The 55,359-nt window shown below is 31.0% G+C and overlaps 3 protein-coding genes and 1 long non-coding RNA gene across 5 annotated transcripts in view; 2 read left to right on the top strand and 2 right to left on the bottom strand.

Annotated features, from left to right (window-relative positions):
- The window catches only part of LOC136974236 (UPF0547 protein C16orf87 homolog), an 8,843-nt gene extending 1,706 nt beyond the window's left edge, over positions 1 to 7,137 (top strand). Inside the window, exons 3-4 of the mRNA XM_067269063.1 lie at positions 4,989 to 5,358; positions 6,003 to 7,137. Of these exons, the coding sequence (XP_067125164.1) occupies positions 4,989 to 5,358; positions 6,003 to 6,115 (483 nt within the window). The 3' untranslated portion in view covers positions 6,116 to 7,137. The remainder of the gene's footprint in view (positions 1 to 4,988; positions 5,359 to 6,002) is intronic.
- A 4,006-nt stretch (positions 7,138 to 11,143) lies between these two features.
- Positions 11,144 to 37,920, top strand: Rab9 (RAS oncogene family member Rab9). 2 transcript variants are annotated; one of them, XM_067269068.1, is made up of 3 exons: positions 11,144 to 11,335; positions 29,762 to 29,840; positions 36,120 to 37,920. In XM_067269068.1, exon 3 carries the CDS (start codon positions 36,167 to 36,169, stop codon positions 36,809 to 36,811), a length of 645 nt encoding a protein of 214 aa, XP_067125169.1. In that variant the 5' UTR covers positions 11,144 to 11,335; positions 29,762 to 29,840; positions 36,120 to 36,166; the 3' UTR covers positions 36,812 to 37,920. The 2 variants fall into 2 exon arrangements, with proteins under 2 accessions (XP_067125169.1, XP_067125170.1); XM_067269069.1 differs by lacking the exon at positions 11,144 to 11,335 and adding an exon at positions 19,108 to 19,130.
- Positions 37,921 to 42,566: 4,646 nt separating this feature from the next.
- mRpL30 (mitochondrial ribosomal protein L30) lies at positions 42,567 to 52,706 on the bottom strand. The gene is made up of 3 exons (XM_067269075.1): positions 52,667 to 52,706; positions 49,794 to 50,039; positions 42,567 to 42,871 (listed from the first exon to the last, which is right to left on the bottom strand). Exons 1-3 carry the CDS (start codon positions 52,688 to 52,690, stop codon positions 42,602 to 42,604), a joined length of 540 nt encoding a protein of 179 aa, XP_067125176.1. The 5' UTR covers positions 52,691 to 52,706; the 3' UTR covers positions 42,567 to 42,601.
- Positions 52,707 to 53,778: 1,072 nt separating this feature from the next.
- On the bottom strand, positions 53,779 to 54,142 carry LOC136974269 (uncharacterized). The gene is made up of 2 exons (XR_010880618.1): positions 54,026 to 54,142; positions 53,779 to 53,907 (listed from the first exon to the last, which is right to left on the bottom strand). It is a non-coding gene; the product is annotated as an uncharacterized lncRNA (long non-coding RNA).
- Positions 54,143 to 55,359: the final 1,217 nt, after the last annotated feature.

Below are 55,359 nucleotides of genomic sequence, written 5' to 3'. Positions count from 1 at the left end.
TATTGTATTTTGCTCTGGACAAAGCATGAATAAAATGAATTCAACCAGTTGCTGTCTAAAATTTTTCTATTTATTTATAATAAACAATACTATTGGAATGTATCATAAATAGATTTCTTTGCAAATTATGCAGAGAATTGCATTAAATTTTGAATCAAGATAGTTAAAAGTAAAAAAGTTATAAAAAATCCATTAGCTAATACAGGAGACATTTTTAAAATATAAACAATTATTTCTAACTTTGTTCTGTTGCATTTAACTTATGATCCAATTTTTAAATTTTTGATATGTAACTTGAGAATTATAATATTTTTTCATACATATATTGTAACTGCTTTTATTCAACAATATCTATATAATGATTATGGATTTCATTTTTATTTTTTCCGAATTTTCTTTATATTTATCAGTGGCGTGCCGTCCGTGGAAGCTGTGGAAGCATCGCTTCCCTCGTATTTTCTAAAATATAAATACATATTGTGCAATTATTTTCATAATTTAACTTACTTTGAATTAATTAAAATTAATATTTCGTTATAACCACATTATATACCTTATTACAAATTTATATCGTGTGAAAAACAATGATAAGATTGCTATTGTATATTCGAATATAAATTCGTACGTGCATATTTCCATCGAAAGCGTCGTATTGTCGAATACGGGATAGCTTCCACGGCGAAAATGTGTGAATCGTGTAAAGCATTACAAACCACCACCCTCGTGCAGTTTAGCTCGTGGTTGCTACACACCAAAATATCATACAACACTTCCAATGACTCTATCCAGGGCCAGCTCGGCTTCCCTATCGTCAAATGTCACAACACGCTACTGATATTTATCTAAACTACAAGTTTTAGGCTTTTAAATTGCTCAAATACTATTTAAATTTATCAATTTGTTATTTATTATTATTATTATTTCAATAATATTCTTCAATTTTTTATTGTTTATGCTATATTAAATTTTATCAAAATGTCAAATAAATTAGGAATGTCAAACCCACAATTGTATTATCAGTAATTAAATAATGCCAGTCTGATGTTATTTTTCTCTAGATATTTCTAAATGTTGAATTAATTAAAAATGAAGTTATAATTTTTGAAGTTTGCATGAGATGGAAACTTTCCTTGTCAAATTTCTGTATTACTAAATGTTATTGAAATAATTAGTCATTAAAATTAGCCTTATTGATTATCAAACTATACTTAAAAGGATATTATTGTTAATTGTCTACTTGGACTTTACTTATTAATAGGACTTTATACTAGTGTTTAAAGATTGGCACAGTAATGAAAGTTAGTTTAGGAAACAAAATTTCTTTATTATATCACAGAAATTATTACTACAGGTGATATAATAAATGAATTTTGTTTCCTAAACTAACTTTCATTACTGTGCCAATCTTCAGACACCAGTATAAAGTCCTATTAATAAGTAAAGTCCAAGTAGACAATTAACAATAATATTAGAATTAAGGACAGTAAGGCTTTTACAATTATATTTAAAAGGAATTTATTATTCAGATAAATTTAGTTATATGACAATGTTTCTCACAAAATGCATAGAATAGCAATATTACTGATATTAATGGCTGTTAGTCAGCTTGAATAAACTTTGAATTGGCATTTAAAAGTGAAAAACTGTTCTTTTTCTTTAATTTGCTGAGAAGTTTAATATTTATTCCTAGAAGTAAGCTAATAGATTATCTTTGCATATTAATTAATGGTGACATAATAATCTAACCTGTTTTTCAGGTTTTAAATTATAAATGAGAAAATGAAACTAAATTCATGTTTGATTGAAATCAAAATTAGTAAAAGTACTTAAATATAATTAATTTTTATTGTATTTATAATTTAACAATTGCAAAATAGGTGATATATTATGTGATTAATCATAAATGATCATGATGTATATGAATCATAATAGCATGATGATTTGTTTTCAGAATAATTTTTTTTTTGTTAATAGTCTCATGTATTACTATCACTTATTTAGAAATTGGCATCCTTTAAGTTTTGTATTTTATTAGTTTAAAATATACATACAAGTGTGTGTATATATATACAGGCTATGTAATACTGAATACATATTTAATAAATGATATGGAATATCTTCACAAAAAGTCAGAATAATATAATTATTAATATATTGCTAGGTACATTTTTATAACTTAGTTTAATTAACTATCATTTTTCACAAATATTAATTAAATTATGGAATATGTCCTATAGACAGTCTGCCATCTTTTGTTACTTAGGCCACCATCTTGTGTTGATTTTTAATTGATTAAATTCTATAATTTAATCAGTTAAAAGTCGGTTTAAATACGGTGTGAAATTCTGGTATTTTAGATTTAATTGATTAATTACATTTTTGGTTATTGTTTATATTATATATTGATGTATATTAATATTAATAAAGTTAGTTATATTGTTAAAGTTATAATTTTTAATAAGCCATTATTATTTAAAATTGTTTTAAAATGAATTGAAGTACCATATTGACTCAAATTTAAGAGACACCATAATTTCCACACGCTCACCCACAGACTTTTTGAAGTAGACAACTAGAGACAAATTTATGTCAACAGAAATATTCAGTATTTATTGCAAGTAAAGTAAGTTATATATAACTTACTTTTTTGAAAACTTATTTACTTTCTGAATCAACACTAACGTTGTTTTAGTCACGTTCCTGAGTATTAGTTTTCATTGTTATATAAGCATGTAGTTGTAGTTTTAGTAAATTAAAATCTATGCTTATCAACACTACATTCAATGTTCACAATGAATTCAATTTATGCAATCATAGGGCTGTTTAAAGTGTCAGAAATACAACATTTCTCAAAAAAACAGTGCATAACTTTTACTGGGATTTTCATTCAAGTACCGTAATAGACTAACAAGATTGAGCAAAGTTAACCTCTCAAATATTCTCTGTTATGAATATTAATGCAATAAAATCATTAAAATGGTGCCATAAATTATGACATATTATTTGAACCCTAGAAGCACCTTATTTTCAGAGATGCTTAAACCTGGAAAGTGTCGTACATTTGAGTAAATATGGTAATTTTAATTGCTTTACTATATGTTAATTTTTAAAAGTTTTATCATATTTTTATGAGTATAATTTGCAATGGTATATCAGATATATAGTGCCATTGCCCTGTAGGTGCAAGTTTGTGATTGCAATTTAAAATTGTTTTTTAATCTGACTTATTGCATAACCTTTCCCTTTAAATGTATTTCTTAAACACACACTGCTGTGGGCTCTATGTACAAAAATATGGTAATTGAAAAGTTGTCAATAGATATTAATTTGGTAAGTTTTACAAATGATTCAATGTATTAAATTTGTGTCTGTTCTTGATATAAAAATGGCATATTGTTTTTTAACTTGATAAAACATTTTTTTTTTCTTATAAGAGCATCAACATAAATTGGCTTAGACCTTTAGATTTCTATCATACCAGATCTAAGCTGACCTTTCCTACCATCATCCCACATATAAACCAAGAAATAGGTTAGTTATTGTAAGTATAGTATTTAAACTGTATCTAGCATATGATATCTTGGCTTATACTTGATGGTAGGAAAGCTCAACTCTGACATAGCATACTGTAAAACTGTTTTTTCAGATTTTTTTAAAAAATATTTTTATTCACAAATTTATCAACAATACTAAATTGTTAGGGGAAAAAAATGCAAAAGTAATGCATATCTTTGAATACTTTTAGCAAACATCCTCCATAAATTTTTGAATTATAGTATAATTTGGTTATTGTAATCACTTTGGGACACCTATATTGATGATGACTGATAACTTTGAATGGGGTAAGTAATTAAGACTGCAATTAGAGAATATTTTGGTTTCATTGACTCTAATATTAAAAGGACTTGTAAAAACAAGTGAAACAAGCACTTGAAGATTTATTAATTATAACTTAATAATTCATCTAAAGTATTATAAAAGTAAAAAAAGTCCAGGTATCTAAACTATTATAGTGCAAGCAAATAATGATTAAGATGATAAACATTTAACATTTAAGGCACTTATTAAGATTACAGTTGTTCACACTTTGTTAGCTTTATGAACATACAGCTAACAAAGTGCATAGAAAGATAGCTTAAAAATGTGAAAAATATCATTAATCACTGCAAAAACTGGATGCACAAAGTATAAAAGTACAAAGTTTGAAGGCCATCCTCAGTTTACTAAGGATAACCTTTAAACAAGGTCAAAAATGTTAGTTCGGTTAATAAATTGTTTTTGTAACTGGATTTAGGTGTTTTTTTGGAATTGATTGCTCTTAAAAATATCTGTTCATCTAAAGATAATGATGACTGTTACATAAACTCTAGTTAGAATAAACAGTTTTATAATTTTAACCTATATGCTTTGGAACTTGCAATAGCTATGATGTAAATGATAACAATAAACAGATTCCACTGTATTTGAATCACTTCAAAGAGTACAAGTGCAATTCTTCTTAAACAATTATTTAAAAATAATAATTGTTCAAGAAGAATTGTTTGCATTTCTCAAAAACAATGTTCTATCATTTTTTTAGTTTACGAAAAGAATTGGCAAAAATTCTTCCATTATGAACAAATTATAATTTATTAAAATTACCTTTGAGAGAAATGATTCTGTTTTAATGAATTTAATTTATTTTAAGATTATGAATAGAATTCAATCTAATTTGATCCTAAACTCAGTCTGTAATTTTGAATAATTTACTTGTGTTATATTTATTCAGCTTTGTTGAATAATTAATTTTAATGTAAATTATTTTTCATTATTTTAAAAGTATAAAAAATTAGAATATTGAAATTATATGTGAGTCAATTAAAAGAATAAGAAATATACAGTTATCAAATTATTAAATTTATTGAATATTATGAAGATTAAAATAAATGCTTTGAAAGTAGGCAGAAACTAATGCCTTTGAAATATTTGATTTGTATTTATTGCATCAGGTTCCCGTTGCATGTAAGGCCTGTCCCTGCGGTCATGTGTTTTTTGTCGCCCGTCGTGCCGTCAGTATTCATAAAATAGGTGCACGACGCGGTTCGGACGAAGGTGGCGAAGGAGACAGAGAAATAAAGAGAAGGAGAACGGAAAGGATAAGAAGAGAAAGACCTAATTATTTTAATGCATTACAAATAGAAAATCAATTAAAGTCGTTTCAGAGGAAATCTCGTCAACGAACCGGGAACAGTACCAGTAGTAGCGCTAACGATTTAGAAGGCGAAGGCTCTAATAGCGAAGAAGGAGGTACCGTCGCATCAAAAAAGAGAGGAAGACCAAAAGGATCCAAAGGATTAGATAAGGGAGATATTAAATCAGGTAATAAAATTTAATAGTAATTATGTTTTTTAAGTTAATTCTAAACACATTTTTGAGCTCAAAAATACATGTATGAATTTATTAACTATTACTAAATTGAATCTCAATAATAGAATTAATTAGTAGCCTACAAAGTTATTAATTCTTTCAATAAAGAGATCTTTAAAATTCCTAAAGATTTTACATTGATGTTTCTACCTGTGTGGTAATTGCAGAAATTGCTTTTCAATGTGAACAAAAAGAGATTAATAAGTAGTTGTCAAATTTTCTATTATAAAGACAGCCAGTTTTAGTTTTATTTCATTCTTCATTTCACCAAACTAAAGCTTTTAGTTTCATTCTTGTATCATTGCAAGAATGAAACTAAGAGCTTTATTTTGATAAGTGAAAAATTTTCCTTCAAAAGAAAAAGATCTGTAGACATACGTTGATATCATAGATTAGTCAATCTGTGTGTTCTTGGTGTAAATTTAGTCTGTAAAAGAGTACCTCATTTTTTTTTTTTGTATATACAGTGTTTTTATATTAAGTAAACAAATAAACTATAATTATTTCTAAATGAATTATACTTTTAATTTAATAATAAAATATTATTTTACCATAAAAATATATATATATTTTTAACGATGATGACGATATTTCAGTGGAAAAAGAAGAAGACATGTTTGCTAATATATCTGCCGAGAAAGCTTTGCAATATTCTGTCATTCTAGCAGAAATAAATAGAAAATTCTGTGCTCAACAATTTAAAGTATGACATGTTTTATATTATTTAATTAAAAATAAATGAATTTAATTAGAGCATTTTATAATATACCATTTCTGCTTTATGGAATTTTATTATATCAGTTTCTATTTGCAAAGACAATAGAAAAAGTAATTAAATAATGTAAATTGAATTACTTTAAAATGAAAATTAAAAAAAAGATTTTATTGTTATCTTTTTAAATATTTTGATTTAATCATGTATATATATGTGTATATATGTGTACACTGTATATACGTATACGTGTGTATATTGTGATTTTAAGTAAATTTAGGAAGAATAACGTTGAATGTAAGATATTCCATAATGCTACATTAAAATAATCAATTGTTGTTGATGACATTTTACAAAGAAGTCATTAGATCTTGATGGATTTATGATATTTGGACACAAAGAATGATTTAAAATTCCTAAATTTGCATTCCTAATTAAAGAAAAATGCTAAACAAAACTATTAAAATTACCAATATTCTTGAATAAAATCAAATTCTGTAACAAATAAAATTAACTTTTTTAGTATTTGGTTTGAATTAATGTTATGTACGGTTTAACAATATTTAACATTTATAATTTGATACTATTTTATGGAATTAATGATGTCAAGAGCTATTTCATCTTAAATGTCTAATCGAGGCTTCAGATTTTATAATTATGTAAGTAGCCAAAAATTGGTTTAATAAGGTATGGATTGCTATTACTATTATTTACGATATGTAAACGTAAATTTGGCCATAGTTTGTGGTTGTTCAATCAAAAGTATAGAGTTATACGTCAAAAGACATTTCGTAGGTCGATAGAGTTACTATTAAACGGACGTATCTTGCCGAAATGTTTTAAAGACGACAAATTCAAATCGTGTGTACGATATTTACGAATCGATCTGTATGTGGAATTCGTAAATTTTTCACATTTATTATTGTATGTATTTAAATCGAATATTTTGATATGTATAAAAAAAATTAAATATATACATATGCATAATAAAGCAAATAAATATGAAAGATTATTCCTAATTTTTGAGAAATTTATTTTTATATAATAATAATCACATTTAAAAAATTTTGTTTTGACAACCCAATTTCCTCTGTCTGGGAGATCAACTACTATGTTCATTTTATAATTTGATTGTAATGGAAAGTCATGGTTGAAGTCTATGGCAATGCTGCTCTTAGATGATTACAGAGATTGTCCTGTTACATCAAGTAATCTTGCCTTCTGTGCCATTGTCATCAACATTACACTCATATATCACATTTGACATTCCAGTTTTTGAAAACTGAGAGATGGTATACCTCTTAATGGAAACCTCAGTATGACTTTTGGGTTGATATGCAATTATGGTGCTTATTTTACAGACAAGGCACCACCTCATTATTATTCATTAGTGAGATCTGCTTGTTTTGCAGCCGTACTCGTCTAGAAGAGCATTCTGCTGCCTGACACCCGTGGATGCATCCGACGGTAAATGGCTTACGAGCCCATTTATTTACGTACTGTACTTTTGGGGAGAAAACATATTCAATTTGTACATTGCATTTTTTATTTTTGCCATCCGTTGTAATTACGGTGAAACCCTATTTATCCGGTTCGTACGGGACGACCGAAAATCTGGAAAATTCGTTAACGACATAACACAGTTTTTAGACTTTTTATTTTATATTTCTGTAGTCTTCTCCAACATAACAACCACTTTCTTTCCTTTAAATGTCATTTCTGTGGTGTTTATTTTATTTCACAAATGTTTGAAGACGAGCAAAACTAAGCGAAACAATAGAGGCTTTAGAGTGTTGAGCAAATAGTAACTCGTACGGTTACAAATGATAAACTTCTTAATTAACACGTCGACTGCTACAAGAAGCAAATAGTTTTTATTCAATAGGAAAGTAGCAATTTTTTAAAATTGAAAAGATTTTTTTTTTTTTAACTCTTTCCGCCCTGTGAGCACTAAGAGGGCCTCTTTTAGAAGGCCCATTATGGGTTCGGCCAGGCCCACAATGGGGCGACCGGGTGGTGAGGGACGGGACCCGACATATCCGAACGGACCACCCCCCGAAAAATTCCTGGGGATTTTCGACCCGTTCGGATTCGATCCCGGGTCCCCAGAGCGGTAGGCTGCCACCTTGACCGCTTGACCATCCGGCCGTTAAATTGAAAAGATTAGAAAAGGTTCAACAAGATGTTAAGTAAATTCAAAAACACTCCCTTGGAATGCATAACAATGAACATTATATGCCAATACATAGGAAACAAGTCTATTCTTGTTACACTCAGGCAAGAATAATTAGGAGTGATTTTTTTGCATTTATAAGTTTTTGTATCTCTGAGACAGGGATTGTGTTTTATAATCTGGATTAACAGGATTCGGATAAATGGAGTTCCACCATACTTCAAGATTCAATCGAAATAATATTAATTGGTCAATACAATTGCCAAATTTTATATTAATTTCCATGTTTAAAGACACACTAAACTTTTTTTATTTTCTATTGTTTTTGTAACAGCTCGGTAAACTTTCCACATTCATACCGAATAATATTTGATTTCTCAGTTTCGAAAGTTTGACATTTTTTGCCTTTTGGCTTTCTATCAAATACTAGTTCTGGATGTCAGCATAATTCATCCGAAAGTTTTAACAGCATCTCCTACAAATATTTTATCATCTTTATAATAACTATTTACATAACTGCTATTCGTGACATTTGTTATACATAAGTATTTAACTGTCAAAATTAGAAAGATCACACAAGTCATTATGTATCTAGAATAATTCAGTATAATAATCTAATATGTATTCGTGTATATTCAGAAATTATTGCTCTCGTTTTCGACATTGTAAATTAATCGTCAGGGTGGCCCAAAAAATCAGTTAGTCAACAACTTTGAACAACTGATTGCCTAAACTTTTGTATATTGTGATAATAGTTTTACATCAGAAAATCTGTTGAAATATTTTTCATCATGGTCATTCATGATTATCCATTGCAGAGGATATGGGCTTGTCCACTGCTACTTCCAGTCAGAATAATCCTGTCATCCTTTCAGTCTTCTCTTTAATTTTACAACTCCTCCCGGTGTATCCTGCCAATCTCTGTTAGAATGCTATAAATTATACATTGAACGTAGATTTGTCTGATCTTAAACTATTTTGTTAATAAAACTGCAATGAAGCTGTATTCAGAATGGTTGACTGGTTTTTGGACCATCACATGTAATACATTAGCATGTAAAATATCTTGAAAAACAACTATTTTAAAAATGTCTTTTTGTCCCATTATAATTTATTTGGTAAATTTTAAGTGAATATTTAAAACAATCGAAAATTTACATTGTACCAAGCTCAAATGCTTTATTGAAGCACTTGTATGTAGCTTATATCACGCAAGTATTATTTAAAAATTCTATCAATGGCTATTATGAGATTTTATTTTAAAATAACTTTTATATTATTACTCGTAATAAATAAAATTATTACGAGATTTTTCTATTAAAAAAAATTACATAATTACTTATAAAATGTCAAAAGATTCAATTTTGAAGGTTGCAATGAGTTTTATAAAAAGAAAAATATATTGTAATCGTTAATAACGAGTAAAATCTTCGTTAAGTCCGACTTCTCTAATATATCTGGCTGGGAATAATTAAGGAACGAAATTTGACACGATGACTTGTGTATAAGGGGCATTGAGGCTATTAAATTTTGGTGGTTAAAGGTCGAAAGGGTGGGAAGATAGATGGTCGTGTCCGGAGAGAGGTCTGACTTAATGATATTCGTTATCAGCATTTAGAATTTCTCAAAACTCATTCCTACCCTCAAAGTTGAGCTTTTTACCATCCGATAATAATTAAAAATATAGAAAGTTTTTAAAATATGGTGCCCCACACAATTTTATTTATTATATTGTAATTGAAAATATAAAAGTTATGTTTTAAATAAAATTTCATAACGCCGGGAAAGTTACGCAACTCGTTGGATTTTTTAAAATTTCTGGTCGCTTAATACCAAGAATACTGTGAAAGCTGAAAAAATACTTGGTATAAACATCTGGAACCAGGAACTGGGAAATATTCCCCGGGCCTTGAGGCAACTTAGGATTTGGGTTTTATTCGATTACGGCAACGCGATGGACAGTACCTAGGGCGAATGCCTCCCGGGAGGTCTTTTATGGAAAACTGGCCCCTATTTCGGCATTGTTGACGTAAAGAAAAACCCGGAAAACTGCACGTTGGTCAGGCGCGAACCCACGAACTACCAGGTTCGGTGGTTTCATCCCTTCGGTCACTGGTTGACATCATTGTTCGGGCACGAGATTTGCAACTTTAAATTTATGAGGAGTCATTTTAAACCGAATATCATGCATACTCGAGCTAATAAAGTATATATATATATATTTATTTATTTTAAACTAAATCCACTTTACAGACAATCGTAACAACTAACATGTCACGAAAAGTCGAGAACTTCGCGGCTGCTGACAGCTAATCGTTTGCAATTTCCCTCCGTTATTTGAGGGTGCAAAAGAAATTCACTCGACTGTATTAAAAATTGACAAAATCCCGTTCTAATTTCTGATCCAACTTAATATCCGTCGCTCTTCCGGAACTTGAGAAATAAACATATGTAAAAGGTAAGCGTTTTGAGAAAAATATATAAATGAGTAGCGATACATGTGTTCACAAAATAAATACTAAATACTGAAGAGCCGAATAATGTGGGCCAATTTTAATTTATTAGACCAAGATAAATGACAAGTTTAAAAAGTTTTTTACTCGTGCAAATTTTCATTAACATTTTATTTTCCGGAAACTTATATTGCGAATTTTTCAACATTACAGATATAGGAAGATAGTTCCTCCTTAAATATTTTTTGTTAATTAAAAATTTTAAAGTTAAAAAATATTTATATACGAATTACATTTTTTATAAAATTATTATTATAAATAAATAAATAAGAAATTATTTTTTGGCTATTTTTGGGTGGGGAAATTTATTTAAAAAATCGAACATTTCGCAATGTACGTATTCAGTTTTTATGTTGTTATGGCAACAATATATCAAGTAGTTATCAGTTTCATGGGGTACGTTGTTTGCCAATAGATAAATATTTAATCGAATGTCGAATTACGCCTCGTTAAGAGGCAAAAAGCAGCTAATAAATTAATTAAAAAGGCCTCAAAAGTCGCAAGAAGTTGTGCCTTAAATAATGTTTAAAGGTAAAAATGAGAATTTTTAATTGAATAATTCATTTAATTTGTCTTTATTCAAAAAAGTAATATATTAGTTTCAGTTTCGTTTTAAATAATGTGTTAATAAATGAATAAATTGTTAATTTAAAAGGTGCATTTAATTATCAATTAAGAAGTTAATTGGTAATTATCTTAACATTGATAAATATGTTATTTTAGATTTTTATACATTAAATATATAATAGAAATTTAGATTTAAAAAATCATGTAATTAGTGCTTCTACGTGTATACAAATGATTTAAAACTAATTAATATCATCTTTCAAATAATAATAATAATGAATAAATAAATAAATCGTATTGAAATTAATGTGTACTGTAATACGGCAGAATACTCTTCGATTTATGGATCTGTCGTCACGGGTTATATAAGGGTGGTTCGCCTTTTATCTGGAATTTTGGTAATAGCGGTGGAACTGTTCGTAAATGACCATTCGAAACTGGCTATACTTAATAAATAGAGTGGAAATACACCAATATCTGGCACGAAAATGTATGTGTTACATAAACCCACGTTGTTTCCTTTGCTAGGTATTCCCCTTCCACGTGTTGACACTTCTGTTGTTCGGTCAATGATGCCTGCAGAATAAGTCTTTTGGTATAAACTAGGGTTTCTGAAACGGGATCCCGGGAACCCGGGATCCCGGGATCCCGGCTGTTTTTTTACCCCGGGAAATATCCCGGGAAATTTTTCTCATCCCGGGAAATCCCGCAATTTTTTTAAAAGTTCACTTTTTTCTTATTTTGTGTTAAGATTGAAGAAATTTTACAAATAGAAAGTATAATTAACTCATAAACTGTCAGAATGCCGGAATGCATTTATATTTAATTTAAGCCTGTGTTACTGATGGTGCAGCTGTAATGGTGAAATTTGGAAGGTTAATTGAATGTGAGCATCAGTTATGTTATGCACACGGAATTCATTTAGCGGTATGTGATGTTTTGTACCAAAAGTCAACCACTTCAGTAGCAGTCCCTCTTTCTGAAGAAATTCAAACTGAAGATGAAGAGCGCAATGATGATATTGAGAAAGATGAAGAAGACTTTAGTTATAGTATTGATTTTGAAAGTGTTTTGTGTGAGCGTTTGGCTGAAGATCCTTTCGATATAGATATTTCATTTGAATTACATGACACACTAGGTAATGAAATAGTCTGTTCTCAAATCATTAATAAGGTTAGAAAAATAGCAAAATTTTTTCGCAAATCACCTTTAAAGAATAACATCTTACAAAAATACGTTGAACAGGAACATGGGAAAAATTTGCACTTATTTCTGGATTCCAAAACCCGATGGAATAGCCTTTTAGCCATGTTAGAGCGATTTATTAAAATAAGATCATCCATATCGAAAGCAATCATTGACTGTAATAAAGATACGGACAATTTTGATCTTGACAAACAAGAAGTTACTGTAATTCGTGACATCGTGGCATCACTGCAGCCATTAAAAGCTGGAGCAGAAAAGCTTGGCAACAGAGGATCGACTTTACTTTCATCGGAAGGTATTTTTTCTTTTATTATAAATGAGTTAAATCAACTAAACACACCTTTTTCAAGAAGACTAAAAGAGTCGTTTATTCGACGCATAGCAGAGAGAAGAAATGTAAAACTGACTGGCCTCATACAATATCTCAATAGTGGAAAGAATTATGGAAAAGTTTCAACTTTCCCAAGTGAAAAAAGTTTGCCAGCCTTACCAACCAAGACTATGTTAATTTTATCAGCAAAACAGATGTTAGATCGTCTTTTTGAAGTATCTACTGATTCTACTTCCGGTGATACAGATCAACTACCAGATGTCGCAAGCTCATCTGCAATGACTTTAGCTGAAAAGCTTGATGCTGCTATCAAAGAAGCTGAGATAGACAGATCAAGAAAAGTGGACAACAAAAGCAGTACTGAAACGCGTCTCGAGAACGAAATAGAAATCTTTGAGGCTACAGGTGAAAAAACACACATCATCTGTCTTCTGTTAAATGCGTTAAAAACGATTCCACCCACATCGATTGAATCAGAAAGGGCATTCTCGGCAGCAGGACTTTTTATTACCAAATTAAGAACCAGATTGAGTGATCGGAGTATCGACCATCTTTGTTTCTTAAAATCTCATTATAAAAATTTACAGTAATATTTGTATTATGTTTTATTTAAATAAAAAATATCATTTTCTAAGTTAGAAGTTTGATCAAAGTTCAGTTTTTTTCTTTAAATTTTTAACTCAATTCGTAGGCAATTTTTGTTATAAGCAGTTTCGAACAAACTTTAACAAATTTTTTTTTATTTGTGAATTTTCTACGTAATTCAAAGGTATTTTTAATACATATTTTACACATCATTATTAATACGATTTTGGAGGTTGTAGAACACTTAAATTACTTTAAAAAATGAAAAATAATGATATCATTCGATTTCAAGATATTTTTTATATTTTAAAAATAATTTATTATATCCCGGGATTTCCCGGGATCCCGGGAAACAGTTCACTTTTATCCCGGAATCCCGGGACAAGCAAAAGACCGGGAAATAAGAAACCCTAGTATAAACAATATCCAAATAACAAGAGAAACAGGTAAAAGAAAAAAAAACCATCTTTTTTAATTCCAGCATGTTCTCTTTACACATGTTCTTCAATTACAAAATTTAAGATTGGACTAAAATTAAATATTAAATTTTGTAATTATATCCTAATTCTTATTCTATTCTTTAGCAGCTGATGAAGATCTATCAATTTACATCAAAAACGTTTTTATCATTAAATTGATTTGCTTGAATTAAGAAAGGTGGTTTCTTTTTGTCGAGTCTTTTGGCTTGTATTGGAGTGTAGTCCTGTTCGTGTTGGAGGCAATCGACGGACGGTTGGGAAATTCTGCACCACCCAGTCTAGTTTGGATCTGTCGTTGTGCAATTATTAATGTTTAGTCCATTGAAGGAAGCCTTAGTAGATGGGGAGATGCTGAAGTTGGAAAGTTTGTCGTTCGGTGACTCCGACACCAACCGAAAGACTTCTATTCTGCAAGCATAGCATTGTTGCCAAAATGATGGGAAAAGTGTCAGTGTATGGAAGGTGTGTACCTTCCTACAGAAAGAAATGTAAATTGGGAGTATGTTTGTTTGTTTAGTTATGGCAATGCAACTCTTGGGTGATCTGCCCAGGGGGATGCCTTCCGGGAGGTCTTTCTAAGGGAAACTGGCCCCTATTTAGGCATTACAGATGTGGAGAAAACCCGGAAAACTATGTGGCCAATTCGTCCGAGTGAGGTGTAAACCCACGACCGAACTCCCAGTGTTTGGGGAATGAAGACGGCTTGGCCACTAGTGGGCCAGTTGGGAGTATGTAACATATACAGTTCTATCAGCATTACTGAAATTTTAGATGCAGAAATTAAGTTATTCTTGTAGATTAAGCTCTGTGAAAATTATTCTAAGCTAATGGTTAATAAACTTCTTGTACAATCCTTGAAGACAAGCTAAGAATTTGAAAACATTTGAATATAATGGGTATTCAAACAAAACTAAAGCCATATTACTTGAACTAGAATTATGCCAATTATTAATATGTGGACATGATGGTAGCTTAACCATCTATCTTTAGGTCAGTTTTTATAATTTAAGTAAGAAATTATAAGCTCAATTTTATCATGAAAGTAATTTTGCTTTAGATGTTTGGCTATTAAAAATTGGGCTATGGTTTATATAGTGTTATCACCTGTTCGGTTTTCACTCACTGTCCAGGTGAACTATTAATTTTGTCTGGGAATTTCGAAGAAATTGTGAAATTACAATGAAACAAAATTCTTGCAAATATTCTTATAAATTTACACCATTTGAACAGCGAAAGACCTCACACTCACTGAAACTCGTCTGCCATTCTGCCATGTTACTCTGTTTACGCCGAAGTGTGACATGCAACCTGCCTCTTAACCTTTTTTTTTTGTTGCTTGTACCTCCTTACACATCTTATATGGATCTAGATTATCTGTTCTTTCTTAATTTAGGTTACATATGTTACTCCTAGGCAAGTCCCTAGTCCTTAACTATAACTGATTTAGAACTGGCATGCATGTTATTCTTTGCATTGTAAAATAACATTGCACATGTGTCAGGAACTTCTATTCGGACAAACCTGACCTGCCGTCCAGGTCAGAGATTTTGTAAAGGTGGTAACACTAGGTTTATATTTATATAATGTTTCAATAATGAGTTCATATAAAATCATATATCAATAATACATAATGTGTTTTAATAAAATCAATAATTGCTTTTACATTTACATTTTGCACATTGATACGTTAAAATTTAAACTATTAAATTTTGTAAAATCAATGTCAATATCATTGATACTATCTTGACAGAGTTTAATAATAGATTGATCAATTATTTCAATTCTCATTGCTCATCCACTGTTTTAAAGTTGTATTAGATCAGTTGGGGGCAAGTCTATTTGTAATTAACTAAAAATTCTGACAGTGGAAAGTTCATAAGACACTCCTGCATAGTAACTCTTCAGCTTTTAAATTTTAATGTTAGAAGTTTAATAAATTTACTTATTAATGTCTTATATTTTTGAATGTGTGTCAACTTATAAATTTATTACTGTAAAACTTATTAGTCAAATGATCTTTGCCAATATTATTGGGCTACTTTAATAATTAGTAATTAATTCAACTAGAGGTAGGTACAGGACCATCTCATATTAATTTTAATATAATAAATTAATTTAATTTAGAAACTTCTGGAAGAAAAGAATCAGCCCAGAGCGGGACTTGAACCCGCAACTCTCACTTACTGTGTGGATGTGTTGTCAGTTACACTACCTAGATTTCTGTATTATTTTTTCTTCTGAATTAATTAGTAATTATTAATGTAGCCCAATAATTTTGTCAAAGATCATTTGGCCTTAATTAAAATCAAGCTGAATTGTTTATGTAAAATTTCTGGATTATATTTATTAAAAAAGAATATATAAAGTAACAATAGGTTAATTCACATTGTTTATAGATATATATAAATCTGTTTTGCATGCAGTTTATGCTGTTTGTAATGTTTATCAGACATTGTTTTTTCTGGAAATATAGAACATTTGTATTTAATTTAAAACAAATTAATTTTGCTGTTTTTCTATTACTGAACAATTATAAATTCTTTCTCAATCCCTTACAATAAAGGAATTGAGAAAGAATTTATAATTGTTTTTCATTAACAAATCTTACAAAATGGACATTAAATTATTAATATTAAAAAAATAATCATCTCTGGCTTTAAAAGGCAATATTTGTTACAAATATGTGTTTTTAGTTTGTTTAAATCTTTTTTTAGACTCTGATTTAAAAAAAATAAATAAATAAACCACAACTGAATGAAATAAGTATTAAAACTATCACCATGAAAATTCCAGCAAAGCAAATTTATTTTAAAATGTTTTCACCATATTTAAAGGTTGTCATCATGCAATTCCAAATAGAATGTCAGATATGTAAGAGAACACAGAATAAAGAATAGATAATATTTAAAAATTTAAAATGTCTTTCACAAGTCAAATGCAATATATAATAAAAATAAGAAAAAAACATGTGCATTAAAAATAAGTAAACATTGCAAGTATGCAAGTAACAGCATCTCATAGATAATCTTCAACCATGGAAATGCTTTTGACATCATATGTTTTTTTGCTGTGTTCTCTTACATATCTGGTGCTGTATTTAGAACTGCCTGATGAAGTCCTTTAAGTATATTTGAGAACATATTTGCAAATAAATTTGCTTTGCTGGTATTTTGATGGTGATAATTTCACAAAAAAAAGTATATACAGTAAAACTTCTCTAACTCAAAGAAAACAAAGCACTTAGTAGGTCACAAGGAATATGATAAGGATTTAATGTCTCCAACTTGGAGAAAATCTGAGTTAAGGAAATTCATGTCAAAAGTTTTCATGGTTCCGACACTAATTTCTGTTACTTTCAACTTCCCCGACGAATTTTAATATTTATTCTATCTAAAGTGATCCTAATTATTGGATTTCCATGAAATTTTCAGACAGTTAGTTGTATCTACTCTCCAACATCAATTTTCAGACAACATCCCAGTCCAAAGTGAGAAGTCTTCTCACTTTATCTCAAGATGTGTAATTGTTCAATTCCATTAGTTACATTGAACATTTTGCTGAACAACATTTCATTGGCTGTTTAAAACAAAAAAAAAATAAATAAATGACTATCGAAAATTCTTTATATAACAAACCAACAATTATTGGATTATATCAGGCTATTATATCACAATAATTTAAAATTCATTACTAAATAATTTGTCACTAGCAGTTACATATGGTTCCCAGTTGGCACCGTATGTAACCGATGATGGTTATCTAATGTTTAAATATATCTGGAAGAGGAGATCGGACTGGAGGCTCAGGTAGTGTAAGTGGTAATGCATCCACACGGTAAGCAGCAGTTGCAAGTTTGAGTCCCGCTCCATGCCGATTCTTTTCTTCCAGAATTTTCTAAATTATTTAATTTAATTACAATTTAGTTCCAGTTTACTGTTGTGGTTTTTTTATATATCAATATTAATTATAATTACTAAATCTAATAAAAGATGATACCTAATGTCTTCCTCTAGTGACAAATTACTTAGTAATTAAAATAATCGTGATGTAATAGCCCGATATAATCCGGTAGTTGTTGGCTTGTTACATATGTATAGTACATTGGGTTTGTAGATGTTGATTTATGATTCTTTATATAATGCAAGAGAGGTAAAAATGCAAATCTATTCAGAATCGGCATTTTTTACTTAATTGTTCTCTAACTCTAATCATCTGTAACTCAAAAGTTTTTTCCTGCTTCTTGGAGCTTGAGTTAAGAGAAATTTTACTGTACATTAAAAAACAGAATGTGCTATGTAAGATTTTTAAGTTTTGGATTTTTATCAGATATAAATGTGCAAAAAGAGAAATAAAATTGGTATAATTTTAGTTAACACCAACTTAAATATAAGAGTTTCCAGATTTCTGTATGGATTTTAATGAACAATTTTTTAAGTGAAACTGTGCATAAGGCAACTAAATATTTGAATGTAGTGAACATCATTGTTAAAAAGAGAGACTTTTTATGTTGAATGATTGAATTTGACACTAAAATAAGAAATGGAATTAATTTCTGTAGATTCAAAACTTGACTATTTGACATAACTATACTTGGCTGTCTCTCACCAGGTGCAACCAACATAACCAGATGCTTTTTTGGAACATTTTTAATTATGTATACATTTTTGGCAAATACTATTCATATTGCATTCACATTTAATGATTACCATGCATTATTGTAATAAGAATTTTAATAATAATGAATAGTTTCAGGCTATTATTTTAATAATAATATAACTTCTTGTCTAAGTAAAAATCGTAATTCACAGAAATAAACAAATAGATAAAATTTATTCATAGTTTAATAATATATTTTTCCTTAAAATACATTCATTTATATGCTTCCTAATTGTGATAGTTGACTAATACTTGAGTTTCAAAATCATAAATTAAATTTGTTGGGAAATGATAGTAACAAATTAAGAAATGATGTGGTTTCTAAATATATTGGTGATTTTATCCTTGGTGTGATCATGTCACAAGAAAATGATTAAATCAGATAATTTAAAAACAAATAACAATGATAAAAGAAAACAGAAGCAAGTATTTGCTGTATAATTCATTAAAATTATGTAAATAGATAAATTGGATTGTGATTAACCTGTAATTTTTAAAGTAGGTAAGTATGTCAGAATTGTTCAATAATTGTTACATAAATTTATATAAATGTTGTGTATATGTATATGTGCTTAAATATTTTAAATTAAAAAATTACTTATATTTCAAAATGAGATGATAATTAATGTTAAACCGACGAAAGAAAGTTTTATATATCCTATTATAGAGTTAAATGTAATCAAAGCATGCAGCTCTTTAGTGATTGAACAGGAAATATTAAATGAATATTCAGTTATAAAACTTAAGCAATTTCATATTTAGTAAATATAAATATTTTCTGTTGAAAATTTATAATAATCAAACATTAGGAAATTTTCTTCATAGAAATAATTTCAGATTTCTTATACTGTATCTTTATATTAATTTTCCAATTATCTGAAAACTTTGTGCTGTATTTCATATTAAGGGAAGGAATGGTGTTTTTGTTTTTAAGTTCATATTCAAAAATATATTTTTATTTATAAAATATAAAAGTTCTGTTTTATTGCAAAACATAATAGAAAACTTCTATTGTCTTTAATTTATTATTTTTATCATATGACCTAGAAAATGTTGCATTTTAGAAATTAAACTGTGAAAGTGTTTGGAACCGTAGCGAGAGTCCTCAATATAACATCCTCCTATGTTGGGTGATCCATTTATAATGTCCCTGACAAATATATTGTAAAATATACATCCAGTTAAAAAATTGATCAAAATAAATGTTATTTATAGTTGAGAGACCTTTTCAATTTCGTAAAAATTAAGTCAGCCCCATTCCCCGTATAGGGGAAATTCAGAATTTCAAATGGGTTCACCTCATTTTTTTTCTGTTTTTTGGATTCTCAATTAAATAATAATAATGTTTTATTTGAAACATTTTTTCTAAAAATTTTAATTTCGAAAGTTGTGAATGTTTTTATCGGCTCATGTGAGTTATCACAAATTGTGTGACTTAAACTTTCAAGCTCAACCTAGCATTTAAATCTCATTACTTTACACATTCTTATTGTTTAAGTTTCTTCAGTTTAGTGCCAACTTCAGAGATGAACAAACTGTAGTGTTATATCAAGGTATTTGCTATAAGTGTAATTTTACTTGATGTAAACAACTGATAAATGCAAATCAATAGAAATATTTTATATTTTTGGTAGTATATTTATGTCAAGATGTTTAATTTAAAATAATGTATATGTATGTATACATATAAAATATCCAAGTATAATTAAACCAAAATAAAACTACAATATTGGCATTCTAGATTTTTCGAGTAAGTGATGCTCGTATACAGGAACACTATAAAAAAGAGCATGGTTGCCTAGGCAACTTGAATAGTTTGAAAGAATTCCTGAGAGTGAACATTGCTTGCTTAACAGCACTAGAATGTTAGTATTAAAATCTTTTTAAAGTAAAAGCAGTTTTACTATACTTTTAATTTATAATCATTTGGAAATGTTTTGGCTGAAAATTGGTATCTTAATTTTTTTTTTTTTTTAATAATTGTTTTATGAATTATTTGATAAGACTTTAACTGATTTCTATTGTAATCATTTGTTTTAATCTCAATATATTTATAAATCACATATCATGTGTGTAATATTTGTCATGTGAAATATATACAATAAATTTTTTGAGCCATCATTTAAAATTGGCATTATATATTATTTGTATAATGTGTGTGTGTGACTGAAGAGAAAAATAATAAAATCTCTTGTTTATATTATTGTGTTAACAATAAAAGAAGTAAATATTAGTAGTAATTCTCCTAAAAGCATGATGAGTTTTTAGGAAAAAGTGATTAATAAAATTAATTTTAAACTTTCAGTATGTACATTATAGAGATTTTATCGTGTTGATAATTATTAGATAGAATTAGTTTTAATTTAATCAGCAGCTTCTGATTAATTTTTTTACAATGATGATTCTATAAATATAAACTTAGGCAAGATCTTCAAAAAAATTTTATTCGTTTAAAATATCTTAAAATTTTACATAAAAAAATTAACATTTTCTCCGATTTATTTTATGTAATTTGAAACTCGAGCATTTTTATGTAATTCTTTCTATTATTCATTATTTTCTTAGATCTGCTATTTTAGTATTATATTTGATTAATTTGTAGAAAAATATAACAAATAATTAATTGACATATGATTGGTTTCTAGTTTTTAATATTTAGATCAGTGATCCATTAACTGGTGTGTGTGTGGCATGCTAGTGTGCTGCTGACTTTTCGTAGGACTACCATTTCAGTAAAAGTCTAATTGTTTTTTAAAGCAAATAAGAAACATTTTAATGTTTGTTTATTTTTATATAAAAGTATAAATCTTCAACATTGCTTTATGTATGTGTCAGGGTCTTCCAAAAAGAATGCTATAATTTTAAATTATTGTAATTATGTTTATTATTATTCAAGAACATTATAATGTACAGTACATCTAAACATTGGAAAACTGTCGAAGTTTTGCATTTGCTCATTTCAGTTTCTAAATGTTTGTGTCACACAGTACACATCTGACAAATACTCAAATTTTTCCTGTACTTTCTACCACCACTCCTCCCAAGACAGCCAAATGTAGAATTTTGGCTACAGCTCCTGCCAATTACTCGTGTTGCACAATGATGAGTGATTCCAACTTTATAAACTGCAGAACACAAAATGCCTTCTCTTTTGTGGAGTTGCCATTTTTGTTTACATTGCTTTCAAGAGGCAGTAGACAGTGTTTGAGTGCAGATTGGAGACGAAAGTTGGATGGTTATTCTATAGATTGGAATAGGTCGCATTTTCCTTGGATAATAATTAATATAATTACAGGTCTTCCAAAAGAATTGTTATCATTTTAAATTACTGTATGTAAGAGCATCTTAGATGTAAAACTGGCTTGTTGGTGTATCACCAAAAATTATGCATTCTACTGGCCGAAAGACATTGAGAATTACTGATTTAGACTATTAGTTTACTGTGTTGAATTTGATACTAAAAATATTTTTCTTTAACTCACATTAATTTTTTCATTGTATAAATCATTGATCTGTATATGTTTTGATATTCCTCTCTAAAATTAATTTCTCATTTAATTAAATTGTTTACCAAATGAAAACAATGAAAATATCATCACATTATTTTGGTTTAATAATATATAAAGCGATCATAACTTGCATTAATAATTTTATTCTTAAAAAATCAATTTTATGCTGATAAATCAGTATGTAGAAGTTGATTTATCATTAAATTGCTATTATAATAATTAAATAATGCTATTTAATATTAATGCAATAATGCAATATTAAAAAATATGATATTCTAACTATAAAATCTAACAATATTATTATTAAAATTTCAAATCAAAGCTTTTTTATAATTTTTTTTACTAAAAGTTTCCATAATATTGTTGATTGCATAATATCTACAGCCATGTTTAATTGTAAACAAATAGATAACATGCTAAATTAATGCTATTTTATCATAAATTAATTATTTACATGTGTCAGAAACTAAACAGTTTGGGATCATTCAATTTACAGTTTATTAAAATGCACCTGAACCTGTTACCGGTGTAGTCAAAAAGACAAAATCCACTCCAGCAGCACTAGTCACCGAATTAGCTCATATCAAACACCTAGCGACCATCCACAGGTACCATAAGCTAATCAATGGATTATTTAATCGTCACCATCATTCCACACGTTTCTGACATCCACCCACGTGATGTCATCTTTCCGGAAGATGAGACATGGATCCCCGTCATGGGGATCCATGTATAAATAATCCTTACATGGCATCATTATATAAGGAGATCGCCAACAAACGCTGCATTAAAATCACTTACAGATGTCCTACCATCTTGGACATCCTCTGTAACAGGAAGGATTCCCCCGATCCCAATAGACTCCCAGGTGTTTACTCTATACCTCTTAAGGACCACAGGTGTGACAGGAACCTGGTTTACATCAGTTCAACCAAATGATCATTGGGAACAAGAATATGTGAGCACAATGCAGATATTCTACATGGAAGGAACTCTACAGCCCTTGCTGTTTACGCAGCCGACCGAGACATCGAGGCGACCTTCAACCAAGCAAGGCTCATCATCACTTCGCCTCACCCTGAACACTTGAGGTGGCTGGAGGCTATCTCCATTTACAAATCTAGCTGCGCCACCACCTGCATAAATTATAAAGAACAACTTAATTTGTCCGTCACCTGACAGGCCCTTATCAACACGGACCTAGCAGTCTACCTGCATCAAATGCGCATGTCCAATACAACGATTTTAACGAAGTGTCTGTTCAAATTCTGTTTAAACTTCAATGTTCTATTTTTCTGCGTTCCATTGCTTCCGTTTTTCGTCTGAAGAAGAACTAATAAGTTCGAAAACGTTTACGATTTTTCATCTTTTCAACTACACCGGTAACAGGTTTAGGTGCGTTTTGATTTCACCCCAGTGTTTTGTGGAAGTAGAAGTTTACAGTTTATTAATTTGTATTATTACTTGTCACATTTACAGCCATATTCAAAACTAAATCAAATGTTAGTGTTAATAGTTAACCAGTTATCATTCATTTTACTTCAAGTGTGTGATTATGTATTGATCCAACTCTTGATCCTTTGTTGTGAATAGAGTTTCTTATTTCCCAGTCTTTTGCTTGTCCTGGGATTTTGGGAAAAAAGTGAACTGTTTCCTGGGATAGAATTGATTATTTTTAAGATACAAAATATCTTGAAATCAAATGATATAATTGTTTTTTGTTTTTTATAGTAATTTAATCTGTTCTGCAACCTCCAAAATCATTAATAATGCTGTGTAAGATATATATTAAAAATTACCTTTGAATTACGTAGAAATTTTCACCAATAGAAAACATTTATTAAAGTTTGCTGGAAACTGCATACAACAAAAAAAAAAGCTTTGAATTGAGTTGAAAATTTAAAAGAAATGAACATAGATCAAACTTTAACTTAAAAGGTAATTTTTGTTTTTTAAATAAAACATAATACAAAATATTATTGTAAATTTTTATAAGATTTTAAAAAGCAAAGATGATCAATACTCCTTAATCTGATCTTACTTTAGTAATGAAAAGTCCCGCTACTGAGAATGCCCTTTCCAATTCAATTGACGTGGATGGAATCATGTTTATTGTATTTGATGTTTTTGATGTTGTTTGACGTGATGTTGTAGTCTGGAAGATTTCTAGTTTGTTTTCTAGATTGTAGTACTTCTTTTTCTCTCTAGTATTCTTGATTTGTCTATCTCAGCTACTTTAATAGAAACATCAAGCTTATAGCCCAATAATTCGGCAGTTTGTTTGTCTTTAATAATCAGGTTTATGAAGAAAACCTTCATACTTGCAGACTTTGTACTTGTTTGTATCCTTGCCCAATTTGCACAACCTGGCATTACGCAGTTATCGAAGCTACTAGGCACGGTTAAAAATTAAGACAGTATAAGCACAATTATTCCAGATATTACGGGTTCTGACAAGTAAAGAATTTTCAGAGTCCTGCCACAAATAAGCTACATATTGATTTAATTAATTGATGAAAAATTTAAAAAACTAATAAGTAGGTTTAAAATTAATAAATACAAATGTATTCTGACAGTTTGAGTTAATTATACTTTCTATTTGCAAAATTTCCTCAACCTTAACACAAAATAAGAAAAAAGTGAACTTTTAAGAAATTTGCAGGATTTCCCGGGTTAAAAAAACAACCAGAATCCAGGGATCCCATTTCAGAAACCCTAGTTGTTAATATGGAGATTAGTGATGATCTGTATCTTACATGGATTGATGAGAACAAGCAGATTGATAGGCAATGTAATGAAAATGAGTACAATACGTTTTCAGCATATCTATGACCAGCTGTGATTTTGTTGTGATGCAAGCAAATATCAGAAAGGAAGAAGACAAATATATGGAATTAATTAAAAGATGTATCTATGGTCAAGGAATATAGATATTTTTTGAAAAATTTATTATGAATGCTAAAGAGAAAATTTTGGAGTGGATTAAATATGAAAGCTGGATGTAAGCAATATCTTTTATATATATAATTCAGTGGCGTGCCGTGACATTTGATGATAGGGAAGCTGTGTTTCTGTAAGAAGCCGACTTCCAGGGGCAATCAGTTAATTGCGCATCAGTGATGGCCTAGGGTCCATTCGTACGTGCGTGGTGGCTGAAGAGATGTACCTGACAAAAACCGACAAAAAAGAAACAAAATAAACATGTACTATGTACAAAATAGTTTGCTTTAGGACAATCGGCCGTTCGAGACATCCTGGGCATCGATGCGGTTCTTTGATGGTCGATCGAAGGTGGCCCCGGGACAGTGGCGTCGACAAGTCTGTAGGGCATGGGGAGACTTCGTCTGTTGGCGTCGGGAACATGGTCTAAGTCCAAAGTGGCATGGGTTACAGGTTGGCACAATAGACAAGAATTTTTTTTTGCACATTGACACACAGCGTTTTGGTTATTCAGAACGTTAACCGAGTGCAAGGTGTCCTCGATTGTCAGGGATTATATCAATCTCTGTTCTTTCTTTTATCCATTTGATTGGTCATTTTCCCTCAATCACGCTTCCCAAGTGGTTGGTCCCTGGTTACTAAACGTAACGAGACTCTTACCTGGAGCGGGAGAAAAGTCAAAATCGAAGACGAATTTGATCTTCCACCGATCATAGGACGACTTCTTTCCGCGATTTATGGTTTCTGCCTGGCAGTTTGATATAAACAATGGGTGTTAGACTACAAACGACTTTTACCTATGTTTTTTTAAACTAATAAATTTTTCTCCAAATTAACCGTTTTTTTGCATCTTTCGTGACTGGTCAGACCCGTCCGGTACATGACATTTCCATAAAAGTTTTAAACAAATACCGGAAATGACAAAAATAAACAATTTATGTATTTTAGTTCTAAAATACAAATAATGCATACATAATACAAATTGATATGATACAAACAATGATAGAAAAACTTGTTTTTTTAACTTTTTATAAACTAACTCTATTCGGCGATTTTCTTCTGCAAAGTCGTTAACTACTTTATCATAAAAGTTGCCGTCGTCGACTCCATCGACGTATTTAAAAGCTCTTTTTCTATCGAAAGCAACGCTAGTGACGACAATTTTTTCCTCCAACCGAGTGTTCCTGGCCAATGTATGAATTTGCTTCGTGGTCGAAAAACTGTGCTCAGCAGACCCACCGGTAGATGGTGCCATAAATATTAATGATATTAAATCATATAATTCTTTTAGTGCGTCTTTGTTCAGATCGACATTAATTATAATATGTTTTATGTCTAAGAGTTACTTGTCAATATAGTCCGGACACGAATATAAATATTGCGATTCACTACATAATTTAGATAAATCAAAAAATTTCCCATAAAATTTACTTAATTTAAAGAATTAAAACACGCTTGGAAAAGTTGTTTTTCATAATATTAAAATTATTAACATCTAAAAGTGATAAAAATTCTAAAGATTTTGTCTGAAAATCTGTCAATATATAATTACAGTATAATCAAAAGAAAATTATAATTAAATATAACTTTTCAAAAAAACGTACATAAAAATAACATCGAATACTCTTTACTTTTTAAATCTTAAACAATTCACTTAGTCAGATAGCTCCCTACCCAGTGGCTAAGGGATAGAATCGTTGGAAGCGTTACACGTGTGTAGCTTCCACCAACTAAACCAGGTAAGGTTGGTGCTCTGTAAAGCGCATGCGCCAATGTCCTCTGGCTGCTTTACACCATTCAGTTATTCTCGCCTTGAAAGCTGTCTCGTAAGCGTTTCCATTCCGCCACTGACATTCGAATATACAATAGCAATCTTATCATTTTTTTCACATGTAGTATAGAAATTTGTAATAAGATACATAATGCAGTTATAATAAAATATTAATTTTAATTAATTCAAAGTATGTTAAAATATGAAAATTTATATTTTAGAAACTACAAGGGAAGGTCATTGGAAGGTGGAAGCACCGCTTCCACCGCTTCCAATGACGGCACGCCACTGATATAATTCTAATGAGTAACATGAATAGTTATAGGAAAAATGATTTTAATGAAGAAAACTGTCCACAAAGATTATACACATTAGTGAAAGAATTTGCTTAAATAACCAAATTTTAATTTTAATCTTTATTACTTATCATCATTAGAATTTGTTTTTTTGAACATTGTGTTAGTTCAACTTTATAATTATAAAAGAAAAGCAAAATAGAAAAATTATATAGATGAATTAATTTTAAAAATTTATAAACAAAGTTTAAAGTAGTAATTATAAAAGAGATTTAACTGCTACCTCTAGCCCAATAAAAATCTGGCAGATTATTATTGGGCAATAAATATTTGTTACAAATTTTTATGTAATTACAGAAATTTATACCATGTCTTAAAATTTGAATAAATGTATCATAGAGACTTAAATATTCTTTAGTTTGTGAATGTTAGTATTGAATACACTGAGTAGGCATATAGATATATAATTACATATAAAACCAAACTCAATAGACATTACTAATTAAATGATATAGCCAGATTCTTATTAAGTTACAATATGGCTAGTTAATAAGATACCAACTAATTTGGACTAGAGATAGGCACTCCTGCTCACTGTACAGATGCATTATTAGTTACACTACCCAGATCTATGTTTGATTTTTTGTTTCCAGACCAATGATTAATTTAGCTATAACAATACTGGTTACACTGCACCAAATGGGAACAGCTATACATCCATGGTCCTCCATGGCAGTTAGTCAACTTAAGCATTTATCCCAGTTTGATGTATATACAATTTCATAAAGACCAAATCCAATAAATATTATTAATCAAATAATAGTAATTGGGTTCTTATTGAGCTACAGTGTGGCTAATTAATTTATAAGGTACCAGTTAGATTAAGTGGCAAAGCTGCCATCTCATGTTAAATATAGATGCATGTATATGGCAGCTTATGGTATTTTAATTTAAATTGATATTAATTTTAAAACTTTAATTATAGTGTAAGTAACATTAATATAAGTTCATCACTGAATTTCCAAAACCTTTTTGGATGAGCCATCATCACACACAATAATTTATCAACAAATATGAACCCACTAATTATAGACCTTCCATGTGTCTAAGGTAGAGTTTCTCATTTCCTGGTCTTTTTCTTGTCCCGGATAAAACTGAACTGTTTCCCAAGATCCGGGTTATAATTAACTATTTTTAAGATATAAAATAAATCTTAAAATCGAATGATATAATTATTTTTCATCTTCTGCAACCTCCAAAATCATAATATTAACAATGCTGTGTAAAATATATATTAAAAATTATCTTTGAATTATGTAGAAATTTTCACCAATAGAAAAAATTGATTAAAGTTTGTTGGAAACTGCTTACCAAAAAATACCTTTGAATTGAGTTGAAAATTTAAAGAAAAAATAATGAACTTAGATCAAACTTCTAATTTAAAAGGTAGTTTTCATTTTTTAAATAAAACATAATACAAAATATTATTGTAAATTTTTATAAGATTTTGAAAACCAAAGATGGTCAATACTCCGATCACTCGATCTGGTTATTATTTTAATGAAAAGTCCCGCTACTGAAAATGCCCTTTCCAATTCAATGGATGTGGATGGAATCGTCTTTAATGCATTTGAGAGAAGACAAATGTAATCTGTTTGTTCACTCGTAGCATTGAAGATTTCTAGTTTGTTTTCGAGATGTGTTGCAGTACTTCTTTTGCTCTCAAGTATTCTCGATTTGTCTACCTTGGATGCTTTAATAGAAACATCAAGCTTATAGCCCAATAATTCGGCAGTTCATTCCTCTTTAATAATCGGGTTTATGAAGAAAAACTTCATACTTGCAGACTTTGTACTCATTTCTATCCTTGCCCAATTTGCACAACCTGGCATAATGCAGTTATTGCATACTACTGGGCATAGTTAAAATTAAGACAGCATTGGGCAATTATTCAAGATATTACAGGTTCAGACAAGTAAAGAATTTTCAGATTCCTGCCAGAAATACATATTGATTATTGATAATCTGTGAGATGTCATAACAAGCAAAAATTTAAAAAACTAATAAGCAGGCTTAAAATTAATAAATGTATTCTGACAGTTTGAGTTAATTATACTTTCTATTTGCAAAATTTACTCAGCCTTAATACAAAAAAAAAGACAAAAAGTGAACTTTTAAGAAATTTGCAGGATTTCCCGGGTTAAAAAAACAGCCGGGATCCCAAGATCTCATTTGAGAAACCCTAGTCTAAAGTATACCATGGACTGCTAGAAATATTATCTTGGATTGATATGACACATTCATGTCTCTTAGAAGCTATAATTAGGGTTAAATTTAAGCAAAATAAAATAAGAATATCACAAAATTGTCATATTACCATAAAGTGCAGTGTAAATAATGTAAATAATCCTACCCTAAATGCAACACCTTCTGTGGCCAGTAAACTATTCTAGTTTATTGGTTTCTGGTTATAACAGGAAGTCTCCTCTTGTAATCTTGTTTGGATTAAATTAGTTGCTGAAAATTTGGTGGTGAACTCATATGTCTGTTGCTGTTAATTAAATTTAAATGTGTTAACAATTTGCTTCTTGTTACATTACATCTTGTTTTTTTTTAGAGAGAGATTCTATTATATGATCGAGCTAATTTGGCAAAGAATTTCAATGACTGTTCTTATATGAGACATCACTTAAAATGTAAGTAGTATTAAAAATAAGAATTTTATTAATATCACTCGTAGATGTTGACAGTTTTATAAAATAGATTCATAATACATGTTCTGATAATTCTAATTATTCTAACTTATATTTAATTCTTCTAGAGATTAACTATGATAATAAAAATAAAAAGTCATATATTATAGTTAACCCATTTTTTCAATAAATAACTAGTTTTATTGGTTTTTTTGTAAGATAAAAACTTGATTGATTTTATCAATGGTGACGTTTGTTTCTTGTATTCCAGTAAATAAATAAATTTTATTATGGTTTTCAGATTAAAATCATAATTATCCTTTTGCAATGAAGCTTAAGTTGTTTAACAATGAATAAATTTAGCAACATTTAAAGGTTAAATCATTTAAACATTAAAACAAATCATCCTTGAATGAACAAGACTGTCAGTCCTATAAGGATTGATAGTACTTGTTCATTGAACTCTTACTGCTGGTAAATTGATTTGATTTTTATTTTCACATGTTTAGTTTTTATAAAGTGTAAAAGCAACATTGCTTGTAATTATTGCAGAGATAAGAGTTCAACATCATAAAAGCATTAAAACTATTTTGTCATTAAAATAATACCTTGTAATTGTATTTTTAATAAATAATGAATTTTGTATATAACAAGAATCTGTTTCATTTCAATTCTTTTTGCCTTCTATTTCAAAACCGTCAATAAAACCTGACGAAGATCGCGGAGGCGATCGAAAACGTTAGTTAGTTGTTAATTTTCGTATGGAGTACCGGAAATTTAAAAGGCTTAGGAAGTGATATTGGATTGAGGTTAGATTTTATTTAAAGATAAGTTAGATAAATTTTTGAATGTGATATACCAGGTTGTTCAATAAGTTTTGTCATTTGATAAGAAAAACACGATTTTATGGTTTGAAATACATTTTATTATTCAACATAATCTCCCTGAACTTTAATACACTTGTTCCATTGATCTTCAAATTTATTGATTCCATCCCCGAAGTGAGAATCCGGAAGACTGTTGAAATACGCTTCCACGGCTGCTATTACCTCTTCGTTCGATGAAAATTGTTTCCCATGCACGAATTTTTTGAGATGTGAGAACAGCCAGAAGTCAGAAAGAGCTAAATCTGGCGAATAGGAAGGATGTTGCAACAATTCGTATTTTAATTCACTGATTTTCGCAATGATTTTTGAGTTGTGTGAGAGGGTGCGTTGTCTTGATGAAAAATGATGATTTTTCTTCTGTAAACCAGGTCTTTTCTCACAAATTTTTACTTCCAGCTGGTCCAAAAGGTTACAGTAATAATCTGAGTTTATTGTTTTACCAGTTTGGAGATAATCCATGAACAAAATTCCTTTTGTATTCCAAAAAACTGATGCTAACACCTTGGCCAATTTCTGGACCCTAACTCACTTCGGAGCCGAAGTACGGTTTACACCACTCCTTAGCCTCTTGTTTTGATTCAGGATCATGGTGGTAGACCCAAGTCTCATCCTTAGTGATGAAACAATGCACAAAATCCTTTTGATCCTTTTTAAAACACTCCAAATGTTGCCGAGAAAGTCGCATTTTAATGTGTTTTTGTTCCATTGTTAGTGAATGAGGCATCCATTGTGCACACAGCTTTCTGTAACCCAAAACTTCAGCCAAAATATTTCTCACACTGCCCTAATGAGATCCCTAGGGCTTCTACTAAATCTCTCTCGGTTAATCGACGATGTTCCAAAACCATATGCTGTATTTTTGCTACGATTTCTGGTGTCGATGCACTTTTTGGACGTCCTTCGGGTGGATCGTCTTCAAGACTTGTACGATCACGTTTAAATTCAGCAACCCTCCTTTCTACTGTTCTAATTGAAGGTGAAGAGTCCTTATACACTTTTAACAATTATTCATGAATTTCTTTTTGATGCTACACCTTCCAAAAATAAGAATTTTATCACTGCACAATATTCAATTTTTTCCATTGTAAAAAAATACAGTGACCCATCAACTTTGAACAGCTGTAAATAGATGAATGAGTTGACAGATCTACATGAAACTTCACACATGTTCATAAAAAAGTAGTACTATTTTTAGAGAAATAAAGCGACAAACCTGATAGCGCCATCTCTTATCAAACGACAAAACTTATTGAACAATCTAGTATTAAAAATTATAAGCATCAAATAGAATGTAAAAGTTATTTATTTATGTTAATCATTATTGGAAACACCCCAAAAATGTATATAAGTTTTGATAATTGCAAATGGTAAATACTTAGATTGCCATTACTTGCTTGCCATACATTGGGGTTTATTTTGGCATTTCTGTAAACCCATTTCTTAAAAAAACATTATTTGCTCTATTTTCTTTGCAAATTTCCAATCTGTTGTTGACTTTGATTTGCGAATTTGGGCCATGGCAGCCTCCACCCTTTTAAATGATGTTTCCAAAGAACTCAATAAAATATAACTACTTTTAAATAGATTTTGTAACCTCCCCTACACTCAGTCTATGAATGTTGCCGGGTCTGGACCGGGCCTTTCTGCTTTTAAAGAAAGAATTAAATATTTTGACTGGCTTTTATACTTCAAATATTTGAATGGTTTTATACAGTTCAGTTGGCTCCACTTATGAATACTCCAAAGAAATTTATGATATTCTTCATATATTTATATGCCATTTTATTAGCTTTATTTTTGTCGTATTTCACAAAGTGTGTTTAATTTTGATTCTTTTTTTACATGTTACTTTCTCTCAGTTTAAAAACATTTGTAAACAAAATTTATACCATGTTTAACTTTTTTTGTTTTTTGTTTGCTTCTTATCTGAGGGATGGAAAACTGTAGCCCTTACATGACTTTTTCTATATATCAATAATAAATTATTAAGTTAAAAAAAATCAAGAAAAACCAAATTAGATAATACTGCTCTATGTAAATTGATAGCTAATTGTTTTTAAAGATTCAAATAATTGCTTAATCATCTATATATATAATCAAGACGAGTCGATAATAATAATCAGCACAGAGCCCAAATGGTTAGGAGTTGAAAGTTGAAATTTGGTACATAGTTAGGGTACGTCACAAGAACGCACACTAAGAAGAGCTTTTTCGAAATTTCTCCCCACGGGGGAGAGGGACGGGATTAAAGCGTAACACTTCCATCAACAATGGGAGTGTTAAGTAACAATGGAAGTGATATGTAACAATAAAAGTGTTAAGAGAAAGTGACGTGCAAGACGCAGATGCAGTTTTTTCGTTTTTGTGGAAAATCGAACATATTTTTAGACCAATCTAAAAATTATCTAATTAGTCTGAAAACAGGAGGACCCAATTCTTGCATTCTATGAAAACCGGTAAGGTTGACTATAACGTAATAATCTTAATCTTCGCTATCGTTACTTTTGCCCGAGCAACGCCGGGCCTATCTGCTAGTATTTTATATTTAAAAAATTGAACATTATATTTACTTTTAAAGCATAAGAATAAAAAATTGCCTTCTGGAAACCTTATATTTTAATTTATCTAGTACTTTTGAAAAGCAGATTTCATCACAAGAAGTTAGTATGTAGTCATAGTGACCAAACTCTAGCCCCTTATTTCTGCTCCTGTATATTCTCTTATTACTTAGGTGTAGGTCCAAGTTTTGTGCAATTTCTATATGTAGGTTATGTATAAAATACTTTTCCAATACAAGATTAGGCTCTTGCATATTTCTGATACATGATATGTTGCCCCTATTGTGATAAGGTTTGGCCATCTCTGGTATATATAATCTAGATTGGATAATTTTTGAGATTGTTCTTTTGATTTTGCTAAAAATGTTTTATTGTTTAGATGATGAAGTGCCATTTGTACATCTCTCAAAACAATGTTCCTCCAAAAAAAGATGTATTGCAATGCGACATAATTGTTTTTGTGAGACTCATAGTTACAGCTTTAAGAAATGTTTTAATATTTATCTTTTATATTTTTGTTATAAAAAATAATACTTTGCTTGTGAACTCTCTTGCTGTTACAGGCTATTGTGTTTTTTTATCATTTCACTCTCATTAGCCAATAATTTACTGTTAATTTCTCTCTCTCTCTGGAAGATAATTTACTTGGTGGAGTCTGTTTTACCCCATTTAATTCTGAGAATGTGAAGAGAGAGAGCAATATGAGAATGGAAAACTTTCTCACATCGTTCTAGAAATTTCAGCATGTTTTTAAAAGAATACTGCAATATCTTAGCATTATTAGAAAAGAAATGATCTACAAATAAAACTCTGTAAGGAATTTAGACATATAAATGCAAAATGTATAAAGTGCTCTGCCATATATCATTATCAGTTCGTTTCAGCTTAGCAGATACAAAAATAACAGTTTGACTTATTTACAAACATATTAAAAGTTAGGTTATTTGTGAACTAGTTATCCAATATAAATGAATGAATTAGGATATAAATTTGTCCAAAAAATTTCTAAATTTTATATTTAAATTAGTTTATCATTTACTATTCAGTAAAACTGCATTCATCATAAACTGCAAAAACAACCACTCATACCTTTAAGTGCGGTGTGAATTTTACTTTTCCTAATGTTTTCAGTCATTTTAAATGTCCTTCAGGATAAAAACTGATAGCTTTCATTCTTATTTTTAAATTGCAGTCCTCTGGAACAATTTGCATTTTGAGATTTTAACACTTTAGAATCCAAACTGTTTAATTGCACGTGTGGAACTTCCATGTAGATTACAAATATAAATCCACAAAGATGACGTATTCCAACATCAAAAATTATAACATGTATGTGTCAGATTTAAATTTAAATATACAAAAAAATAAACAACAAGAATGATGAAAAAACATGATCATAGCAGATAACATACATGAAATATACAATATTCCCTGCTTCCATACTTTAACATTTTATTTCACATCTATTAGAGCCTTCCATGTACTGGATATTACATTGTCATCTTTATAATTTCACTGTTTGCCTTCTCAAAGATGTTTTATATATTTGTTATACTTCTCTGTATTTTCTTGTTTTTACTTTGCACTTTTTGGATTATTTTAGTCTGATCCCAGTCTACTGAGATGGACTCTGGGTTGAAACTCAGGTAAGCTGCTAATGCAGTAGAAGGGTTAGCCTTCTGGATGATGTCCTTGTGATCTTTAATCCTTGATGTTAATGACCAACTAGTAGCACCTATGTAGTACAGGTCTTGCTCAATCCTACTGTCCTTGAGTAGTATTTTGCATATATCTGGAATGTGTGTTGGATCTATGGGATCTTTGTCATTCTGCAGTAGTCCGTATATAGTGGGGTTTCTTTTGTAGATAATTTTCTTCTCCACAGCTACTTGTATCTTTCTGTACATATTGTGTAGAGGTGCCATATATTCAACCACTGTGTATTCAGGCTGTGTTCCCCTTTCCTTCAACACATGCAGTTAAATATTTGGCATTCTAAAACATTAAAATTTCAAAATGCAAATTGTTCCAGAGGACTGCAATTTAAAAATAACAAAAAAACCAATCTCTTTTTATCCTGAAGAAGGGCATTTAAAACTATTGAAACTTTGGAATATTGGATAACACGTGGTTTCGTTCGATTCGGAATTTTTGACGATTCGAATTTTATCAGTTAAGAGGAGATTATTCGATTTAACGGTCAAAAAAGAAAATTTCGCTTGAAGAAGGACCTAGTGAGGGGCCGAAAACGTTCGCGTACGAACTTTGACTGCACCGGTTACAAGGTTTACAGGAGATTTGAATACTATTGAAAATGTTAGAAAAAGTAAAATTTACACTGCACTTAAAGGTATGAGTGGTTGTTTTTGTAGTTTATCATTGTTAAGAACATTAAAAATTGAAACTTCTGTAAGCAATATCATATAAAATCTTTAGCTGTGTTTTAATGAATAAATACATTAACTAGATAATGAGTAGGAAAAATCCATAATCTTATACCAATTCTTGTGAGAAAAATGAAAAATGAAAATTTGCTTTGTTTAAAGCAAGTTTTTCAGGTTAAGTTTGTGAATAAATTTGCCAAACAAAAAAATTTTATTTGAATGTTTTTTGTTAATGTGAAGCACCAATATCCGTAGTCAATTGTACTTTTGCCGATTGCGGACCTGTCTAGACCTTATCTCGACCGTAAAAGACTTCGCCATCTCTATCCTTTAGTTATAAATTTAATTGAATAAAGAGATTAGGAATATTTGATTAAATAATCCGTATTGCATTGTTGTTAAAAATAATAATAATAATCAGATGAGAGTTTAATTAAGTTTTTTATTTTTCAGATATGTAACTATAAAATTTTATGATTGATTAAATAACATATTCAAACATGGCAGTGAATTTAAATAATAGATCTGGAAACAATGCAACAAAATCTTCATTATTAAAAGTAATTCTGTTAGGTGACGGAGGTGTAGGCAAGAGTTGTCTTATGAACCGTTTTGTCAACGGTCAGTTCGATGCCAATGCCTGTCATACGATCGGTGTAGAGTTCCTCAATAAGGATATAGTGGTGAAAGGAGAACGGTACACGCTTCAGATATGGGACACCGCAGGACAGGAGAGATTTCGCAGCCTACGGACACCCTTCTACAGGGGATCGGACATCTGTATGTTAACTTACGGGGTGGACGACCGGAAGAGTTTTCAGAATCTCAACATGTGGAAGAAGGAATTCTTACAGTACGCCGACATTCGCGACTACGAAAATTTCCCGTTCATAATAATCGGAAACAAAGTCGACATGGAAACCAAAGAAGTTTCGACGGACGAACTGAAACAATGGTGTCAGCAGAACAAAAACTGTCCGTACGTCGAGACGAGCGCCAAAGACGCAACGAACGTGGAACAGGCATTTCACATGGCCGTGGAGAACTGGCTGCAGATGGAACAGCGAATGGAGGAATTGTATATGGACGAAACCGTGGACTTGAGTAAACATTCCCAGAAGCGAGCATGCTGTAGTTTGTTATAACTTTATTATTTACGAGGCAAATTAATTCATTAATTGGCAATATTGTATATTTAAATTTTTTGTGATGTTATTTATATTATTTCAATTTATTGTTGCATGTTAAGATACTGTATAATTGTTATTTTTGAATATAAATATTTATTTGAAGAGGCAAGTAATTTAATAAATCAATAGAGTTGTGAAAAATCATTGCAATTACATTGTTGGCCAAAATATTCCAAAAAATCTATAGACTTGTAATTGCAGATTAATTGTGATGCGATAACACTCAATTTTAACGATACCAAATAGTAAAAAATTGATAAATCAAAAATACTAAAGATTAATTTTCAATAATAATTATATAATGCAGACAATAGGATCGATCATTAACAAACTCGTTGAACTTTCTGCTACTTCATATGGGAATATTATATGTATGAAAAACTCATTTGCAAGGCAAGTCAGAATTAGATCCGAATTCATAAAAATTAACTCAAAGCTGCAGAAGTAAAATGTCAAAATTCTACTTAAGTTCCAAAGCTTTAGCAAAATCTGCAAACCTGGCAGCAGGCAACAAAACAGCATTCCTTATTTGTACCTTCACATTGTATAGTTATTAAAGAGGTGATCTTATTAACTTTAAATTTGCTTTTCTAAATTTTTAAGTATAATGTGAAGACAGCACACTGATATATTCAAGTTGCAGAGAAAATTGCATTTAAAGTTGGTAAGCACCTTTGCCCTACTCTGTGTTTATTTTTGATATTTTGAGTTCATTCCATTGCCTGTAGTAATAATATTTTGGGTTATATTTTGTCATCACCACCAATGGGTAGAACATTGTTCATTGCTTGTTAAAATATAAATTTCATTTCCAGCTATTATAGAAACAAATTGAAAAATTGTAGTTTAAATTTGTCTGCATAGATCTCTACAACCTATGGTTTACTTTTTTAAAGATAATTTTCTGGCTAAGAGGATGGTTTGATTTTAAAATTTCTACTGTTTATAAAAGTTATTGTTTGTCAATGTAAAAGATATTTAGCTAACATATAACATATATATATTCATTTGGATGGTGACATAAATTTGAGTCAGATTAGATCTTGTTTACATAATCAGCCATATACTTTCTGATAGTATCTGGTATTTGCAAATTAGTTCAGTTCAAGTTCAAAAAAATGCTAATATCAACAACTTGAATATAGATATTTAGAAAATTTTATTATATTTCTGTCTAAAATGTTGTATTTATTCTTTCTGCAACCAAATTTGAAGCATAGCATTCTAAATATGTTAAAGCTTGTTTGCTACGTTATACGGGCAAATCTCGACATCGTGTTTTCTTAAATAATGCCGTCGTTCGAAAGCTCTGGCAAATAATTTTATTTACCGGAGCTTTCGAACAAATCCTTCACGTAAATCTTAGATAACTCTCTGGTATATGTACGATTACTAAATGTATGAGTTTTTGTTGCAAACATTACTGCCAAATCATGTGACTGACAAGCTCAAACTTGCATACAGATCTCATCATATACAACTGTTTTTCTAAGGTATTTCAATTTAGCACCCTGCTTAGTACCAAATTTAGAGGTGAAATAAACGGTGATTCTAAATCAAAGCTTTACTGTATTAAATGTTCTTCAGTATTAGTTCTATAATGTTTGCAACAAATTTTTGAGTTAATAACTTGTAAAATAAGCAGCGTATATAATTTCGCAGAACATTTTGCAATATAAAATTATTTTGAATCGTGTTTAATCGTGTATAGGATTGAATACAATAATAAACTTCCTATGTCAGCATTAAATTTTTGCCAAAGGTGACTTTGTATCTTCACATTTAATTAGTAAATAGTGAACATTGGTAAGCATTTTGCATAAGCTAGAGATATTAATACCGTCTACTTAGCTTCTTGCTAAGCTTGATATAATACAATCACTACAGCTATACTAAAATATTGGAAATTAATTAATTAGACTACTATACACTATACACAACCACCTTATTTTTAAGAAAATAAAGTACACAATTGCCGAGCTTTTGCTACAAAACTAATGACGATATATGTTCAATCAATCATTGCAATTCTGGATTTTAGCAATGTCTAACACAAGCTAATGTGATCATTTATCAAATTTCAAATTAACATTACCATTTATAGCATTACTAGAGTTCTGTGCTGAATACTATAACTGTGTATTTAAAAATCACTCATTAAGGAAACTCAACTGTAAATCCAATTCAAACCATTTTTTGGAAAACACTAGTGCTTTCGGACAGTGTATGCATTAACACAAATCGAGAACAAAACACAATGAATCTATCCATTTTTTATACCCGTGCCCTTGATTTCGATATCTATATCTTTGAGATTAAAGATTAAAACTATTATAAATTCGGATCTAGCTTTGACTTGCCTCGCGCGCTATTAGCTTTAATAAGACTACGTATTCTCGAGACTCGAAAGAACTAAACTATATAATTTACGAAAGTTGGGTGTTGCCATACGATACGTCGTCTCCTAATTTTGCATATATATATAAATATACCGAGTAGCTCAGTTTCCTAATTATGTAGTATTATCGAGACGACTCGTTTCAAAAATGTGGGTGCTTATCGTCAGACTTAAAACTCAGGGCTTGCTACTGTATCAGTATTGATGTCGTTCAGCTAATAATTCTCTTTAATAAAGATAAAACTAGTCATATTTGTTTAACTTATTGCCAAAATAATATTTTCCTCCCAAAATCTCAAATAAGAAAATCAAAATCTGATATTTGTTTGTTAACTAATTCTGCTTAACGAACGAAAGTGTTTTTATATTTATAAATGAACAAAAATTAGTCGAATGGAATTTGCGTATTAACGTAGCAGGCATTTTTGATATCAATATATGCAAATTTGCTTACGAAGATTAAAATCGTTCGTAACCTCCCAGGCAATTTCGTAAAGTCGGCATTACAAACTTCAACTTAAGAGATCGAACTGGCATCTGTTGTGTAAACTATTCCTACATCTTTATATAGATAATTTTTCACGAAATACTATAAAGCATTAGTTTGTATAAATTATTTATTGGTTGTAAACATGTTGTGATATACAATGGAATCTTGATTTAATGTTCTACAAGGGACCATTCCTTTTGCTCTTTACACAACAAGATTAACAAACTTTTGTTAGTTTGCTTCGTGCCGAACGTAAAACGGTACCGCACGACAATCGTGCCGAGAATCGCGTTCTACGTCGACGATGCACCTTTTCGACTTGCCACACGCCGAAAATTTATTTTGAAAAAGACAAGTAATTTAAATTAGGATTCCAATGTGTACCAAAGCTCAATTGTTAAATATGCACAAACTGCTAAGTATGTAAACACATGCAATTTTTTGGCATTGGTCATATCGCTTAGATTAGCAGAATAGGAATTCGCCCTAAGTTTGAATTTTTATCACTTTGGCACAAGGGAACACTCCCGTATAAAACATTCCATTTACGTTAAATGCTTTTTATCAAACTTTATATTATTAGTTGTAAAAAAGAAGCTTTCTTTGCTTTTTTTTGATGGAATTGACTACATTTTTGTCTATCTTAAAACGTTAGTGTCGGAAATAGAGCCAATTATTTTGAAAAGACCCGAAAAAGCGGAATTGTCTCGTTAAATAAAATTGTCTTATCAAAATCTCGAGTTTATTAGATTAACCGATTCTTTAATTACATATTAAATGTCTGACGAAGGTTTTTATTAAATTATGCACTTTATACAATCATCTTTTATCTGGTTATGTAATTTGGAAATAATTTTATGTATAGTAAAATTAGGTTATAATAAATTTGTTTCATTTATTATGGATTGTATGTTTGTTTTTATTTGTAGTTTAGATATTTGCACAAACAATATCATTTTTTAAAATAATATAAAATTGATGCTACACATTATGTAGAATCTTGGCAAGATAGTCTGATGTGGGCATTAGATCATAGGAACACAGCAGTTCTTAAGAACCAATACAATGCAAATCATTCTACTGTGCAACAATCATTTGAAATCATGCAGTATATTTTTGTCACAAATAAATTTTCCTAAGAAAACTTCACCAAAGTTGATGGTTTTTCACCTCCTTCCAAAGTGAAATAAATCGAAACCGGCCATTTTGGATACGTCCGATTTTTGGGAAATTTTATAATAACTGGCGTGTTGTGAAAGCTGACTTGAAAATTACTGATCCAAGATGTAGCCACACGTAGGCAAGGGGAGCATTTTCCATATTAATGCTCTTCTGCTCTCAACTTTAAAAGTAGACAGCAGTAAATCATAAGTAGGTGACCACTAGCCGATGCTAGATGAAAATCAAATTTATAACGAATCGTGGAAATACGATTACCTTTTCACTCATTATAAAAAAAATCGCATTTAATTTGTTCGGAAAGTATTGGAAATTTTAAGGAATATAACGTTAAAAGGCATTACGCCACTAAACATTCCAATAAATACCAGTTTACTGGACACTTAAGAAACAAAGTGGAAAAACTGATAAAAGCCGTAACCTCCCAGCAAGCATTAAAACCGAGTGGAATTACGACCGATGGTGCCCGGTCTTTTGGAGGAGAGCCGGTTTAATTGGTAACCAAGCTATATTTTGGCGGTTTAATCGGTATTCTCTTGAATAAATTAGCACGAAAGGAAAATTCAAACAATTTATTTATTTGCCATCGTGTTTTGTACCCGGAGAATTTATGCGCTAAGAAAATTAATACGGTTATAGTAGTATTGGCGGTGAACTTTCCCGGAGGTGGCGCATCGAACCACAGTCGGTTTAAAGAATTTTTGTCCGATATTTTAAATATGCAGAACCAGAATTTAAAAACAGATTCGACAAATTTCTTAGCCGAGAAAACGAAATACGGATAATTACGGCACCTTTTTCGGTAAACGTAGAAGACGTGCCGAATGAACTCGGATCGGAGGTAATAGACTGGCGAAGTAATTTAGATTCGAAAGATCTTTTATAAAACTTTTATCCGAGAAAATCAATCCCCTAACTTAAGAAAGCACGCAGCAAAAATATTACATTCGCATCAAGTACGGTATACCTATGTTAATTTACGAATATATGAATAAATATTTGTGATTTACCCATATTTCTTTTTCTTATGTGCAGCCCACGTTAGCTCGAAAGTTCTAAATGTGGCCCACCCCGCCGTAAGGGACACGAGGGTCGGGTTAAGTCGTGGAATTTAAAACAAAAATTTGAGCAGGAACCCTGTATATTAGCATTTGCAGACTTATTTTGTCGAAATAATCTCGGGTTAATATGGATAAATAGTAAAAACGGCGTTAATTGTATTACCGTACGTCGGAACACATTGGCCAACTGCCTTGCACCGTTTGACGTGTACTGGCACATTATAACTGGGTTGTTGTTATAATTCGGTTCTTTTACTAAAGTGACCGAGAAACTCCGAAAGATGTAAAAAATTGCATTAAAACTATTTTTAATGCAACTTTTAAGAATTTTTTGCATTGCATTTCTCGATAGTTGCAACACGCAGCCGTTTCGCGTAGTCAAAATATAGCTCGGTAACGATTACCGGTCCACCCTACCCCAACTCCATACTACACGCATTACATATAAACTGACATTCGGGCCGGTAATTAATAATACAAAAACAATTGTTTGCCACAACGTAATCATTTTTAAAATCTGTATTTTTCTTATCTAAAAACAAAATAATCGTAAATGAGAAATTTCTCAGACAGATTCTAGTATTTGACCTTAAATACAAGTTTTTTAACGTTTTATTTCAGACAGCCCAATTCCTCCTACATTCGCTTAGAATCGTTTTACCGTCCAGTTTTTTCTTTTCTTTTTCGGGATCCACCAGTAGGAGCCTGGGATCTACTTTCAATTTTGGCGAAATGATGAATTCTCCGTTCCTCTTCAGATAAGTGCCGGTGTAGTCGCCTTCCTTGGGAAGGCCGTTTGGAAAAGTGATGGGAACGATGCGAACCGCGTGTTTTATTTCCCACAACAACCTGTTGATGGACGGAGTGTTCTTCAATATAACAGTGTCCTAAAAGAAATACTTTATTTTATTCTTTTATGTATATCGTAAGCCGGGTGTTGTTCGAAGCTGGAACTTAACAATAACCACACACCTCTACGTCTTCTGGCAATATATTAGGCCGAAATCATTTGCTTCTTAATAAAGTATTGCCGAAAGACGTAAGGAAGGTGTGAAATTAAGTACGTCCCGAGTCTTTAAAGGAGCCGATAACTTAGAGAAATGCAAATTAGAAATGGCTCGCTTGCCAGTGTTTGTATATTATATCCTATTTTCAAAAATCGAGTGATTGTTAACTTCTCTAATTATTGTAATTCAAATCCAAACAAAAACGTCTGAGATGTAAAATATTTTGCCAAGTGAAAATTTACGACAATTTAGACGGCCATCAAATTCTTTGATAAAGGTGAAACGTAAGGTCAATACGGGTAAAAATCTAGTGGGAACTTCCAAGCACCGAGCTTATCTTTACCGAAGAAAAACTGCTAAGAAAAATTTCACCACTAAATTGCCATAAATTTTTACATCTCGGATGTTTTTGTTTAATAATTGTTCAATATGAAAGTGTCTGTCTGCAGAAAAAGTTTAGAAAAACTGTCATTAAAAGTATTAATTTGCATAAATTTGAGCAACATTTTAAATAAAATTTATCCGTTTTCGTGCAATTTTATCTTTACAAGCACAAAATTAAGCCATAAAACTGAATTAGTCTACGAGAAACCTCTACGAACTTTGACCTATCGACCCGGAAGTTTCGTAAGCACCTCACTGATAACGAGGAAGGCTTAAGTTTAAAATTTTTGAGCTTTCTAGACCCAGTAGTTTTTTCTCTAGGAGCTTCTGCAGTGTCGGATGGACGAGAAGAAAATACAGCTTTTTTGGCAATTTTTGCACTTTCAATTTCTTATATTTTGGCAACTGTTTTATAGAAAATCTTCAAATTTTGCACACTATCTAATAAAACAATTTTCTTTCGAATGAGATATTCAGAATTACTTCGGGTGTTTGGGATGGAGAAATCGACCCCAAAAATTGGCAACTCTGATTCCTGTATATGTAGTGGGTTGGAGAGACTTTACTTGGTTGCTGCTGTAACATTTCGAGGCAATAGCCACACACAAAACATCCAATTTTCAAACTTACGAATGAAAAAACTAGACAATTGTTTCTTGCAGTCAAAATTCTGTATTAAACTGAATATCGGCGATAACTTGCTGGAAATTACCGTTCGTTATTTAGGAGAGATTGACAATCTAATATCGAGAATACAGAATCTTCTAAAAAAATTAATTCTTGTCCTTAGAATTTATAGTTTTCCCCGACGGACGTGAGAGCATAAAAACACTAGGGAGATGTGTTTTTTGTTGTAATAACTTATTGATTTCAAACGTAGCAGTAAGTTTTTAATTTCTGTTGCTTATCGATAAATAATAACGAAGATACTTGTCTTTATTGAAGATTAAATTTAGTTTCAAAGGTTTCGGGTCATTGCTTATCTTGCTTTTAAGATAAACAGAAAAAAATACTTTATCGATACCATTACAATGCAAACATCTCGGATATAAAACATAATTCTTATTGTGTACTTTATTTTGCTATCGAGTAACATCTGGAGATCTATTTTTGAAGTCTAGAATCAAATAACAGCATAAAAGTGTTCTTCCTTAACCCATGATCAGAAGGAAGTGGTAATTTTCTGTATCTATTAGTTTCTTCACAGGCATTTTTCACCACATAAACTTACTTAGCTGTGTTTTCACAATATCCTTATGTTACATGATATCTGTTAAAAATTTCAGTTGAAAAATTTTTTCTGCTTATTGCAGGCCCTCAAAAACTCACTGCAGAAAATCACCATGTTCTGTATGCAATTGCATATAAGACGGTGATTTCCTGCTCCGATGTCGTCAAAAATGACATTGCGGAGGCCTCGTGCGAAGTCGCCGAATTGCACGTAAAGTCGGAATGGGAGATAGGTGCCAATTACATGTGGGTGTGATAGACACCCGGTCGGACTCGACGGTTACTAAAATTGTCCCAATTTATTTAAACTCGAAAATAAAGCTTACGGCAATAATATTCTCGGATCCGTGGATAAAGACCGTAAATCTTTGGGTTGGTTTTTTTCTAAAGAGAGAGAGAGAGTGTCCCGAGAGAGGAATCCTTCAGAGTCGACTGCCTGGGGCATTGTTGCAAGAAAGTCTGTCGAGAAGGAGATGATCGGTCCACGTCGAGTCGAGGACGAAGTGGAGAATTCGACCGAGGAAGATGCTGCACGCCGAGGAGTCGAGAGAGAGAAGCTCTCCGTGTCCTCGAAATCGGAGTTTTTATCAGTTTTGGTCTTAGATCAACCACTTTGATTGGTTGTTTTTCCTCGTCCCCACTTTCTAACCGGTCGTCACTCGTTACTATGTGTAATGAGATCTGAACTCGGATTGCAGAATGAGTCAAAATCGACATTTAATTTGATTCCAACCAGAGATAATTGATCTTTGGACTTACATTGTCTAGTTTTCCTTTGTCTATTTCAGGGGTCGCCAATCTTTTTTGATTGTCGACCCCCTACAACTTTTCAAAATCTCACACTGACCCCCACCAAGATTGTGTTACAAGCAAAAAAATGCCTCTTACTATTTTAATACATTTCTTTTACTTTTTACATTTTTTACATTTATTGTATATGTTAATAATAATTTTTGTAACTGACAATCAGTAAGATGGGTGAGCTTGATGATCCTTAGCAAGATTAGCAATATTTGGTTCAAAATTTGTAAGACTTAAATTGCCTCGAAGTAGTTCTACATTCGACTTGTTTCTCTGTTTGGTTAGCCGAAACCGGCTTCGATCATCTACGAACTTGGAAATGCCAGCAAAAAAGGAATTACCATATCACGGTTTTGTGTATTTTTGTTACATTTATATTCATCTAGAAATTGCTCAAAGTTAAATTTTTAAAAAGCATTTTTACTTTGAGCTCAGCTAATAATTCAATAAATTTGTGTTGCAAGTTGATGTAGACATTTTCAATTTGAGTGGAAAATGGTGCCATAATCCATTCTGGGATATTGATATTTTCTAAATCTGCAAAACACACTTTAAAATTATCACTCAATTTTTGATGATGATTTGTATTTATTTCCAAGTCTTCATTTTTCTTATTTGCAATTGTCCTAGACTTGGAAAGTACTGAAAATCTTTACGTAACGATGAAGACTTAACGAGTTTAATTTAACTTGGAAGCTTAAAAGAATTGTCCGAGCTTGAATAATTGTGACATCTTTACCGGGAGCCTTGTTTGAATGTCACTGAATTTTACAATAAAGTCTGCTAAGTAAAAAATGCAGTTCTTATGTTTTGGCAGTTCGTGAACCGGAGCACGGATTCGGCAATTTCTGTCTGTCCCGTGCGACTCGATCCGCAGCCATTCTATACATTGACGAGTAGCTGTACTATCAAATTCGTCAAAACAATATTCCAAAAATATAATAATATGGATAGTTATATTTGTGATTTTTAGTTTCAATTTTTCCGTCGACTCCCAATTGACCCCCCCAATAATGTTATATCGACCCCTGGGGGTCGATGTCGATCATTTTGGCAACATCTAGTCTAATTTCTGAGAAAAGGTTTTTTTTCCTATTAAATTTAATATTTCCTTTAATGGACATAAAAATTTTTATTTTATGATATTAACAAATTTAGTGATTTTTAAATCTTAGTGTGGTTCTGGGACATTTCTGGATCCTCACACTTACACAATTGTTGCAAGAGGTAGTCATGATGTTACAGATGTTTCTCAGCTATGCATGATGTAATGAAATGAGAGTCTTCAAGTTCCTACAACCTTCAATGCTTGTCTCTGTATTATAGCCTGGAACACTATGATCTTCAACAATTTAATGTTTTTGCAGCTTTATTTTCTGCCTGAAAATACAAACCATTTTCTGATCTTTCCAAGAAACTTCTCGACCCTCCCGTCATTTATTTCCGGCCGACTCGTTTCGCATTAACCCACACTATCCCAAAGTTTCGAGGGCACCCTACGAGAGCCAAATCGAGGACATTGTTTACAAGGTATTGTTTTGTTTACAGAACATTGTATATTAAAATTTGGCACGTGCAGAGAAGACACATTAAAAGAACATCAAATTTGAGGAATGGCAATTATACGCGGCGTAATTACTTGTGAAAAATTGGTAAAAAATTGCCCGTCTTATGCATGCAATCACGTAAAAACTGTACGAGTTAAGAACAATACATTTTTGATAAATGCACATTTGCATATTATCTAAGCAAATATTTTGTATGGAAGTTTGTGTAAAGAATTTATTTGTCTATTTTAGATTTATTTGTCATCATATTATAATTTTACGGCGATACCTCGGTTTTCGTCGATAATCCCGAAAACAATCGACAAATCCGAAACCGACGAAAACCGAGGTAATTATTTCCATACGAATCAACATAAATCAATTAATTTGTTATAGACACTCCAAAATACATACCAAAAATACATTTTATAGAGAATAAATATAGTGTTTAATACTAAATACAATAAGAAATTAATATAAAATAAATATAAAGACTAATGTAAAGAATAAATGAACATTTAACATGGCATTCGAAGAGCTGATGGTTCTGGAAACTTTCTTTGGTCCCATGATGGAGCTAAAGGGAAAGGAAAGCAATGGAATTGTTTGGCTAGATGCACGGGGTAATGCTCACACAACGAGAAACACTACCACACCAAGCAGGAAAATGCATAAGTTGCTCTTTTTGCAAAATTAGCAGCGAGGTCACGTGGGCACACCGACAAAATCCGAGGCAATCGACAAAAACCGAGACAAATCGCAGAAAAAATAGAAGCAAACGAAACAGACGAAAATCGTGGTATTACTGTATCTCATTAAAAATTTAACTTACACAAAAAATTTGTTTTGAAATATACATGATTTGGGTCCTATCTGTCACACAATGGATGAGTTTGATAATAACTATAGATCGTCATTAACACAAAGTAGAATTTTATCATCAACTTGTTTTGATGACATGTTGAAAAAACTTTTGTAAAGCAAAAAAAATCTAGAACAATTTTTTCAAATGTTATTTGGAATATCAGTGATTAGACTGATGGAAAAAGAAAATAAAAGTGGTTAATAGTTGTAATAGGGAAAAGAGACAATAGGAGGGAAACTGTATTCCTTGGAAGCAGGGTCAGTTCCTATACAACAATTTGATAGTCAATCAAAATAAATTAATTGCCCCAAATATTTTATTCTATCCGTAAGTGGAAGAAAGTCTTGAATAAGGACTGAAAAACTTCGAAGAGCTTCTGGGACGAAGGAAGGCAACATTCACTAAGCTATCAAACAGAACAATTGTCTTTTTAAATCACGAAACAGGAGAAGGCACCACAGAATAGACAACTGAAACTAGAGCGAGATATTTTATATCAATCACTTCCCACGTTGCATATTACTCAGATTGAGGCCAGCAGTAAGTGTGCAAGCACCACAGCACCTCTCAGTTGAAAAAATAAACACAGTATCTTCATACAAATATGTATGATGATGTAATATTTTTCAGTCAAAAAATATTATTTCTATTAAATGATAAATGATATTGTCATTAAAAAATAAACAAACAGAAATATGACTTTGATAGATTTATAACAAACTATAGGTAAGCCCAGTACTATATTCTTGTTGTGCTCTTCTGCTTTGATGTTTGAAGCCCAGTACGAAATCGTGCAGAGACACACCGAAAAACATCAATCTTAGTCCTCTTTCAACATAAACAAAACAGAGGAGAATGAGGGATACAAAGACCATTTGACACATATTAAGAAAGAAAACCAAAAGCAAATGAAGTTCTTCAGGTAATTATCTTGAAACCAATCAGATCTTATAAATTTAAATATGAAAGAGGAATGGGTACTGAAAAAACTCTTCTTCAGTACAAACCTACATTCTGTTAAAACAAATATGAAAATGAGAATGAAATACTACTCACGAAATAGGAAATATCCAAAAATTATATGCATCATACCAGCAATAAAACTGGAGTATCACAAACAAATTTCTGAATTTCCTTTCATTAGTTATGATTAACTAAAACTGCACTCACAAGAAGCAACTGTAACTGGTATCGTGCATAAAATTCAGAGATCTATGTGTAAATTTGGCAATAATATTTCTAAATTATTTTTACTGGAATGCAAACGTCTAAAGGGATGCCAATTTTCAAGGATCAAAAATAGTACCGCCTACTTATTTGACTGGCAAATTTTTCAACAAAAAAGTCGTTAATTTAGTTAGCTAAGAAACTGGCAGTAGTTTAATCTCTACGTCGGAATCACGTTTGCTATCAGAATATAAAATTAAATAGTTGTTGGACAGTTTATATTGTTAAATATGCATAAATGATTCGTAAATATCAGACTGTTGGCTAGAATTCTGAATTTGAAACAGATGCTTAATCCCACTTCCCAATTTGCATTTCTCTAAAAGTTATTGGATTCTAAAGACACTTTTGTGTATACACAAGGGTATAAACAAAAACATTGCACCATCCTACTTCCACTACACATTAGCTAAATATAAATGCGCAAGAGAATAGGTAATTGATAGTGGACTATTTGTTGGCATAGTCACCACGTGTTCTTGACTTCCCTTCTCGATTCCTACAAAAGACCGTAGCACAGTTTGAATTACAAAGTCACAGAGTGTCTCAAAATTAATACGAAACATTTTTGTCTCGTTAAAATACTCAAAGTCGCTGTCAAAAATAGATGGGGAAAACTTTGTAAGGCTTCTCTGCTTGACTGTAAGCATAAGCAAGATATAGCGTGATGCAATGCTTTTGTCTATATTTTGTACATATATAGTATAGAAATATGAAAATTACAATATTAACTACAAGATTTTCTTACTGGATAATAATTTTCCAACCCTATCCTTCTTAACAACAATTTCTCCCAATATGGAAGGCCTTTAACATCTTTGAGCCTCTTTACCATGAATAGTTTCGAGGGTTCGAAAGACTTATCCTCGGCTTTTCTCCTCGCTTCTCTCACTTTGTCAAAGACTTCTTCGTGAAATTTTTTCGGCCTTGTGCAATATGACACGCCGACATGTTTTGAACTGCAATTTTTAATGAAAGCAGCTACTAGTCCAACCTACAAGTAAATTTTCTATTATATTATGTATAAATTATTAATATATTTGAAAAACTTTAAATTTATTATTCAATAATTAAATTTAAAATTATTTTCATATAGTACTGGACCAAATATCCAGCTTCCAGAAAAACAGAATTATCAGGAAACTGGCTAATTTGATGCATGGCTGTTGCTTTTTGGTTTTGTGGCATGTGCCACACCACACCAGTTTTGGGCATACAATGTGTTAAAACAGTTTTGTTTTTTACTTTCCATTGTTTATTTTATATTTTAAGTATATATTTAGCCTGTGCCTAGAAAACCAAACCATTTCTGGTTCCAAGCCATTTGGTCATGAACCGTATTTGAATAATTTGTATAATCAAGATGGGTTGATGACGACGACGATAAGTGCAGAGCCCAAACGGCCAGGAGCCGAAAGTTGAAATTTGGTACACAGTTAGGGTATGTCACGAGAATGTTTACTAAGAAGGGATTTTTGGAAATTCCCCCCACGGAGAAGGGAGAGGGTTAAGGATTACCCCGAAGAACTTGGCTTCTACTGTACTATTTTAGATGCGGTTTTTTGTGTTTTTGCAGGAAATTGAACATATTTTTAGACCATCTAAAAATTCTCTAATTAGTCTCAGAAGAGGGAAACCTAATTCTTGCACCCAGTGAAAACGAGTAAGGTCGGCTATAATCTAATAATCTTAATCTTAGCTATCGTTACTTTTTGCCCGAGCAACGCAGGGCTCGTCTGCTAGTATATCAATACGACAACTTAATATTCCGACTCAATCTACGATAAAACAACGAACATTTCTTGTTTAAACATATGTTTTCCTACTTATCCTGTAAATCTAAAGTTTTCATGCATTACTCAATTCTTTACCAACATTTTTGGAATCTTCCCATTACAGTTCAACCTTCTTGTCAAAAACAACTGTTAGTTTCATTACAATTTTGATGGATATGATATCTCATTTACATCCTTTCATCTTATACATTTGCCTCCTTGTTACATCAACGAAAATGTTGATTGGCTTAATTTATTTTTAGGATTCTCTAAATATAGTAATGTGTTAGCTAGCCATCTATAGCCATCTGTTCTACTCGGAAAATTTATCATTCTTCTCGTAAACAAAGACCCACATGTATGTAGTAACTAGAGGATAATTTAATTTAGATTGTATCTTTCTAATAAGTGGTTAGACCGAGATAGTGATTCTTAATCCTCTTACAACTGTCCGTTCCTCTCGAATTTTTAAAATACACTCGCATCCAGCAGAAAAACTCATTAAAACTTTTCTATTCAAAGAAATAGTCATCCTGTGTTTGAGTCTCAAACTCACTTTAATCTAACTTCGGGTAGAACTTAAGCAATTAAGAAAATTCGGCTGCATTTATTCATCAATAAAAAAAATACCTTTGGTCTTAGTTATGGATTTAAAACAGAAAAAAAATGCATTTTATTATAATTTCATTTTAAAAAAAAGGTTCTGTTCTCAACAAAAAAATGTGGGGAAAAATTATTATTTTATCAATTGTAATCCAATACACTAAGGACCACATCATCAAGTCTAATTTTTGCTCATTCTCAGCTCTATTTTTAGATCCACACCAAGTTAGCAAGCACAACTGCAGAATAACAAATAATATTCTGACTCAAACTATCTTAAGTTGAAAGGATTCAGCTAAGATTCAATCCAATAGAATATAAAAAAGAACAATGCTGTTTAGCACACTATCTGTAAAATTATTGTTACCGGTACCAACAGCCTTTAATTGATAATCAAAGTACAGAAAGGCAAATATATGCTCACTAGTGATTTACATCTTTTTTTTTCTAATATGTTAGTGTTGAAAGTGCAAAATATTTGCAATTTTGCACGTTTTTTATTGAACTTCATACACTCAAATAGAAAATGTTTTGTTTATACATTTTCTTAACCCAATCGTGGTGGCTTAAATCCACCGAGAAGGTTTGTTTGTTTGTGTTTTCCCATTAAGTTATTACAAATTTTGCCGTAAATTTGGTTTTATTGGCATTTTTATGTTTATCCAGTTTTTGTATTGGAGTAAAATGTGTATTTACTGTTTTGAGGTTGTACGCTGAATGTATTCATATATGGAAGCTGCAACAAAACTGGCTGCTTTGAGTCAACCCGGTTAATGTAACTCTTGGTGCCAAGATGGCGGCTCGTCTCTGATTCCAGCGAGGAAACAGTGGGACGCATTTTCTAACCAAACCTAACCTAACCTATTCTAATAATTTGGTTGCTAATAATTATGGTAATTTATTAGAATAGGTTAGGTTAGGTTAGAACGTGCGTCCCACTGTTTCCTCGCTGGAATCAGAGACGAGCCGCCATCTTGGCACCAAGGGTTACATTAACCAATCCCTTTGAAAGGAGACGATTAATAAACGTTCTCAGCATCTATTTATTACGAAAGAAACGTCGTCAGAACTAAAATTCTATCAAGATTCAATTTACAAACATGTAAATTGCGAACTTGTTCGAAGTGTCATTGCAAATATAATACAATTTATGTAACAAGTGATATAATAAACTCAATACGACAATAGCTGAAGACATTCTCAGTTATATAATCAATTATTAACGAAATTAAATAATACTTACCCTCCGCAGCGAAAGTACGTTCATGTCTGATGTGTTTCGATGTCTGTTTCAGTGTTGCCATCAAATCAAAAGATGACATTTTTCAATTAGAAGATTTATCAAATAGAATAAAGTGATAAATTATATTAAATATTTATCAGATAGAAAACATATTAGTAAGCATTTGATAAAATTATAGATTAAATATTATACACGAGACAACATTCCCATTCCTTTACGTCGCGCAGCCATGGATTCGGCCAAAAATCCAATATGGCGGTGTAATGAGGACGTTCCGAAACTCGGAAAATGTATATTATCTGGATTAATTTCTATGGGAGTTATTTCGATTAGCGAAATAGTCCAGATAATTGTACGAGTACGGGAACACTTTACCGCAAAGAAACGTTTAATAATAATTCTTTTCAGCAAAATTTTTAATCATTTTGAATTTTAGCCGGAATGTCAGAGCCCCGTGTAACGATTACGGTGATTAATGTTCGAGCAAAGTGTCAATGTCAACGACATTGACGCTTCGCTCGAACCACACGTACTGTAATTTCCGAGAATTCGAAGTTATACGAACAAAATTTATTGCCGAAAGACTGGTAAAATGAACGGTTTTATAAAATATAAGACAACGAAAGACAAGGTCTACTAGTACAGCCACTGTCAATGGGAACTGGCCCGATGTATACGGACACACCATTCTCGAAAAATTTCCGAGATTTATTGACCATGTGTCCCGCAGAGTAGTAGGAGATTGAATGTGGATTATTGGTAATTACATACCATAATGTTTTTCAAAAAAGTTGAGAATCGAACCCGAATCCTTCTTATAGAAGCAAAACTTATCCAGCGATACATAAAATTGAGTATAGTAAAAATATAGGCAATAAAGTTTAATATTAAAATTAAAACATAAATTCTCATAATTTAATATGCTTTATTCGTAATTTCACATTTACATATTTTGATTCCTTAAATTAAGCAAAATCCCTTATGTTTGAAGTAACAATATTGAAGTTTTTTCAAATAGATTAATTATTATTATTAATTATTACGAAATTATTAATTAATTATTAATTATTACGAAAGCAATCTACTGTATGTAATCCTTGTCCATTTTTTACTTATGATGATAAAAAATTATCAACCGATTAAATTACAAAATTGAAGTTTTATATCGCTGTTTAGAATGAATCTTTAGTTTCAGTTCCATATCATTTAAAACTCAGGTATTTGTGAAAACAGCCGAATGCCTGTGGACGAAAAGGTTTAAAATAATTTAAATCATTGTTATACAATTTAAATCTTATTTTAAAACTTAAATACAATAAGAAATATTCAAAATCTGAATATTTAGATGCGAATACTTACAACGACCAGAGCGACGCTAAACATCATATCGACCTAAAGGAACAATTTTAAATGCATAATTAAATGTATTAATATTCTATAAATCTGCCATTAAACTACTTAATACTTATTTTAATTATAAGAAATAATATTTTCAGCCGGATGGCCGAGCGGTTAAGTGTCAGGCTACCCTCCGAGAGATCCTGAATCGAATCCGGACGAATCTAAAAATCCTCAAGATTTTTCTGGTGATGGTCCGGATACGTCGGGCCCCTATTTCTCGCCAGCTGGCCGAACGAATAAATAGACTCGTTAAAAAGGGCCCTCTCGATGCTTCGGGGCAAAGAGAGTAAAAAGAACAGATATTCGTTCTTTCATATATGTGTCTGATCACTAGGAGCCAACCTACCTTACTTTTTATGAGGCCCCTAATATAGTAGAAAACAAAAATCTTACAAATACTGTATTTAAAGAGAATTTCCGAAGAAATTAGTTAGATTAAAAATAATCGAAACTGGATTTCACTCCACTCCAGCCACTGGAATGAAACCCAGTTCATCGGAAGAGGCATTAAGAATAGGTTGGCCTGAAATTTTTTTTAGCTAAATCTAATACGCTCCTGCTTCTTTCCGAATAGGCTGATGACTCTAAATAATTTTAATATTTTAGACAATACGATATACGTGTACTTACCCCCGAGAGACCAGATGCGGATGAACTGCATTCTAAAATAAGAAAAGTAATTCGTTAACAATACCCGCATTTCAGTTGGGTAGTATGAAGGTTGTAAAATACGTACTTCTCGCTTCGGCAAAAGCTGCATATAAGGAAATGAAGAGAAGCAAGAGCAGCAATTTGGCCATCGTGGTTGGACGGTAGAACAGATATTTCGAAGCCCCGTCAAACTTCTACTTCATATATATGTGCGTATTTAGTAACTTAAAACATCCGTGAAACTAAACACAATAGTTGAAACCGGATCAAAACATATGGGTTTTACATTTAGTTTTTAAATATACACTTGGATAATTTGAATCTATTCAGATTCTATTTTTTTCAAATTTATAAATGTAAATATTGATGTTATTTAGTATTACGAAATTTTACGGTTAATTCCTAATTAGTATATAAGATCGAAATTCGAGTAAATAGTTGCGGATATTTGTTAAATTTTATATAATACATTATATAAGGAAGGATAGTGTTTTCAATACGTAACTTAATAATTTGTTAGTGTATTATTTTTTCGAACGTGATGTGATACAGTACAGCAGTATGCCATTTTTGAAAGAAGAAAACGGAGCGCGTTTACCCGATTTAGTACTAAAATAGAGTAATATCTCGCTGCCTATAAT

Source organism: Centruroides vittatus, unplaced genomic scaffold (genome assembly GCF_030686945.1).
Source record: "Centruroides vittatus isolate TY-2023 unplaced genomic scaffold, ASM3068694v2 contig_345, whole genome shotgun sequence".
Classification (NCBI taxonomy): Eukaryota; Metazoa; Arthropoda; class Arachnida; order Scorpiones; family Buthidae; genus Centruroides; species Centruroides vittatus.
The sequence above is the reverse complement of the archived record's forward strand: the minus strand, read 5'-3'. Positions and strand labels throughout refer to the sequence as shown.

What these genes read in the sequence shown, in the direction of transcription:
- mRpL30 (XM_067269075.1), bottom strand. Translation starts at nt 52,690, where the DNA reads ATGAACGTACTTTCGCTGCGGAGG. An exon ending in ACGTACTTTCGCTGCGGAGG is followed by an intron (nt 50,040 to 52,666) that starts GTAAGTATTATT and finishes ATTTACTTGTAG; the next exon opens with GTTGGACTAGTAGCTGCTTT. An exon ending in GGTTGGAAAATTATTATCCA is followed by an intron (nt 42,872 to 49,793) that starts GTAAGAAAATCT and finishes TATTTCTTTTAG; the next exon opens with GACACTGTTATATTGAAGAA.
- Rab9 (XM_067269068.1), top strand. Translation starts at nt 36,167, where the DNA reads ATGGCAGTGAATTTAAATAATAGATCTGGAAACAATGCAACAAAATCT.